Source organism: Eleutherodactylus coqui, chromosome 5 (assembly GCF_035609145.1).
Source record: "Eleutherodactylus coqui strain aEleCoq1 chromosome 5, aEleCoq1.hap1, whole genome shotgun sequence".
Classification (NCBI taxonomy): Eukaryota; Metazoa; Chordata; class Amphibia; order Anura; family Eleutherodactylidae; genus Eleutherodactylus; species Eleutherodactylus coqui.
The window spans coordinates 243,722,856-243,794,944 of NC_089841.1; the positions used below are offsets into that span (position 1 = coordinate 243,722,856).

At 43.9% G+C, this 72,089-nt stretch overlaps 1 protein-coding gene across 3 annotated transcripts; it reads right to left on the reverse strand.

Moving 5' to 3' along the window:
* Window positions 1-6,052: 6,052 nt before the first annotated feature.
* Window positions 6,053-29,761, reverse strand: HEMGN (hemogen). 3 transcript variants are annotated; one of them, XM_066604410.1, is made up of 5 exons: window positions 29,601-29,740; window positions 25,237-25,290; window positions 16,831-16,921; window positions 13,794-14,140; window positions 6,053-6,761 (listed from the first exon to the last, which is right to left on the reverse strand). In XM_066604410.1, exons 3-5 carry the CDS (start codon window positions 16,887-16,889, stop codon window positions 6,646-6,648), a joined length of 522 nt encoding a protein of 173 aa, XP_066460507.1. In that variant the 5' UTR covers window positions 16,890-16,921; window positions 25,237-25,290; window positions 29,601-29,740; the 3' UTR covers window positions 6,053-6,645. The 3 variants fall into 3 exon arrangements, with proteins under 3 accessions (XP_066460507.1, XP_066460505.1, XP_066460506.1); XM_066604408.1 differs by lacking the exon at window positions 25,237-25,290 and having other exon boundaries at window positions 29,601-29,761; XM_066604409.1 differs by lacking the exon at window positions 25,237-25,290 and having other exon boundaries at window positions 16,843-16,921; window positions 29,601-29,759.
* Window positions 29,762-72,089: the final 42,328 nt, after the last annotated feature.

Consider the following 72,089-nt stretch of genomic DNA (forward strand, 5'->3'; position numbering starts at 1 on the left):
TACCTGCACTAAGATTGTGGCAGACATCAGCTAGGCTGAATCCGAATCTCTTTAGTCAGTTTAGGACAGACCAGCTTCGAGACGCGCTCTCTCTGGACTCATCTATAATATTAGCTGTATTTTATCAACCAGCCTATTCCAGTCTTTCAGCACCTCTCTTTCTCACTCTAGGAACAATTTAGCGTTCATTCTTTCTGAATGTCGTCATTAGTTTGTTATAATCGGTTCTGTATACACAATTCCTGATGGTTCCCGATGAGTCGCATGTTGCGACGAAACGTGTAGAACATATAGAACACGAGAGAACAGAAAACAAGAACATATTCTGAAATAGAACCAAATCGATTTATTTGCTTCCTTGTAGCACACATGCAGATGGTGTCATACTTGGTACCACGGCAGTGTCACAGCTAGAGTGGCATTTTTTAGGGTGATCAAGTTTACACAGTATCTATCTGTTGCATCTTGTACCACTCTTTTTGGAACTGGTCACTCCAGATTGATAAAGTCCTATACCATTCCTTAGACATTCTGTTTTTGATCCCCTTTTTTTTTGAGCGTTCCGTCATCTCAATACAATTTTTTTTTTTGTATTGCTTTTCATCCATTCATGTTGGTCCGTAAATAGCATATTGTAATAATTTTTATCCATAAAGGTTACGTTTTAAGGGCTCATGTCCACGGGCAAAATAAGAATTAAAATCCGCAGCGGATTTTAACTCTTCTCCTGCCCGCGGATCCGCACCCCATAGGGATGCATTGACCACCCGCGGGGTAGATAAATACCCGCGGATGGTCAATAAAAGGGATTTTAAAAAAAATGGAGCATGAAAAAATCTGGACCATGCTCCATTTTCATGCGGGTCTCCCGCGGGCTTCTATTGAAGCCTATGGAAGCCGTCCGGATCCGCGGGAGACAAAAATCAGATTTTACTCACACGCTCCGTTTCTTCTCTTCGCCGTGGCGCCATCTTCTCTCAGTCGCGGCCGGATCTTTTTTCTTCGGGACGGCGCATGCACGGGGCACGTCACCGACGTCATCCTGCGCATCCGCCGAGCCGAAGAAAGAAGATCCGGCCGCGACGCAGAGAAGATGACGCCGCGGCGAAGAGAAGAAACGGAGCGGGTGGGAGGTGAGTTTATTCTTATTTATTCTTATTTTCAGTCCTCATGTCCGCGGGGCAGGAGGGACCCGCTGCAGATTCTACATGGAGAATCCGGAGCGGGCCTGATTTTCCCCGTGGACATGAGGCCTTAGATAAATAAGAATAAACTCACCTCCCACCCGCTCCGTTTCTTCTCTTCGCCGCGGCGTCATCTTCTCTGCGTCGCGGACGGATCTTCTTTCTTCGGCTCGGCGGATGCGCAGGATGACGTCGGTGACGTGCCCCGCGCATGCGCCGTCCCGAAGAAAAAAGATCCGGCCGCGACTGAGAGAAGATGGCGCCGCGGCGAAGAGAAGAAACGGAGCGTGTGAGTAAAATCGGATTTTTGTCTCCCGCAGATCCGGACGGCTTCCATAGGCTTCAATAGAAGCCCGCGGGAGCCGTCCCCGCGGGAGACCCGCATGAAAATGGAGCATGGTCCAGATTTTTTCATGCTCCATTTTTTTTAAAATCCCTTTTATTGACGATCCGCGGGTATTTATCTACCCCGCGGGTGGTCAATGCATCCCTATGGGGTGCGGATCCGCGGGCAGGAGAAGAGTTAAAATCCGCTGCGGATTTTAATTCTTATTTTGCCCGTGGACATGAGCCCTTAGGGGTCCTACCAAGCTACTAGGTTAACTGTTGAATCCAGTGATCTCAAAGTTGTTCTTGTGGGAACTCTGTACTCTAATGTGGGGAAGCCCCACTTGCTAGAAGATGATCTTAGATTGCAGATCGGCTACTTGAGGACACAGGGACAGTTCCAACGTATCAAGGCTTACGGGGACAATTATTGTACGTTTATAACGGAAAACAACATAATCTTGTCCTTCTTTACATAACACCAAAAATTCAGTTTTGGGCTTTATCGGACATGATCTCTGTAGACATGGGGATTTTCGATTCCCCCATATCCTCAGATTACATCGCTTGACATATCATAACTGTTGAAATATGGCCTTGTCTGAGAACAAGATGTTTCTAAGAAAGTGTCTGTTGGTATTAATATGTTCATACACTTTGGTAGCAATTTCCTATCAACACAGCTTGTTGTCTGACTTTAATTGTTAGACAGCTTGCACTTTATAAGGATACATATGAAGCCACGTATGTAGTACTTGATGTACTGCCATTGGATTGTTTTAATAGTTGAGCAATTGATTTCTCAAGACTTCTCTGAAACCTTGCTCAAATTTCTTCCATTTGCTCATTGAGGCTTCTTTCCCACAAGCGCATATCGGCTGCCGTTTCCATGGCCGGCCAATACACGCTATGTTGGTCGAGAAAAATCTGGTGAACGGGCGCACAAATCAAACATTTGTGCGCCCGTTCAGATAGCCTGGTGACCGTGGCGCAAATGTGCCGAGCTCATCAGGCCATCTCCCATTTCCCCTCCCCATCGCAGGCTCACCTCTCGTTCCTCCCCGCTCGTTCTCTGCAATGGAAGGGGGCAGGTGGGGGCGGGGCTAAGCACAGGTCCACCCCGCCCACTCCCATTGATGGCTAATGGACAAGGGGTGGGGAGAGGGTGGGCACTTAGCTCCGCCTGCATCCGGCCCCTTGTCCATAGCCATCAATGGGAGAAGGCGGGACAGACCTGCTCTTAGCTCCGCCCCCTCCTGATACCCTATTGCACAGAACAAGCTGTGAAAACGCCGGCCAATATACGCTCGTGTGAAAGAAGCCTTATTGTGAGACATGTTTGATAAATGAGACCCAACATTCTTTCATCTAGTGCTAATTGCAATCCATCATTCATTATAATTTTATCACATTGATTGATTGAAATGTTTAAACATCCTGTACTCTTTATTATAAAAAGGTTATTATATTCCTATAATGTCATCCTCCCAAATTCTATCTGTGTGTTTTAAAGCAACCTCCCAGTCCTGTACATTGCTAGTACATCATTAATCTAAGACACTATACACTACTTTGATTGGCCAGTGCTGCCAACATGAGCAGCACCGCCCAATCAGATCAACATGTAGTGTCTTTGACTACCAATGCATACTTATGTAGTCAGAGAAGCAGTGTGGCCATCTTTGCTTGTCCAGGACCAGAGGGTAACTTTAATCAAATGGGCGACTCATTAATATTCATTAGGGGTTCCACTCTTGAGGAATAGATCATTTTAGAGCGTTCTCTACAAGCTGACAGCTCATTTGCCTGCCAAATGACCTTCCATTCACTTCCGTGCAACAGTAATTATGGATCTTTCCCGTAACAGTCATCTACCATACATACGTACCACTTTTGAGAACCAACTCTTACAATGCAATGCAAGCCAATTCCACTGCAGATTCCAAGAGACCTTCAAGGTTTCAAGAGACCTTCGTTAGCAGTTGATCAGCAGTCATCCAGGCGGCAAATCCCGGCTGATCAACTATTGATGGCCTATCCCCTTTAAGGAAATCTTATCCACATGCCACAGTGGAATTGACTTGCTTTGTGGATTTTAGGGCTTATTCACACGAGCGTATATTGGCCGCCGTTTTCACGGCCATGCGATATACGCTACCATCTGATGCATTGGATTCCAATGCATTAGATCACATAGATGTATTCCTGCGATGTAAAAGCACTCGGCTGACCAATATAGCGCCAGGCGCTTTTACGCCGGGCAGGAAAGACAGTCCTGGAAACTATCTTTCTGCCCGGAATATGGCGGCTGCATAGACTCCTATGGGAGCCAATGACAGCGGCGAAGCAGGGAGGTAAGAGGGAGTTTAGCAGCATGACTGCTAAACTGCCTCCCCCTTCTCTCCTCCTCTCCATCTGTTTGCAATGGGAGGAGGCGGGACAGAGGCGGAGCTTAGCTCTGCCCCGCTTGCTCCCATTGCAAACAGCCAGAGGGGAGGGGAGAGGAGTTGAGCTAAGCTGTCTTTCCCCACCCAACGGCATTGCGGCCTCGGTGTATATGCGACGGACCGTCTGAACAGGCGCACAAACGTTAGATTTGTGCGCCCCTCATTGCGTTTGTACGGCGCGGGCGCACGTAAAAACGCCTACAGCCTTTGGGTTGGTTTTCTCAAAAATGGTCAGTATGTATAATAGATGATGGAAAGTAAACAGCATCCTGCTGCTTTTATATACGGTGATACATAGAAACTGCGGAAGCTAACAGCTGCAAAATGCTCAATAAAACGCTACTGCAAAAATTCTTTTCTGACAAAAATACCTACATTTAAAGGGGTTGTCTCGCGGCGAAAGTGGAAATTTTTTTTTTTTCATTTACCCCTGCATTCTGCCCTGTTAAAAAGAAAGCATAGGTTAGTTTTTAAAAAGCACATTGCACTTACCTGCATCAGCGTTCTGCAGCTTCTTCTATTCTTCTTTTAAAGATGGCACCGCTGGTCTTCTCCCATGGTGCCCCGTGGATTTTCTTCTCCTTCCTTGCGTTCCATTGCCGATTCCAGCCTCCTGATTGGCTGGAATCGGCACACGTGACGGAGGCGGAGCTACGATGACGACGCGGTGAGCAGCTCTCCGGCACGAGTGGCCCCATTCACCAGGCAGAAGACCGCACAGCGCAAGCGCGTCTAAAAAAGCAAGAAGCCAGCGAAAGTAGACGGAGCCATGCAGACGTGTACGCTAGCAACGGAGCAGGTAAGTGAATAACTTCTGTATGGCTCATATTTAATGCACGATGTATATTACAAAGTGCATTAATATGGCCATACAGAAGTGTATAACCCCACTGGCTGCCGCGAGACAACCCCTTTAAGTAAAAAAAAGGTTTCTATACCCTTTAAGTGTGGACCCAAAATATGTTTACTTCTCGGTAATGCAGATATTCTAGATGTTTCATTCATTTTCAAACAATATAACACGTAGTGCCAAACAGTATTAACTGTAATATACTGTCTGTTGTTTTATAAGTACCTTGTAAAGAACAGTATGTAGGCTGCACAGCAGACAATGCTGCAATAGGGATTAGAAGACTTGTGTCGGATGTGTCGCAGGTACTAACATAAGTGCTTCTTATCTTCTAAGAATATTTCAGGAGTGTCACTTCATTTTTTTTCACATATATCACAGCGATCTTTCATCGCTTTTCTTGCAGGGATTGCGCAGGTTAGACCGCTTCCTTGAGGTGGCGACCGCCGCTGTAAGCTTCCTAATTGTGGATCTTTCTGGATTCTCACATTAGGTACATGGAGCCCGCAGGGGATAAAGATGTGCTTAGATCTCATAAATCCAATATTGAGTGTAGGTAATCTGCTTTGATGGCATATATTATATATTCGGCACTTATTAATATGCTAACTTTAGTGCTTATCTTTGTCAGTCATTCAATAGGCAATATGTTATTAATTAGTGTTTAGAGATGAGTGAGCATACTCGTTAAGGCGATTTACTCGAGAGAGCATCTACTTTTTCGTGTACCTACTCGCTCGTCCCTGAAGATTCGGGGGGGGGGGGCACGGGGCTGAGCGAGGGGTTGCGGAGGGGATCGGGAGGGAGAGAGAGATCTCTCTCACTCTCCACCTGCTCCCCTCCGCCGCCCCGCACCACCCCTGCCTCCCGCAGCCCCCCCGAATCTTCAGGGATGAGCCAGCATTTACTCGAAAAAGGAGATGCTCTCTCGAGTAAATCACCTTAACGAGTATGCTCACTCATCTCTATTAGTGTTCGTTTTCTACTTAGGGCCCTATTACATGGGCCAGTAAAGCACAGAAACGATTATTGCTGGGATGACCTGTCGGGCAGCCGCAACTGACAAGTCATCCCGTATAATGGGGAATGTTTGATTGGTTTAGATTTACCAACTTGTGTGAACTCTGTGAAATGTGATGACTAAGAGCCATGTCTGGCCTCTAATGTGTCGGCTTGGCTTATTAGAGGAAAAATTGAGTACACTTTAAAATGTCTTTAGAAATGAATGGAGAAATGCAAGAACATATGAATAAATGGCTTTTAATGTAAATAATCACTTTCTGTTTTTTTAACTGGTTAGGTATCTAATTTCATAAATGCTAAGTACTAACATACACATTTAACTCAGGAGGAAGAGATAACAAAAAGATAACAGCATAATGAATGTTTCATATAAACAGAGATCTGTCTATTAAATGTCCACCAGTGGAAGCGATGTTAGGCCGGGTTCACATCTACACTGGAAGTTCCGTTCTAAGATTCCATTGCAGATCCGGCACAAAATACCGGAAAAAATAAGACTGCATGCAGCACTTATTCTTCCAGTACAATGGCGGGCAGCTGAGCAGAAACTCAACGGACACCATTATAATCAATGGGGTCCATTCAATGCTGTTTGGTTCGATCATAAGACGGACCGTTTGGCCAGGGCATCCCCTTTCCTGTTCCCCGAACAGAGCAGGAAACAAAACCCCCCGACGCAAATGTGAAAACAGCCTTCCATGCACAATGGTTGCTCTACAGATTGCAGACTTCAGGTATTCATTGTCACATGAAGAAATATTCTATACTAAAAATATAACTTTTATATAATGCAGGAAAAGGTGAAATGGTGAATTTAAAGCAGAGGCGTGTAGTACTGATGCTCAATCTGTTCTTGTTCAAGAGGAAAGGCAAGCACTTCAGGTACTTCTGTATCAGGCGCAGGATCAGGCTCCGCTACCTCTTCTTTATCTGCGGATGAAAAAGTAAGTAGTAATAGATATGGCTAATAATGCCTAAAAATGTGTATGATAAACCTTGTAATATCTTACATAACTTATGTAGCAGACTATCATTTAAAAGGGTTTTCCAGGAGTAGAAAAACATGGCTGCTTTCTTCCAGAAACAGTGCCACACCTGTCCATAGGTTGTGTGAGGTATTGCAGCTCAATTCCATTTACTTCAATTGAACTCAGCTGCAATACCAGACACAACCCCTGGAAAGGTGTGGCACTGTTTCTGGACAAAAACAGTTATGTTTTACTAATCGTGGACAGCCCCTTTAAAAGGAACCTATCACATTGAAAAAGCAGTCTATTCTGCAGTCAGGAGAACAGATAGATATATAACTTTGGGGGAAAAGTTCAGTATAACTTGTAATTCAATCTAAACCACTAACCATTCTGTGGGTGGTCCTAATCAGTGATTGACAGGCTCCCCTGTTCACATAAAGGCCGATTTAAGGCCATTTACTCAGCTACTTAAGAGTTTATTAGCGTGCAGATGAAACCTTTCACTGAATGTAGATAACAGCTGAAGGTCTGTTATCTGCATTCAGCTGCTTTGTTCTCAAGCGGGATAGCAGCTAAAAGAATACTATTAGCACTATCACGCTGAGAACTCAGTGTGCGGTCTGATAAGACACATCGCTGACTTTAAGCAGGCTTGAAGTCAGCCATGAATGAATCGTGCATGAAAAGTGCACAATGGGTGTATGTTTAGGTGCAGCAATTATCGCTCAAAAGATGGCTTTTGAGTGATAATCTTTGTGTCTAAATGAGCCTTTAGACGGGACAAATGTCGGGCAAACGATGCCTGACACTCATCCCCGCATACACTCGCTCCTGTGCTGCTGCACAGGAGCTAGTATCACTGGCTCGCTCACAGAGCGGCCAGCAGGGGGGCGGGGAGGCTGCAGGAGATTTCTCTCCCCGCTCTCCCCCGCCCCTCTCCATTGACTTAACATAGCAGCCGTTCAGTACTGAACGGCTGCTATTTACACTGACCGATCAGCGATCAGCTCATCGTCCATTGTTTGTCCTGCATAAATGATGGGCCTTAATACAGTGTACTATCCTAGCAATCAAACGATCACATCTTCAAGTCCCCTTCAGGTATTAAAAATAGTGTTAAAAAAGTTCAACAAAGGTTATATGAAATAAAAAAATCCAGTTTATAAGAAATACATATTTTCCAAACAAAACTCCATTCTAACTGAATAAAATACAAAAAACAAATTAATACGTAAGACACAATAGGTATTACCGTGTTCATAACGACCCAGATGATCAACATGTTTTGTTATTTATCTTATTTGAACAGTGTAAAAATAATTTTAAAAATGAACACCAGAATTGATTTTTTTTCTCTGTTGGCCTTCCAAAAACGTAATAAAAAGCCATTCAAAACTCACATGTACCTGAAAATGGTACCAATAACAACTCTTTCTACAGAAACCAAGCCCTCACAGAGCTGCGTCACCGGAAAAATAAAAATTGTTATGGGTCGTAGAATGCAGCGATGGAGATTCAATTGTCTTCCTTTAAGGGCTTATTCAGACAGGGGTATATCGGCCGGGTTTTCACGCCAGGCCGATATACGCTGTCCCTCTCTGCAAGGGGAGGAGGCGGGCCGGGTCGGGCACTAGTGCACTGAGTGCTAGTGCCAAGTTCCGCCCCGTCCCATTGCAAACAGTGGCGAGGGGCAGAGAGGGGGTGGGAGCTCAGTGCACTAGCGCCCAGCCCTCCTCCTCTCCTTGCAGAGAGGGACAGCGTATATCAGCCGGGCGTGAAAACCCGACCGATATAAGCCTGTCTAAAAAAGCCCTAAAAATGTATTTTTATTGTGCAAAAGTAGTAACCCCCCCCCCCAAAAAAAAACTATATAAAACTATATAAGTGCTTATTCACACGTCCGTATATCGGCCGGTGTCCCTTTCTGCAGGGGGAGGAGGCGGGCCGGGAGCAGTGCACTGAGCTCCCACCCCTATCTCGCTCCTCCCATTGCAAACAGCAGCAAGGGGTGGGAGCTCAGTACACTAGCTCCCTCCCCATCCCGCCTCCTTCCCTTGCAGAGAGCCGTTGAAGGGGAGGGAAGGGGAAGAGCAAGACAGCCGACGGCATATACGCAGCCCCGTCCATCACACAGTAGCGTATATCGGCCAGCCGTTTTCACAGCCGGACGATATACGCTTGTGTGAATAAGCCCTTAGGATATGTAATTGTTGCGAAGTGTTACTTTCATGCTCATTCCACAACAGATGGCTGACGCTTAAGGATAAGGTTTGGCCCAGCCATATGGTTTTTCCTGATATTCTATGCCTGATCTCCTAGTTTTCTTGCCTTTGCCAGAAGTGTCTCTGCAATTCCTAACATTAAACTCTCATCACCCCACCTCTACCCCCCCCCCCACCTTAGCCCTGTACCCATTCCCCATCACCTCTTCCATTTTTTCCCCCTCTTCTATATATTTGAGCTTTAAAAGCTGAATATTGAGATGTTGAGATGTTTTTCTATTGCGGTAGTATAATGGACCAATAATATGTAACGGTCCGCACATCCACGTCTACCATTGTATTGGACTTGTTATTGACTTCAATAAAAAAAGAATTCACTAAAAAACACACGCTTTTCTAAAACCCCGCATTTAAAAACGCAGTGTTTTTGCAAACACCTTGGTGAAAATGGAATTAGAAAGCTTTGCACAAACTAGCTTTCCATGTTAATAGGACATGTTACAGGAGTCTAATCAGCGAGGTCTACACACTGAAAACCCCAGAATTCTCAAGAACGAGGTCATTTTGGTTCTGGTCATCACTGGAAATGTAGCTGTAAATGCAGCAGCCAGACCCTCACTCATCAGACACTCATGACATCATATTCTATTGCCCAAACTGGATAGCATGGCTACTCTAATCCCAGGCTATCAGCTAAGAGAAGCCACACAGGAGCACTCACTCCTCCCGCAACAGCCACATGGTGCCATCCAGACAGCTATCAGTGGTCAATATAACATGTGTGCTTGGAGTTCATTACCTGCGAGGGCCGTATGCCCTAATTCTACTCTTGTTTCTGGAGGTTGTACTATGTTTTCCAAACCATCACTTTTTATCAGGTATCATTAACCCCTTCCTGCCTCAGCCTATTTTGGCCTTTGCAGCACAGCCACATTTTTCACGTCTGACATGTGGATGTAAACTGAAACTGTAAAAGTTGGCTTTTGGAAAGTAGATTTTGCTGCAATACTTTTTGGACCCCATGTTGCATTTCTAGGGCCCCATGAGGTTACTGGTATGGTCTAAACTCCCCAAAAGAGACTGCATTTTGGAAATTACACCCCACAAGGAATTCAATAAGTAGTTGGTTGGTGCAATGTGTTAAAAATTTTTTTTTACAAAAATACAGGTTTGATATCAAATTTTTCATTTTCAGGAGCTGTAATAAAAGACACATGACTTGTTATCCAATTAATCCCAAGTCTGGAATTGCCCTTTATGTGGAGGTAAACCGCTGTTCGGCATGTGGCAGTGCTCGGAGGGGAAGGAATGCACTTTTTACTGGAATCATTTTTTGATGCCATGTCATATTTGCGTAGCCCCTGAGGTGCAGTCCAGTGGAATCCCCAAAGGTGACTCCATTTTGGAAACTACACCCCTTAAAGTAGTATTTTTTGAGGTAGGGGTGTAAGTAAGCCGAGTGCATCAAGGCAAGGGAATTTTTGAGGGGCATGGAAAAAAAAACTAACTTTATGACTGTTGTACGGGTTTAGCTTTTATGGTATTCGCTGCGCAGTATAAATCACATGGTAACTGTATTCGTTGGGTTGATACAATTATGGCAGAAGTAAGTTCATATAGCTTCATGTCTCACTACGTTTATACAAGAGAATAATTTTTCATCACCATATTCAGAGGGCTGTAACTTTTTTATTTGCCAACCTTCTCACCTGTACAAGGCCTGTTTAGTGTGGGATGAGCGAACGTTTTGTTTGGCACCATTTTGGAGTACAGATGACTTTTGGATTACTTTTATTTGCGTGTTCTGGGTGCCAAGGTGAACAAACAACCACAACTTTGGCATTTTTTTTTCATACACTGTTCACGAGTTATCCTTAGGCTGGATTCACATGGGCATATGCGTTTTTACGTGTGCCTGCCGGAGCCGTAAATGCGTTTGAACGGGTGCACAAATCTAACGTTTGTGTGCCCCTTCAGACGGCACAGGCCTGGTGCATATTCGCCGAAGCTGCAATGCTGTTTGGCGTGGTGAAACAGTTTAGCTCTGCTAAGCTGTTTCCCCCTTCCCTCTCCCTCAACGGATCTCTCCTCCCCTTTGGCTGTTTGCAATGAGAGGGGGCGGAGCTAAGCTCTTGCCCCCCCCTCGCCTCTGGTCCGAAGCCAGCAATAGGTGTCCCCATCCCGCCCCCTGCCATTGCAAACAGCCGTAGGGAAGGAGAGAAGGGGGAGGGAGTTTAGCAGTCATGCTGCTAAACTCCCGCCCACCTCCCTTCTCCGGCTGCTGTCATTTGCTCCCATAGGAGTCTATGCAGCGGCTGACATGTTCCAGGCAGGACTATCTTTCCTGCCCGGCGCTATATTGGCCAGCTGGGCGCTTTTACGTCACGGGAATACGCCATGTGGTCTGATGCAGTGGAATCCAATGCATCAGACCGTGAAAATGGCAGACGATATACGCTCGTGTAAAAAAGCCCTTATTCTATGGATCAGTGCGATTATGGTGATACTACATTTAGATTTTTTGTATATTTTATTCCTTTTCTTTACATAGAAAAATGTTGTTTGTCTTTGGCATTACTATATTCAGAAAGCTGTAACTTTTTATTTTTGTGTCTACGGGGCTGTGTATGGGCCCGACCCTTGATGGATGACTTGGCATTATCATCTTGGGGTATATATACCATTTTGGGGTGTATATTTTGATCTCTTTTTGTTCTTTTTTTTTGGGAGGCAGGATGATCAAAATCACTCATTCTTGCATCTTTTTTTTTTATTTTACAGCCTCTGGCAGGGCCTATTAAACTACCATAGAGGGCAAACCAGGAGGCCATTATTTTTTGCAAACTTTTCTCTATTTTTATAAAAATAAAATAAAAAATGTAAAAAAAAATCTTACATGGTTGATATTATTGTATCCGTAATGACTAGAGATGAGCGAGTATACTCGCTATGGCACATTACTCGAGCGAGTAGTGCCTTAGCTGAGTATCTCCCCGCTCGTCTATGAAGATTCGGGGGCCGGCGTGGGTGACAGGTGAGTTGCGGCGGGGAGCGGGGGGAGCCGGCGGGAGAGAGGGAGATCTCCCCTCCGTTCCTCCCCGCTCTCCCCTGCCGCTCCCCGCCAGCTGCCGACCCCGAATCTTTAGAGACGAGCGGGGAGATACTCGACTAAGGCACTACTCGCTCGAGTAATGTGCCATAGCGAGTATACTCACTCATCTCTAGTAATGACCTGTACAATAAATTAAACACACTATTTATCCTGCATGGCAAAAACTATTTAAAAAAAAAAACGTAGGCAAAATGATTATTTTGTTCCTTTTGCCTTCCAAAAAACGCATTAAAAGTGATCAAAAAAACTATATGTACCCAAAAATGGTATCAATAAAGACTACAGCTCGTCATGAAAAAAACAAGCCCCCATAGAGCCTCGACCATGCAAAAAAAAAAATGCAACCGATGTAAAAAATAATAATTTCCCCAAAAAGGGTTTTTGTTGTGCAAAAGTAGAAAAACCTAAACAAATTATAAGAATTTTGGTGTTGTTCTAATTGTAACACAAAAAAATGTATCATTTCATTTATGCTCCTATTACAATACAAAGTGGTATAGGAGCAAACTTGTACAAGTTTGCTCCTATACCACTGTGTATTGTAATAGGAGTATCCGTTATTAATGTATGTGTTCTATCATTGTTAGGTCACCTGCAGACGGACAGATTTGCATTGCAGAATCCGTAGTGGGCGTCCGCCTCCGGATTCCGCAGGAAGTACTGCCCATAGCATGCAACGGAAAAGAGATTTTTTTTTTTCCTGCATAAGAGTGGAAATCAATCGCAATTTTTGACTGGAGGATAAACCACAGCATACTCTATTTCTACACGGAATCCGTTCGGACGGCTTCCATTGAAGTCAATGGAAGCCTTGCGACCCACGTCCCTTCCGCAATCATCATTGCGTAAAGGTCTCGGAATCCATGCCCTTGCCTAGCGACGGCACGGCATAATCTATACTGCCCATGTACGTCGGTGCGCTGTCCCGTCCATATGTAACACAGATAAAGAAGACTCCAGATAGGTATGCAGGGGCGGATTCCACTGTGGGATCCCGCATGCGGAATGTGACCTATTAAAAAAATTTAATCAAATAAAAAAGGATAGTCAGACTGTAAATCATAGTCATACAAATTAAATATAAAATCATACTTGCAAACTTCCATCCATATCATAAATTTCATATATATATATATATCTCTCAGAGTATATTATATAATACGAATATTACTTTGTTATATATGAGAAAGAGGGAATAGAAGCACTAGTACACTGTAATATGCATGGGGCTCCTATTAGAGATGAGCGAGCGTACTCGGAAAAGCACTACTCGCTCGAGTAATTTGCTTTATCCGAGTATCGCTGTGCTCGTCCCTGAAGATTCGGGTGCCGCTGCGGCTGACAGGTGAGTCGCAGCGGGGAGCAGGGGAGAGCGGGCGGGAGAGAGGGAGAGAAAGATCTCCCCTCCGTTCCTCCCCGCTCTCCCCTGCAGCTCCCTGCTCCGTGCCGGCACCCGAATCTTCAGGGACGAGCACAGCGATACTCGGATAAAGCAAATTACTCGAGCGAGTAGTGCTTTTCCGAGTACGCTCGCTCATCTCTAGCTCCTATGGTTATCACTAAGCGGATGCTAAAAAGTTTAATTTATATCATTTTTTCTATAAATGTGGAAGAAAAATTAATTACAGTTTTTAGTTTATATTCACAAAAGTATTACCTTTTAGCAATGAGGAAGTCTCCGGTGGTAAATGTCCATTGGCATCTTCATGCATTAGAAGCGTCACATCAGCAGTCTCCCCTTCCGGCACCGTTGGCACCGGATCCTCGTGATACACCAGCGGTTCTTGCTCTTGCTCAAAATGCTCCTGTGGAATATCAGGCAGTAACTCCGATTCATTTCCTGCCTCTTTGTCAAGATGTTGCTCTCCTTCTGTTGGATGCAATGTATGGACCGGTTCATGTTCTGGTTCAGGCTGTGGCTCTGGCTCCGGTTCCTTGACCTGCTTCTTTCTTCCACGCCCGGTTGCTTTGCTTTTCCTTTGACGTTTGCTGCCGGTCTGCTCTCTAACAATTGGAAGATATTTTCCAAAATCCATAATTTGTTTGCAAAAAATTCTCAACGAAGTAAGGCTCAGTTCACATTTGTGTTTTAGTGCTTCCGTATTTCTGCTCTGTTTTTGGAGCAGAGAAACTGAATTCAAACTGAAATTTTTGGTTCTTTTCCCATTGATTTCAATGAGTTTTTAAAACAAGTGAATGCTTTTAGTTTGCATCCATTCAGGGCTTATTTACACAAGCGTATATCGGCCGGTGTTTTCACAGCCGGCCGATATACACTTCCATCTACGCAGCGCCCCCCACCGGCTCTCTGCCTCTCTCCTCCCCTTCGAGCGGTTTGCAATGGGAGCGGGTGGGACGGGGACGGAGCTAAGCTCGCTTCCCCTCCCGTTGTCCATAGCCACCAATAGGAGTGAGCAGGACACAGCGGTGCTTAGCCCCGCCCCCGCCTTGCCCCCTCCCATTGCAAACGCCGGAGTGGAGGAGAGAGGCAGAGAGCCGGTGAGGGGGAGGGGGAGGGAAGGGGGGAGGACTGCTTAAGCCCTCAGGCTGTATTTACATGAGCAAGTGCAATATCGGACCGAGAAAATCAGACCAATAGTGCTTCTCCGAGACCACGATGTGTTTTGGGATTTTCACATGATTGTTCTAATAGCAGAAATAGCAAAAACGTATCGAACTCGCATGAAAATCACATTTACATGCAAGTGCAATGCAATTTTTTTTTTCTGGCTTCCATCGGAAATAATCGGTGATTCTTGAATAGAATCACCCAAAAATAGGACATGCTGTAATTTTTCATTCTTGCATGACCTGTGCGAGCCACTGGGTACACATGTAAATGAATGCAATGAAAATAATGGGTCTTATATCACATGCGAGTTTTGTATATCTCGCAACACACAGAACTCGCGTGTGAAGAATGCCTGTGTGAATACAGCCTCAGTTAGTTTAATATTTCTTTACTGAAACAAGTAGCACAGCAGACTTATGTATATGCAGATATGAATGCCACAGATTACACTGATTAACCCTGTGTTGTTACACAGTTCTCCGCTTCGTTTCTTTGGCAGAGATTTATCAGGCAAAGCAGAGAATTTACAAATACAATGTTAAATTAAAGGGTTTTTCTGATTATGTTATACATTGGTGGCAGTAGAGGGACGAGGCATACATAAAAAAAACACTAGTACCTCCCCGTTGCTGCACTGATCCCCTGCCGTCAGCTCCAGTACTTTAAGCTTCAATGCACATTGGCTACAGCAGTCATGTGGGCTATTTAATCACATGACTGCTACAGCCAATGGGAGGCCTGACAGGGGCATCATCAGTGATGTCCCATAAACCTGCCCGAGGATTCAATATTAGAAACCCACGTGACAGGTTTGCAGGACACCGCCAGGCCTTGTGACATCACCTGTTGGATGCCGTGGGGTTAGACTGCAGAAGTGGGGGGCCGGTGTCACGGTGAGTATATTTCTTCTGTCTTGTTTTGGTCATGGAGGGCCCAAAGCTAGATAAGAGAAATAATGCAGAAAAACCCCTTTAGTCATTGTAGTCTGCAGCATTCATTCATGTAATAAAGAATTTAATGCTAGTAAAACTTTATATATTTCTAATAAGTGTCCAAACCAACCTCAAGCATCAACTTCACTGTACCAATTCAATAATGTAGTCTTGATTTTGAGTAACCAAAACAGAGCCTGCATTTGCACAAGTTTTCCTATATGTGAATGTCCTGTGATACACAACCATGGTCAACGAATACAATTTCGCAAATCCATTGTTGCGGACTGAATGTGGCATGCGCTACATTATACATTCAGAGCAAATTTATGTTGTGCATACAAGCATCATAGAAGAACGTCCTAACACATGAAAGCCGATATTTTAGCCAGAGCCGTGACTAATGAGTGTCTCACACTTATCCAGCCAATTCATGTATTACATGGTGGCCAGGTATCACTTTATTCATGTATGGCCAGATGCAGCGATCAGCAGGTTCTCTGAAGCAGTCTACTGATCACTGCTTCTACCCTTAAAAGGGATTTGCTTGACTTCTTACCCCCTTTATGATCTCTTCACTGATATGGAAAAATAAAGTTGTTTCATGGTGTTTCTTATTTCTAATTCTAGCTATAGAACCCCATGATTTCTATGTACTGTGGCCCCTCAAGATACAATATTAATTGGTTACGAATAGAGATGAATGAGGATGCTCGGTTAGGGAAATTACTCGAGCGAGCATCGGTCCTTTCGAGTAACTGCCTACTCGTCCGAAAAGATTCGGGGGGCAGCAGGGGGAGCAGGGGGGGGGGGAGATCTCTCTCTCACCCCCGCCGCCCCCCGAATCTTTTCAGGCGAGTGGACAGTTACTCGAAAGGACCGAAGCTCGCTTGAGTAATTTCCTTAACCGAGCATGCTCGCTCATATCTAGTTACGACCATTGTATGTTGAAAATATTGTGTGTTGAAACCATAACTCTATGGAAAATAGATAACTGGCATCAATCATAACTGTTTTCAACATACACTGGCCTGGGAAAGACCATTTTATGATGAAAACTGTGTATTCTGAGACCATTGTAATGTGAGGGATTCCTGTATGCCCCTATTTCTATGTAATGTGTAATCTTCTAAATAAGTTTGATATTAATTTATAGCATCAAGTACCAAGCTTTTCCCCTGAAAATTTACCCAAAAACCCACTGGTAAGTGTCTTTCTTTTGGGCCTCTTCTTTCTTCCTTTTCAACATTTCTCGATCTCTTAAACGTCTTGTTATATTCACTGAAGAAAGCAAAAACAAATACTTATATTTTAACATGAATTACAGTGATTTAAACTTAAAGCCATTGTAAAGCCATGACTACGTGGTAGATTTTGCTGAATGCATCCCTAGCGCAGGTATCACTATGGCAGCTTGTGAGTTGACATCCTTTTACATTAGATGGAGATGCATCATGCCGTGTCCTTACGGTACAAGTCACAATGACAGCATCTACTGTGAGCTATTGGTTGTAAGGATTATGGGCCTTTTACATGCCCTGTGCTGGCAAGAACGCTCAAAGGAATGTTTGTCTGCCCAACCATTGGGCCATGTGAAGGTGCTGCCAATCAACCAATGAATAAGAAAACGCTTGATCAGTCGGTGATCACATCTTTCATGTAACATCAAAAATCATTGTTGGTAGCAATGCTTCCAGTGTAAATGTGGGATGTACAGCGACAATGAAGAAGCAGTATTGGGCATAACTCATATGAATGATCATTCATCTCTTGTACACCCTGAATCGGTCTGTGTCTGTGCCATTCAAATACATGCCAGTCTTTTTGATTGGTGCTCGTTACATGAAACACAGTCACTAATCAAATGATTAATGGCTGTTAGTCCCACAAACATCTATTTCACTGAAAAACAGGCCTGAAATATAACCTTTATTGTTTGTTCTTTAAAAATCATATAGTCCTGTGCCAAGCTAGGCCTCTACCTCCTAACAAAAATGATGTACAAATAACCCCAAACTGACCCTAGAATACTCTAACTGAAGCCCTAGGGTTATACAGGATCATCGCCCTGTCAAGAGCGGCCCTGTGCAGGAGCTTATCCCTTTAGATCACTCTGGTATGCTCTAGCCATCGGAAATAACTATAACCCAAAAATTGAATATAGCCTAATTAGCTATCCAAAAGTATCAGAACTAGAGATGAGCGAGCATACTCAGTTAAGGCAATTACTTGAGTGAGCATCGCTTTTTTCGAGTAACTGCTTACTCGTCCAAAAAGATTCGGGGGCGGCGGGGGGAGATCTCTCTCTCTCCCCTCTGCCACCCTCTTGCTCCCCCCCCCGCCTCCCCCCCTGAATCTTTTCGGATGAGTAGGCAGTTGCTGGAAAAAAGCGATGCTCGCTCGAGTAATTGCCTTAACCAAGCATGCTCGCTCATCTCTAATCAGAACATTACAGCCCTCTTGCACAGGGATACCATCATTACTTATGAATGAATATTATCCAATATTATTGGATGCATTCATAACTCAAACAGAATAAACAGTATGCAGATAAATCAACGCTACAGTGCTACTTATCATCACCCCCCTCATAATGATACCATACTCTGCTACAAAAGGACAATCCCATTCATGAACACATCTCTAAATGATTCTACATATCAAATATAGCAAATAAATACTGCATTGATGTTCTCCATCCCTTAACACAGTTAATCAGGGGGTGATTTAAGCTAAACTCTCAGATATAGGCAACAACCATGCTGTAATAGATGGGAGAGGACAAGCAACGAGTCCTACATATCCCGATTGGTGTTATGATCGCTTCTGTGTGATGTCTTGACATGTAATGAACTCATTCACATGTCTTTTATATACTGGTGCAACTTCCTGAGAAGTAGGTCCTTACGTCATCCTGTTAGCGGCATGCCATCACACATGCTCACTACACACATGTAGATGAGTGGTAATCACTTCATGCATGCACTTATAGCTTAATGAGTATTGACAATCATATGAAGAACACACATGTGCCACAACTTCAACACAAAGTAATACAGTGCTACTGCGCTGACGCCTGGGCACGCTGTCAGTGTATACGCTCCTAGTGCTGCTGATACTAGCACCTATCAGTCTCCAGAGCTGCGCATGTGTCCCCACTCTAATACAGTGCTACTACAGCTCAATATCCAGTTTTATTCTTAGCATGAGTGCCCTTCATTTATTATAATTAGTATATATGTCAAGTATGTTTGCAATACATCTCAAATAAGCAGTTCACATAAACAGATTCTTATAGACAAAGATTACCACCAAATATCATCTCCCTCTCACCGTATAAATCAGAATGACCATAAATAAGAAAAATTCCCTAATGCATTGTCCAAAATGTTATCATTTACCTAATAATGAACCTACGGTCCAATACCAAAATTACGGCAAACTACTATATTAATCAACAACCTGATAGAGGGGCTGCACAGTAAAATATCAATATATGCAGAAAATACAAAATTATACAACATAATTAATGCAACGGAGGACAATGTGCGGCTACAAACGGACCTAGATAAGCTGGGGGCTTGGGCAGGAAAATGGCAAATGAAGTTCAATGTTGATAAATGTAAGGTTATGCACATGGGCAGGAGGAACGGATGTCACCAATATACACTAAATGGGGTACTGCTAGGGATAAGTGAGATGGAAAATGACCCGGGGGTACTAGTTGACCGTAGACTTAACTGGAGCAATCAATGCCAGTCAGCAACTGCAAAGGCTAATAAAGTCTTGGGGTGCATTAAAAGAGGTATAGGGGCGAGGAACGAGAACATTATCCTACCACTATATAAGCCACTTATCAGGCCTCACATGGAATACTGTGTACAGTTCTGGACACTGGTGCTCAGGAAAGATGTTACAGTGCTGGAGGGGATTCAAAGAAGGGCAACTAAATTAATAAATAGAATGAGAGGAATGGAATACCCTGAGAGGCTAACAATATTGGGATTATTTACCCTTGAAAAAAGATGGTTAAGGGGCGACCAAATAACTATGTATAAATACATGAGGGGACAATACAAGGATCTCTCCCATGATCTGTTTATACACAGGACTGCAACAAGAGGGCGTTTAGAGGAACATAAGTTTCATCACCAACACAGAAGGGGGTTCGTTCTTGTAAGAGCAGTGAGACTGTGGACCTCTCTGCCAGAGGAAGTGGTGATGGCAAAATCCATAGAGGAGATTAAGAGGGGACAAGATGCGTTTCTAGAGTGCTATGATAGTACAGGATATAGACATTAAATAACCAGCGGGTTGTTCATCCGGGTCTTGGAGTCAGGTAGGAATTTTCAAACGTTGATCCTGGGATTATTCTGATTACCATTATGCAGTCGGGAAGGAATTGTTTCCCCCGAAGGGAACTAATTGGCTTCTGCCTCAATGGGGGAATTTGTCTTTCTCTTGATCAACAAGGGGGGTTTGGAAAGAGGCTGAACTAGATGGACATTGTCTCCCTACAGCATAACATACTATGTTACTATGATGTTATAATAATGATGAAAATACTAAAAATGCATCATTAGATCCAAATTAAAGGACAGAAAAAATGCTATACTCTCAAAATCCCAACACTGGTCCAGAAGCTAGTAAATTACCTCAAAGAAAGCAACTAAATAATAGACACTCGTTCAGGCCTGTCGGTTGTACCAACTTAAACTGACAAAAACCATTGAGCTTCCTTCCAAAGACGCCGTTTAAGGCCCCCTGTCCACGGGCGTGATTTCGCCGGCGGTAAATCGAGGGTGAATCACGCCGCCTGAAGCTTTCCATAGCGTTGCTATGGAAAGCGCCCTCGCCCTGTCCACGAGTGGAGAAACACTGCGATTTTCTGCTCGCTGCCGGCAATTCGCAGCATGCTGCGAATTGTCGCAATTCTCCATGGTCAGCCTATCTGTCAGATAGGCTGACCTGCGTAGATCCGTCTGCAGGTCCCTGCTCCCGGGCGGCAGCTCCCGCGGCGGAGATTCGCTGCGGGATACCGCAATGCCGTGGACAGGGGGCCTAAGAGTTTTTTCTCTTCTGAGTGATTGGCACAGTACCTCCGGAGCTGGAAAGGTGACACCCCTAGGAATCAGGATATTTCTATAATTTTCGATATTAACATGCTCTCAAATCTGTCAATGAAATTCACGAAAAGTCTTCCCAATATATTCCTTGGGACATTGGCACTTGCTAGGTAAATCACAGTCATTGTATGGCAATTCACATAGTCCCTCAAAAAATTGGTTCTTCCCTTCTGTGTACATACGTTTTGTTTAGTACATTTCATAAAACTACAAGCTTGACAACCACCACATCTAAAATTACAACATAACTTGCGATTGAACCATGATCCCTTTACTTTGGGTCTTGTATAATGACTATGTGTAAGTCTATCCCATAAATTATATCCTTTCCTTAATGCTATCGACAGACAATTAGATATTATATCCTGTCCATCTGGATCAGCTCTAAGTATGTCCCAGGGTTTTTCTCAAAAACTCATCAATTTGTGTAAAGGCAACATCATAGGTGCCAATTATCCTAATCCTCTTATCGTCCTTGTCAGTCTGTGGAGGGAGCAGGAGATCACATCTCCTCTGCTTCCTAGAATATGTAAATACACCATCGTTTAAGGGATATCCACAAGCCAGAAATGTGCTCAATGGAACAGTTACGCCGTGCTCTTAAATATTGGCCTTTGGAGATTCCTCTACAGAGATTTCTGAGATGATGGCTTTCTCAGTGTAAGAGGCTATTAGCAGCAATGGACTTTCTCTACAAACTACTAGAATGGCTTCCCTTTTTATGATTTGAAAATTTATAAAGACCACGGATCACTTGCTGATCAGAAACATATGTAAATGTCTGACCTTACGAGTTTCATTAAACTTCTTCAAAAATAGCCCAAGTTCCTACTCCTTAGCAGATCATAAGATGAAAATATTTCAATATATCTTGCCCACATTATGGTATTAGTGGATCACCAATATTATCCAATGATAAGATGATGGTGTCTTCCCAGCAACCCAGAGGAGATTTGCATAAAAGGGGGCACAAGAGCTCCCAATGCGGTCTTCCTGAGTTGGTGGCACCACCTCTCATTAAACAAAAAGGCATTATGAATCAGTATAAATTGCAATTATGCATGCATTATACACCTGAAATTGCATTCCCCATGATCTTAAGGCATGGGTTACTGTTCTTATACCAACATCATGCAGGATAGACCTGCACAAGGCCTCAACATCAATACTGACCAGATTTTGTTCATCTTTGTGGGAGATGACTGAAAGGTTTGCCATTTTGTCTGTATTTTCTGTATTTTTATCAACTGTGAAGATGCTATATTGTATCTCTAATCTAATCCTCTGGGGGAAGGGAACATCACCCCCCACCTCCACAAGAATTGAAGGAGCAGTGCTTTGTGTCCATAAACTGGTTAGACTAGTTCTAACTGTCAGAAACCTATATAGGAATGTCTTTGTGTAGAGGGACAGGAAATGGCTGACTGTAAGAGAGAGACAGGAAGTATGCCCTTCGTACCACAAGTCAAGAATGAATAGAGCATGCTCAAGTGAAGCTCCTCCCGGGTAAATGATCTCACAGCTACCTCACAAATACCTCCCTCTGAGAATGACCTATCAGCACACAAAATAATGTAACTGTATCCTAAATTACTTAACTTCCTGTGTTGAAACCTTATTTAAAATTTTACCCGGCTAAATAAAGACGGACTCTTTTGGGAGACATGATGTAGACATGTGGTCTTTGAAAGGCTCCCCAGGCCTGTACATTATTCTTATCTAATATGGCACCCACAGTATATCTAAAAGCATAAAATTGCGCTAACATCCTCAACTAAGATATCTTTGATTTTTTTCATAGGAAATCCATGCTGTCTCTAACATATGAAGTCAATGACGTAACAAAATTCTACCCACATAAATACCTACATTCTGTGTCATAGAGTTGACCCCTGAAACAATTGGTCTTTCCTTAAGTGGAGTGAACCCTTTTTGTATTGAAAATTGTTTTCCGATACCAACCTCTCATGACACATATCCAAGAACATATTTTTTAATTGTTCAAGAAAACACAAGTGGGATCCTTATCCAGAGCTGTATAGTAACCAGGTGTATTGATAATGGAGAAACACATTTTCCAATACTTACTATGATCAAGGAGAACCAAATTGCCCCCTTGTCTGAGGGTTTCATCACAACAGATTCGTCCTTCTTAAGCTCTAATAAAGATTTCATCACTGCTTTAGATAGGCTGGAAGCATATCTCATCTGTTGTGAATCAAGTGTCTCCATCTCCCGGATGACTATATCTAAAACTGTATCCACACTTATGTCTCCTGCTAGTAACATTTTGGTCTTAAATCAGTAAAGGGACCAGAACCTGGACCATATTCATTTGCATTTAATGCCTTGATGAAGTGAATTCTCTTCCTGTATGCCCAGATCTTGGCACACTGCTCTTAAGCTTTATAAAATTTATGCCATTTCAATTTGTGGCCAAAAAGATGGAGATCCCGCATCCAAGAACATTGGTCAAATCTAGTCACAAAAGACAATCCTTTCTTCAATACACTTATATCAGAGGGTTTATGAATTTTAGATGACAAATTAATAATCTGCATATCCTCTCCTTCAGCATTCTCCACATCTAAGATTTCTGAGTTGGTCCCAATCTCTACTGCCTTTCCTGAAGTTGACAGGGCATAGACTCTTTCTCTATAAGAGATGTGGAAGAAGAGGATGGAGAGGGTGAGGAAGGAATTACTCCAGTTGGAGTGCCAGAAATGATAATTTCATGTCTCAAGGTTTTTCCAAAAAAGACAGTCCCTCAACCTCCTCCGGGATTGTTTACCCATTTTCGTCCTCTTCCGGTTGTCCATCCCCACTTTCTACTCCGACCAGGAAATCTATTTTTTTTAATAGTATCATGTTCAATATCTGATGTCTCAAAGTCTGAAGATGACAACTCAGACTCTGAAACAACCCCAAGGTCTGTTTTTATAAAATTATAAGTGGCTTTATTTTTTTATTCAGTCATATCTCGTACATACTGCTTGTACTTCCTGTCCTTCATGTAATTCTGATATTTTACTATTGATGTTTGGAGAATTGCTTCACAACAGTTGAAATCAGTATCCATTTTAAAGGATAACGCCCTACTGATATCTAACTTCTTGGAACTGATTTTCAAAGTTCTACATTTGTCCTCCCACAGGATCTGCATAAACCTAATTGAACTATCCGTTGCCTTCCTGTCCCACTTCTCTAGGAGTACACGACCTTGAAGCAGGAACAGTTGATATCTGCAAGCTTTTTGGCACGATTTTCTGTTTAATCTAATTTTCTAAGACCTGATTCTCCCGCCACAATTTTACATTAGCTTTAGAAATCTGCTCTAATTCTTTAAAGGTAGATTTAATTGTTAATGATAATAAATAAGATAAAACCACCAGGTGCCTTTTATATTCTGTATCAGAAAAGACTTAACCGGGTTCTTTTAGCCGGGACTCAGTGTTAACAGAGTACACCAAAAAAACGCCAATTAGCAAGTATCATTGTGGGAGTGGTGATGCATTCATTTTGGGGTTACTTCTACATCATGATAAGTACCCTATTCTGTGTTATCAGTATAAGGACCCTTTTTGTTATATCCCATCTAAATAAAATCTTGTTATTTGTATAGCGCCAACTTATTCTACACCGCTTTCAAGTAATTTTATTTATTACCCCCCACCAAGCTGGGTACTCATTTTACCGACCTCAGAAGAATGGATGGCTGAGTCGACCTTGAGCCGGCTACCTGAACCATGCATAACTCGCAACCTTTAGGTCGTGGGCGAGAGCTTAGGACTGCATTGTGCTGCCTTAGCACTCTGCACCACATGAGGCTCAAGGCTTTACCCAGATGTCAGGATATCATATTATACACACACAAGTATATATATTTGTATCTTTTCAGCAGGTATAGGTCTGTCTAGCCTGTCTTTTTCAGTGAAATAGGTGCTTGCTACATGGCTCAGACCAAGGCATGTTAATGCCGTGTTCCCACGTACAGGTACTGGCTTCCGGCTGAGAGTCTGCCTTGCCGTGGCCGCTAAAGGAAACGCAATCTGGCCGATGAAGTCACAGCAATGCAGCCTTAAGGATCCTTACTTTTCTGGTCTGGCTATCCAGGAGCTCCTAATGAAAGACCCCCATGTACTAATGATGTATGACTCATTTGGCTATAGTAATGATTGTAAAAAAAGAGTTGTTTCACAGTTAGCTTTACAACATTTATCTAAGTGCAATGTAAGACATGACAATCAACAGAAGTTTGCTACAACTATAATTTCCTTGGGGCAATGCTCTTATCATGGGCTGTCCCTCGACATACACTTTTTGTGTTTGCACAAGATGTTAATATTTCTATAATATATAAAGACCAAATTATCATTTTTAGCAACTAATAATGTTTTTAAAGTACTTTAGCAGTAGGAAAAATCATTGAAAAACGGCACAAGATTGTAGCTCTAGAGAAGCAATCCTTACCTTTTATTAAGATTCACAGTTGCCAAAACATGCAAACTTCCTCATTTTCAACCCCTGTAAGACAAGGTCCACAATTTAAAAAGATGTAAAATAGCATAAAAATCCCCATGCTGTGGTCTTGTAACCTGACGATATACAATAATGTTGAAGAGTATTCTAAATAGAATATATCAGGCTAGGTTTTTAATGGGCAGTAATGTTTCCAACAACTAGAAGCCCAATCATCTCCCCTTCTCAGGTACATGTATCCACTCTGATAACATTAGGTACTTGATTTATGAGGAAGTACCGGGGTACTTCCAAAGGAGATAATGCTAGTCTATGTATTTCCTGAGCAAACAGGAACATTATGTATTACTTTGTCCGAGTTTTGCCCTTAAGGAGCTTTACTTAAATCACTGTCTGGTTTTGGTCAGATGCATCATATACAGGCATTGTAACCTACAGGTAAATGCACTGATTCACCCGCTAATTCACTATGAAACTGTACCAGACTTTAGTGTTCAGTCCACATAAATGGCTGCCTCCATATTGGCTTGGGTGGGAAAAAATTGATAAAAGACCAGCAAGAATGAGATTTTTGATTTTGATGTTATTTTACATTTTTGTGCAGAATGTTCTACTGAAATTGAAAATGAGGAAGCAACAGAAATCTGAAATAATATACAAATTACAATTTAAGAGGTACAAAGCAAATAGAGTATTATATTAAATATCCTCATACATATTTCATGGAAACAAAAACAAGTGTTAGACTGATTTCACACGAGCAAGTGTGATATCGGGCCGTATATCTGGCTCTCTGTTACTATGGGGTGTGGTGATTGGGCCCGCCCTGCAGTATCAGGGGATGCATGTTTGTGCCAGGGTCGGTGGTTTTCGGGGCCGCCATGCCCACACTGCCGGCCCTGTCACCTGGGCGGCAGCAGTGCAGCACATGGGAGCCCCATTCTGGTGACCTCCCCTGGCCGCCAGAATCATGTGGTCTATTTTGTCCCGTTTGAAAGGTCTCTTATATGTTAACATCATCTGTAGTATCTTTCACAGAGGTAAAGCCTCCACCTAATACTAGTTAAAAATGTGAGTTTGCTCAGTTACCCCCCATTGTATCTCTTTGCTATGCACTGATATTGTCATGTGTACTGAGAAAAGTACAGAATCTTATCTGCTGGGTCAATTCATGTAGTTATCATCAACTGGTGTCAATATCTCTTATCTGCTTAGAAACCGTCTAGCAGCAAACAAATCCCTGCTTTGTTGTCATGGACCTTTTGTGGCTGCGCACTACCAATGATGTATAGATTACAGCTTCATGCATGTATGTATTATGGATTCATTGGTTGGAAAGCCATATATATACAGCAATAATAATCATTAATGTGTTCAACAAACATAAAAAAACGAAATAATCAGTCTGTATGTGACTATTTGAACCTTCTTAGAGTTGTATCAGGTATCGAACAAGTATATACATGTGCAGCAATACACATACAGAATAATCACATGTAGGTATTTACCAATGTATTGTCCAGTATTCCAACAGTAAACAGTATTGTAAAGCTGGTAATATAGATGGCAGATCCAGCATGTGGTAAGATGCAGGTTATCTTTGTTATAGCACCCCTTATGGGTAGCATTCATATGTCCTACCATAGATATGCTGTATTTGCCACAGCTTGAGTGTTTGGAGTACTATGTAGGTCAAGAGGGGTAAGGTTTCTCCTTAGGGAGAGCACCTAATAAGTGTGAGAAGACTTACAAGGTCATCCATGCTCCTCTGGGAAATATGCAAATAAAGAGATGGAACAATACCTCTACAGCGCCACCTGTTGGAAGGCAGCATTCCTGCAAGTCCAAATCCAAGCTTTTAACAGGCCTTGTAACGATGACTGGGAATATGAGCCAAAGCCAGAGTCTTCTTCCATAGAAAAAAATTACCATGTACAGATTGGCTGTTTCAGGTTTTTTGCCCCTCGTCAGGGTGCAGTATATTGCTAGCTGGCTGGGTGAGAAGCCTATGATGTGGTTCTAATAGGTGGGGCTGTAGAGGCATTGTTCCATATCTCTATTTGCATACATTTCCATAGGAGCATGCATGACCTTATAAGGTCCTCACACCTACTACGTGCTCTCCCTAAGGAGAAACTTTACCCCATTCTGACCCATGTCACAGCCTCTCGCTAGCCAAGCCAGAAACCTACTACGCACCGATGAGGGGCAAAAACCTTGATACAGCTATCTGTAGATGGTTATGTTTTCCTTCTGGAGAAGACTGACTTTGGTTTATATGCTCAGTCCTTGTTACAAGGCCTATTAAAAGGTCTAACATTGACTTGCAGGAACGCTGCCTTCCATTAGGTGGCACTGTAGAGGCATTGTAACATCTCTCATTTGAGTATTATGTATTCGCACCAGGGGACAGCCTTCTTGTATATGTGGATGCCGGTCTCTTCAAACGTTTCCACAAGAAGGTAGTAAGAATGGAGCATTGAAATAAGTAGAGCATTCACAAATCCAATGCTAAGGGTGCATTCACATGGGCATACCGATATCATGCTTGAAAAATTGTGATTCTGGGTGCGAGCACGATGTGTTCTTGCTTACATTATGCTGCGCATCTATGTACAGTACTAGCAATTTTCTTGCGCGTGAGAAGAGTGCAAGTGCTTCCAATAGTTTACAATGGCAAAAATCGCATCACACTCGCATGCAGATTCCATAGGACATAATGGGTAATTCCTTATGAGGAATCGCCCAAAAATACGACAAGCAGCAATTTTTCTATATCACAGCATAGCTTATGTAAGAGAAAAATAGCTCATGTGTAAAACATTGAAATCAATATCGCAATCGGACGGAACTCGTGCGTGACACTCGGCCAGGTGAATACACCTTTAGGGCTTCTTCAGACAACCATATGCACAACTGCACACACCTCAGTGCTACACATTTGCGCAGTGAACGAGGTAGCTTTGCGTGCATATCGGTGTAAAGTACTGTACGTTTTGCACAGACAGGCCTGTTCACATGCGTGCGCAAAACACCCCCGCCCTGATTTAAAAGGCTATGTAGCCTAATAAGGTCCAGATGTGTTCTGTTCTTCACACAATTGTGAAGCGTATTGCACATTTGCGCACGCATTTGTGCACCTCCCATAGACTTCTATGGGGGCCTTTGCTGATCAATTAAGCAGAAAGATAGAGCAGGTCTTTTTTTTTTTCGTATGCGCACGAAATGCGTGTGAAAAACAAGTTCATCAGAACGAACCCATTGACATCAATGGGCTCTATGTTCTGCACATTGCACGTGTATATTTTACGGGCGCAAAAATGCACGCAAATATGGTTGCCTAAAGCCGCCCTTAAGGTGCATTCACATGAGCGAGAGCAAGTCGCAGCAACATTTTCAGGCCGTGCGATGTGCGGGAGAGCGCAAATCTTTTTTTTCTATTCACATGTGAAAATAAGGACGCGTAGCAATTTTTCCGTTTCACAGCGTTGCTGCGAGAGAAGCATTGCCATATAAATACACCAATTACAAACAATGGGTTGGATTTTCCTGCGTGTTTCGTACATCTCACAACACAGCGGGCTCGCTCGGTCTTCTTGTCCTCATAAATGCATCCTCCGTCTGTTTTTATTCCAGCTGAATGTGCACCATGTCGGATGTCAATACGGCACTTTCCAAGCTATTACAGTAGAGTCCTTATCCGGCAACTGGCGGCGGCGCATCTGTCTCTCACCGAGTCCGATTGTTCACCCATGAGTTGCTTAATAAAGTGGCTCTACCATAATAGCCTGGAAGATGACACAGTGATACCTGACGGCAGTCAGCCGGAATAAGAACACACTAAGCATTGGGAGTGTGAGCATTCTGAACAGAGCAGGACGCCTGCTGGAACTCATCATCAGTCTAAATAGAATGATTCGCCAAATTATCTCTTGTAAATCGACATTTGAGAATACAGCTACACTTTACAAATAACACGGCAGAGGAAGGCGATTTAACACGCATGGTTTAAGTCATATTATGCTGCTGATACATAAGGTAAGCCCTTACAGCAAATAGAAACTCTCGCAGAACTACAGTATATTAGCGTGACGAAAAAAGGGTTTGCGCTAATTTTAGGTTAAATTAAATGACACGGTATCATTCATTCGCATGCTTGAAATGCCCTAGTGTAAATACATAGAATGTGTCTATTAGCACTTAGCTTAAACGAATAGGAAAAAGTTGCAATGTATTCTTCTAACTTATTGTCACATGACAACTTTCGATTAAGTTTTCTTAGTGTCCTATATAATAATGTATACCTATACAAGCTCATATACAGTGCAGAGGAGAAGACGCTCGGCACATCTTACCTGGACTCTCTTGTTTTTGTTCATGATTCCCAGTTGCGGAGGTAGAGGTCCCAAAAAGTTCAGAGTAATGATGGTCCTTCTCAAAGTCCCCCATTGCTGGTGCCGCGGCTCTGGTCTCCTTCTCCCACTGCTCTACGCAGTTAATTCAAAATAAGATTGCATTTTGAAAAAAAAAGGAGTGTTCACTGCAAACTTTGCTTCCCGCCCAAAGTGTCTTATCAGCTCTGGCCATTACAGAAGGCCAATAATGATTCCTTATCACAGGCTAAATAGGTGTGTGTCTGACATCTTGGTTGGGCTTTTGGCTCGGGGCTTAACATGCTGGTTAATTATGATGGATGTTATGCTCACAAATGTGATATGTGAACATGTTTTTGAGTAGCATTAAAAAATACTGTCAAAAGTCCACATTAACTTATGCTGAACGTTAAATATGATATGAGCGTAATATTTTAATGCTATTTTATCATATTTCAATTATATTTTTAATTGTATTCACATACTTGTCCATGGGTCACGTCTAATTCTGGTTGGGGTGTATATTCCCTCTCCTTCCAATACAGTCTTTTGCAACCCATAGTTAAAGGAGGTTTCTGAGCAGAAACTATTGATGATCATCAATAGTTAATCGCCAGGGCCCCCGGCACAGGATCCCCTGCGATCACTTGATCACCTGGCCCGTTGTCAGTGCAGCGGGCCAGACGTGTGTCATGGGAGCAGAAGTGCCCTACAGGCTTTATTTCTATTGAAATTAAACGGAGCTAAGAAAGCTATCACACTTCTGCATCCGTTGTCAGAGGCAGAAGTGTGGGAAGTGTAGTTGCTGCTTCAAATCCGATTGATTTATGCTTACAGTTTCCTGGTGCTTGTACCCCACTTATTCCTCTTGGAGACTGAATTCATTCTGGCGCTCCATTCCTCCTTTTGTCTTTTTTCATTCCATTGTGGTCGACCTTCTTTCAGGATCAAGGCACTGATTGCGCTGTGTTACAGACTTGGGATGCCTTTAAGGCCTTCCATAGAGGAATTCTATCTCAGGAAGTACAGGACTAGAAAAGGAGCCTATCATTAAGGGAGGAAAAAATAACTTCCCATTGAGGCATAAGAAGCCTAAAACATTGGACGTACCGGAAGTGACGTCAGTGGGAGTCCGTGGAGCAGAGAGCGGGAGCAGGAGAGCATCGGAGTGGCACGAGAGCCGCAAGAAGATCAGGAGAGCCTCTGGGGAAGAGCCGTTGGAGAAGAGAAGCAATTCCTGGAGCGGCAGGACGCCAGAGAGTGCGACCGCCCAGAGAGAGGTCCCGACGCTGAGCCTGCAGGTGACGTTACTAGGCTGAAGAGGAGCTGTGAAGAAGATTACTGCTGACAAGGGCGGATAAATATTTTTTCTGTGTGTTAGTGAGTGTAAGTGGGTGTGTAGGTGAGGGGTGTAAGAGAGTAAGTGAGCGTGTAAATGAAGCGAATCAGTTGTGACTGAGAGTTAGCAGGCAGTGAGTGTGTGAGCGATTTACATTTTTAAAAAGGCACATGAATGGTTGCGAGCGGGTGGAGGCATAGTAACATAGTTCGTAAGGCCATGTGAGAGGTTGCGACCGGGTGGAGGTATGTGAGAGGTTGCAAGTGGGCAGAGGCATACGTGACTAGTTGTGAGAGGGTGGAGACACGTGTGTGGTTGCAAGCAGGTGGAGGCACGTGCGTGGTTGTGAGTGTGTGGAGGCATGTGAGAGGTTGTGAGCGGGTGGAGGCACGTGACTGGTTGCGAGAGGGCAGAGACACTGAGCCGTTGCGTGCAGGCAGAGGCATGTGAGTAGTTGCGAGCGGGCAGAGGCACGTGTGTGGTTCCGAGTGGACGGAGGCACGTGAGTGGTTGCGAGCAGGTGGAGGCATGTGAGAGGTTGTGAGCGGGTGGACACACATGAGAGATTGTGAGAGGCCGGAGGCTCGTGACTGGTTGCGAGAGGGCGGAGACGTGTGTGGTTGCGAGTGGGTGGAGGCACGTGAGTGGTTGCGAGCAGGCAGAAGCATGTGACTGGTTGCGAGCAGGCAGAGGCACGTGTGTCCTGGCGAGTGGGTGGAGGCACGTGAGTGGTTGCGAGTGGGTGGAGAAACATAAGTGGTTGTGAACTGGGCGGAAAAACGTGAGTGGTTGAGAGCGGGTGGAGGCACGTGACGAGTGTGATCTAGTTGATTTTTGTTACTCCTGTAAGTAAATTTGTAGATCCCCACTAGAATGTGCTCCATACTTGACAATGCAATTCAGTGTGTTACTTGTGCAATATATGCGGTCCTTGATCAGCCGATTGAGGGTATATACTGTTATGCAAGATGCATGCATGTCGCACAATTGGAAGCACAAATCCTGGATCTAAATGAGTGACTTACAAAACTGCAAATAAGGGAGATGGAATAAATCCTCTACAGTGCCACCTATTGAAAGGCAGCATTCCTTCGAGTCAAAGTGGGACTTTTTATACAAGTCTTGTTACAATGACTGGGAATCAAAAGCAAAGCCAGACTCCATGTACAAAACTGTGACGTATTAACAATTCTGCAAAGGAGTTTGCTACTCACTGAGCAGGCACTCTTTGGGGTAGATGTGGGGAAGGACAGTAGTTCGTAAGAGCATTACAAGCAGGCAGCTAGCTGGGTGACAGTTAGAAGGGGTAAAGGGAAAAGAACCAGGGAGGCTAGTCCTCAACTGGCACACCCCAATAAGTTTGCAAAGTTGGCAGATGAGGGGGATGCCATTACAGGGTCAGCACCGCTGCAGCACGAAATGCCCTCTGAACGACAGAGAGATGACTGCTTCAGTAAGAAGGGGAAGGAGAGCGCAGAGCAGGCTAGACAGGTCCTAGTGGTGGGGGATTCAATTATAAGGGGGACAGACAGGGCAATCTGCCACAAAGACTGGGATCATCGAATGGTGTGTTGTCTTCCTGGCGCTCCAGTTTGACACATCGTGGATCAGGTTGACAGATTACTGGGAGGGGCTGGTGAGGTTCCAGTGGTCATGGTGCACATTGGCATCAATGACAAAGTTATTGGTCAATGGAGGACCCTTAAAAAACGATTTTAAGGATCTAGGATCCAAGCTTAGGGTGAGGACCTCCAAGGTAGATTTTCCGTAAATACTACATGTACCACGAGCCACACCAGGAAGGCAGCAGGCGTTTAGGGAGGTAAACAAGTTGCTCCAGAGTTGTAAGAAGGAGGGCTTCGGGTTCTTGGAGAACTGGGCGGACTTCGCTGTCGGCTACAAGCTCTACAGTCTGCATCTCAATGGGTAGGGTGCAGCTGTGCTGGGGGAGAAGATGGCTAGAAGGTTGGAGGAGTTTTTGAACTAGGGACTGGGTGGAGGGCAAAAAGAGTAATAGAGGGGAAGACAGTGTGGACAGTGACGCGGTACCAAGTGTTGGGAATGGGGTTTGAGCAGGAGGTGGGGTTAGTGCAGTTAGAACTGAAAGAACAGCTAATAGGACCATAAGTAGCATAATAAATATAGCGAATGACAACTACTGTATAAATTGCGTGGCAACAAATTCAAGAAGTCTGATCAGTAAGGTAGGCAAGCTTGAAGTGAGAATGTCTGAACAAAATAACGACATAGTAGGAATAACGGAAACATAGCTTGGTGATAAGTGCGATTAGGCGGTGAATTTACAGGGTTATCTTTTCAGAAAAGATCATGGGAACCAGAAAGGGGTAGGGGTATGTCTGTATGTTAAATCCTACTTAATGCCGAGGCCATGAGAACATATAGGTGTAGGAAATGAACATGTGGAATCTCTGTGGGTAGAAATACAGGGACAGAAAAATAACAAGATCTGGATAAGGTTTTCTATAGGCCACCCAAAATAAAATAAGAAACTGAAAACTTGTTAATAAGACAAATAGAAGAAGTGTTAAACCGCAATGAAGTAATTATGGGATACTTTAATTATCCAGATATAATATGGGAAGACGAAACTTGCAAATCTCACAAGGGCGATAAGTTCTTCAGAACAATTAAAGATAACTACTACCTTACCCAACTTGTGTGGGAGTCAACTAGAGGGAGGGCCACTCTGGACTTATTATTAACAAACTGGACAGAATCATGGGGGTGCAGATGGAGAGACACTTGGGAAATAGTGACCACAATATAATTAATTTCCATTTGTCATTCAATAGGAAGCCTTATCAGGGAGCAACAAAAAAAACTAAACTTCAGTAAAGCAAAATTTGATCAGCTCGGAACTATTATTGGCAACATATATTGGGACAGCGTCCTTAAAAATAATAGTACAGGCAACAAATGGGAGAAGTTTAAAAACATTCTAATTACCTCATATGAGCAGTTCATACCCTTTAAAAATAAAAGAACTACAAGTATAAGGAAACCAATGTGGCTCAACAATACATAAGAGGGGCTATGAGCGGAAAAAAAAGAAAGCGTTTAAACTATTAAAACAAGAAGGCAGTGAAGAAGCGCTAAAAACATACAGGGAAAAAAACAAATGATGTCAGGAAAAGATAAAAACTGCAAAGGAGGAGGCAGAGAGACTGATTGCCAAAGGGAGCAAAAACAACTCTAAACTACTTTTTAATTATATAAACAGTAAAAGGATTTACACTGAGAGCACTGGCCCTTTAATAAATAATGCAGGAGAAATCATAGAAGATGATGGAGGAAGACAAATCTATTAAATGGTTTCTTCTCAAGTGTATTCACGAAGGAAAAAGAAATGTCACGCGAGATGCAGAGGGATAAAATGAACCCCCCACAAAATATTATCTGCCTAACTCAGGAGGAAGTGCAGAGCTGGGTAAAAAGGATTACAATTGACAAATCGCCGGACCCAGATGGAATACACCCAAGGGTTCTAAGGGAACTTAGTGACGTGATAGACAGACCGCCATTTCTTATATTTAGGGACACTATCGAGACAGGTGTTGTACCACTGGATTGGCGTATTGCCAATGTGGTTCCAATATACAAAAAAAGGGTTAAGAAGGAAGCCTGGTAACTACAGGCCGGTAAGTTTTACTTCAATAATTGGAAAAATATTTGAGGGGTTTCTGAGAGATGCAATCCTGGAATACCTCAAGGAAAACAACGGTATAACTCCTTATCAGCTTGGGTTCACAAGGGCTCGATCGTGCCAGACCAATTTGATCAGCTGCTACAATTAAGTAAATTCTAGGCTATATCTGGGAGAGTCTATTGATCTTGTGTACCTGGATTTCTCTAAAGCATTTGACACCGTGCAGCATAATAGGCTGATATATAAAATGAGACAGCTCGGACTGGGCGAAAACGTGTATAGCTGGGTAAAAAACTGGCTTGGAGATAAAAAGCAGAGGGTGGTAATGAATGGTTCATATTCGGATTGGGCTATGGCCACTAGTGGGGTGTCACAGGGCTCAGTACTAGGACCCATTCTGTTCGATATATTTATCACTGACCTGATAGAGGGACTGCACAGTAAAATATCAATATTTGCAGATGATGCGAAATTATACAAGGTAATTAATAGAACGGAAGACAATGTAGGGCTACAAACGGACCTGGATAAGTTGGGGGCTTGGGTAGAAAAATGGCAAATGAAGTTTAATATTGAACACTAAATGAGGTACTGCTAGGAAAAAGTGATATAGAAAGAGACCTGGGGGTACTAGATGACTGTAGACTTAACTGGAGCAATCAATGCCAATCAGCCGCGGCAAAAGCAAATAAAGGCTTGGAATGCATTAAAAGAGGCATAGGGGAGAGGGACGAGAACATTATTCTTCCACTATACAAGACACTTGTCAGGCCTCACATGGAATACTGTGTATAGTTCCGGTGATCAGGAAATATGTTGCAGTGCTAGAGGGGGTTCGAAGAAGGGCGACTAAATTAATAAACGGAATGGAAGGACTGGAATACCCAGTGAGGCTATCAAAATTGGGATTATTTACCCTGGAAAAAAGACGGTAAAGGGGTGACCAAATTACTATGTATAAATACATTAGGGGACCATAAAAGGATCTCTCCCATGATCTATTTGTACCCAGGACTGCAACGGTAACAAGAGGGCATCTGCTACGTCTAGAGGAAAGAAGGTTTCATCACCAACACAGAAGGGGGTTCTTTACTGTAAGAGCATTGATACTGTGGAACTCTCTGCCTGAGGATGTGATGATGGCAAAATTAATAGAGGAGTTTAAGAGGGGACTAGATGCCTTTCTAGAGCACTATGATATTACAGGATACAGACAGTAAATAACCAGCGGGGTTGTTGATTCAGGTCTTGGAGTTAGGTAGGAACTTTCAAAACGTTGGTCCGGAGATTACAGGTGGAACCAGGCTGAACTAGATGGACATTGTCTCCCTTCAGCCTAACATACTATGTTATTATATTCCTCATCCTGTTAAAGGGGTATTCTAGGCATTTAACCTGTCAGTACTGCTGACCTTCCTTCAGGATAGTCGTTGATTGGCGGGAGTATGGTGCTCAGGACCTCTAGCGATCACCTGATCTCAGCCCCTGAACTTACTGCAGCAGGGACAACCATCCACATTGGGATCAGAACTAGAAGTGGCATAGAAGATATAGCTCCCATTGATTTCAATGGCAGCAAAGCCTTCTATTACACTTCCAACTCTGGGAGGATTTAAGCCCATGCCCTCTGAGGTCGCAGTTTATTGGCAAAACATGTCTTTTGCCCGCTGGAGTCTTGCATTTCTGCTTTTCTTAGACAACAACAGCACTCAAACCGGGCACCTGTTATAACCCATGTGTGCTAAGGTGCAACGAGTTATACATTTGGACACATGAAATTGCGCACCAGCATGTTGTTTGGTTGCGATTTGATTGATTTTGTACCGTCTGTTCCTCTGATCCCTTTAGTTGATGAGTTGTTTACATGCACAGGGTCCTCTTTCACTGAATGGTTTTCCTCGGTCACACCATTCTTGCATTCTCACTATACTCTTGACATTGTTGCAAGAGTAAAAGCCCACAAGGTAGGTAGTTTTTGAAATACTAGCTCCAGTTAGTCTAGCACCAATTCCCTCAATTGAAGTCACTGAGACCGGTTAATTTTCCGCCGAGAAAATAGCACGAGATTTGTGTGTTGCGAGACGCTAAAATATGACGCACAAATATGAACCCCATTCTTTTGAAGGGGCTCATACACATGAGCAATGTTTTCCCGCATCGCAATGTAGAAAACAAATGGTGGCATGTTCTATTTCGTGCGTGCATCTCCCATTGTTTTCAATGATGTCGGCAGCGGCATCGCTCCGCATGCTAGGTGCGCACTATTCGATGTTTCCCCATTGAAAACAATGAGAAGATTGTGACTTACTCTAAATGATGCAAGGCGGTTTTGATATAAAAACGCTTTGCATCTGCGGGGTGCGGGGTGATTCACAGCCCAATATCGCGCTCACCCATGTGAAGTTAGCCTTAAGTGGATTCATACCAATACTTGCTCATTTAATTTTATGCTGCTGCGCTCCAATAGTGAAAGAGACAGGGAATCTAAGGCCTCATGTCCACGGGGAAAATCAGGCCCGCTACGGATTCTCCATGGAGAATCCCGCAGCGGGTCCCTCCTGCCCCGCGGACATGAGCGCTGAAATTAGAATAAACTCACCTGCTGCGGGCCGTGCAGGTCTTCCTTCCTTCCTTCACGGCCGGATCTTCTTTCTTCGGCCCGGCGGATGTGCTCAGCACGTCGGCTGTGTGCCGCGCATGCGCTGGGCACATCCGCCGGGCCGAAGAAAGAAGTTCCCGGCCGCGAAGGAAGGAAGGAAGACCTGCATCGCCCGGAGCAGGTGAGTTTAATTCAGGTGCGGGTCTCCGGCGGATCCGGACGGCTTTCATAGGCTTCAATAGAAGCCTGTGGGAGCCGTCCCCGCGGGAGACCCGCACCTAAATGGAGCATGTCCGGATTTTTTCCTGCACGCGGGACCCGCGCCTGCAGGGAAAAATGTCATCCGCAGGTATTTAACTACCTGCGGGTGTCTAATGCATCCCTATGGGGTGCGGATCCGCGCCTGCAGAAAAACGCTGCGAATTTAAAATCCGAATCTGCCCGTGGACATGAGGCCTAATAAGGTGACCCATGTGTATGCACTATATTGTTTATGTAGTACTATTTTATTTTAATATAGTTTGACTTGACTAATACGCTATAGAGACTTTGATACTTTCGGTATCCCAGCTGTGAAGTCAAGTACAAAGCAGTATATATTATTATAGTACCTGAAGTTTAAATTGACCAAATTCTATCTCAGTAAACGTTATGCTGTAGTTATAAATTGTAATTAACGTTCAAAATAGGTTTTGTTATATTCTAGGTTTTAAAAAGTTCATTATAGTCATTCCAGCTAATGATAAAGTTTTGCTGAGTTAGCATCAACGGTCTCTAGAAAAACCATGATGGATCGAGAACTTGTTATCAGTTTACTATCCCAAGTCATGTGTTTTTTTTAGCACAGTCATTCTACATTTATCAAGTTTTAGCAGGTCTATGTGCCACGCTGTAAAAAAAATCCTAAATAGAAATTAAGTGAAATGAAGATGAAAAGTATACAAGAGGGAAAATAGTGCATTTATTGTATAAAGTTACCTATAAGCTAATGAGTAGGTACTAAAAGTATACTAAGGCCAGATAAGTGAACAACCAGCATCTATGTATACATACAGAATATGAGTAATGTATCAAAAACCCTTAGGCTGTGTTCACACGGGGCGGAATTGCCGTGGAATTTCCATGAAAACGTTACGCAAGGAAATTCCGCCGGCAGTCTTAAACCCTGAGACTAAGCAGCAAAGAGGAAAAGATTTGCAAAAATCTCATCCACACGCTGCTGACAATCTGCTGCGGCAAAGCCACTATGAAACTGATGTGCCATGCAGGTATTCAAAGCCCCGGCATGTCAATTTTATCACCGTTTTTGATGAACGCTCTTTCCTCTCTATGGTGAGAGATGGTCGTAGCAGAATACAGGCAGTGAAGCTACCTTTCTGCCGCCGAAATCTTGTAGAATTTCCGAGCGGTCCTGCTGTGGTCATTCTGTGAGATTTCCGCGGGATTTACTCCCCGTGTGACCGCAGCCTTACTAGATGTAAGATCTTTGAACTTTTCTTATTCTAGAGGTTTTATACCCAGATTAGGAATTCACATATTTTTGTTGATAGACACTTTAAGAATTTTGTTCTAATCATCGATTTTAGAATTAAAAAAGGAGATCCAGTAGTAAGTCTTACAGGAAGTGACCCCAGAGAGCTAGGTCATAGATCATTTATCCAGCCAATCACTACCCTGCTCTATACTGGCAGGGGACAAGATTCCGAGACATCTTACTACATATGGGTATCTCTTCCTTTTGAAGGGGAATCTGGCTTGGTAAAATTTCCTACTCTTGTTTTGCAGCTCAGCCAATCAATGCAGCGCTCGAAGAACCAATCACAGCCATCGCTTCGTGGAGGCGGGATTTATAAATCCTGTAACCAGGAAGTGATCCTGTGTGGGCAGCCAAGGGCTTTGTCTGCGTTTTTACTGTTCAGAATATGCAGTAAAGATGCAGATAACGACGAAGGTCTGAGAGCTCTTGTGAGCGACAATAAGGGTTGAAAGAATCGAGCTCTCACACACATATCAGGTAGTCCTGTCATCAAAATAAGCTATAGCACATCTTTTGGAGCAAAAATTAATATAAGACCCTGTCTTATTTTTTAGGAAAAATGGTGGGTGGGACAATACCTTTAATATAGTTTATGTTTTTTCCGTTTTCTCATCCTTGCATTTCAAGATTTACAACTTTTTAATTTTTTTATTTACATAGTCATATGAAGGTTTTGTATTTTGTGAGGCAAGCTGTAATTATTTTTGTGGGTAGCACGGTGGCTCAGTGGTTAGGACTACTGCCCTGCAGCTCTGGGAACCTGGTTTCAAATCTAACCAAGGGCAAGATATGCATGGAGTTTCTTCCGCATACTCCTGTGTTCTCTCACATTAAAAAAAAAACTACTCATAGGCGATTTTAGACCACAGCAGCGCCGAGCAGAAAAGCAGCGGTGCTTTAAAGACAAAGAGGAGGTAAATATATGGGTTTCAGGGAGTGCTATTAGTACTGAGGCTATTGTGCAGGTCACTATTACTGCTGGTGTAATAGTGTCCCCTATACTGGCCCCAGTAGTAATAGTATTGTACTGAGGCCACTGCGGTGGTTACTATTACTACTGGGACTGATATAGAGAACACTATTAGTAATAGTGTCCCTTATATTGGCCCCAGTAGTAATAGTATTATTACTGAGTCCAATATAGGGCACACTGTTTCTACTATTGCCACTATGGAGGTCACTATTACTACTGAGGCAACTGCACATGGCAACATACCTCAAGCCGCCTTTGGGTATGCTTACATGTGGCGGAAATGCTGCGGAATGTCTGCAGCTGAATCTTCCACAGCAAATTATGCAGCATCTCCGCATCCAAAAAAACGGTCAGAATCCGGACCATTTGTGGAGATTTTGACTGGAAATCAGCTGCGTATCCGAAGCTGGTTTCATACTATGCGGTGCTCCCCTCACATCCTCCGAAGACTTCCTGTGGTCAGCGCTCCCCGGCTTCCAGTTCCCAGCAGCCTGGTTAGGTGAGGCCACTACAGACTGCTAAGAACCGGAAGTCGGGGAGCGCTGACATTGGGAAGCCTTCGGAGGAGGTGAGGTAGACCTGCGAGTCTTTACTAATCTCCAGTCTGCCATGACAACCTGTAGGCCACCTGTGATTGCATCATGGGGAAAGTGATGGATCAATGTAAAGGGCTTTTTCCAGCTAACTATTTAGATGCCACAGTCATAACTGAATGTGGCATCTGAGTGGTTAAATTGTCATGGTCAGAGCCATCAAAAAGTGCACATTTGCAAGCGCGATATCAGGCGAAGTTTCATGACTCAATATCACACTTGCCCATGTGAATGAAACCTAAAAGATGTTTTATTATGCACAAGAAGTTCAGGTTTTCAAAGATTCTGTTTCCGACAAAAGATACATGCTATTAGAGACAGTGGACAGACAGTTACTGGTGTTTTGCAGTAGTGAAGGGGTGATGTCACAAGAAGAGGTATATAACTGGGTGTCATGAATAAACTAATGTATACTACCTCAAAATGTTTTTATTTGACTAAACTACACTCATTGTAAAAAAAGATGTAGTTACACCTCAGGCAGATATACAATATACATGATTAGATGAGCGGTCTTGCCATCTGATGCCCTAAAAGTGGTTCCCCCTTGGCCTATAAGAGGCTCTCAGAGGCTCCTTGTGTGTAGTGACCTCTTCTTCCGCTTGTGTAGGGCTTGTTGACCACTAGACGCCTCTACAACACAGAGAAGAGATTTCACCCCGTTACCAGAGTCTGAAAGGGGCGCATTATTGGGATGTGAGAAGCTATATAGTTTTATCGCCAAATTGCTTCCTGGACTGTTAGGAGGTGTTGGCACCACTGGATGTGTGAGGGCTCACAAGGTGACCGGGCTCAGGACCCCCCTACAGACCACCAGTAGAGAGGAGCATCTCACCAGACTGTTTGGATGTGTTGGGACCAGTGGATGGGGGCACACAAGGTGACCGGGCTCATGACGCCCCCTACAGACCACCAGTAGAGAGGAGCATCTGACCAGACTGTTAGGAGGTGTTGGGACCAGTGGATGTGTGAGGGCACACAAAGTGACTGGGTTCAGGACTCCTTACAGACCACCACTAGAGTGGAGCGTCTGATCATCCAACAAGCACGAGCAGCTCCAACTGTTTTGTTGTCTGCCATCCAGAGAATTGGCAACCATCAGGCTGGTAACAATGTGTCTATCAGAACCATTTCCAGGTGCTTGGCTGCAGGGCATTTGGTTTCACAGTACCCGTTATGTGTAATGCCTTTGAAATCCACTTCCCATCGCCTCCATTTGCAGCGCTGTCATGAAAGCACTACAGGACGGAAATTGGTTGTCTTCAGAGATATGTCTAGGTATAGTTTGTGCGCTGATGATAGCCATTTTCGTGTCTGGGGACCTCAGCGGAGCGCCTCAATCCTGCCTTTACTAGAGCCTCCATGCATATTACATCTTGTATCCAAGCTAGAGGCAGTACAACAGGGTACTAGAGCCTTTATGCCCGCTTGTATCACATATTGTATCCAAGCTAGAGGCTGTACAACAAAGTACTAGATCCTCCATGCCCCACGTATCACATCTGGTATCCAAGCTAGAGGCAGTACAACAGGGTACTAGAGCCTCCATGCCTGTCTGTATCACATCTTGTATCCAAGCTAGAGGCAGTACAACAGGGTACTAAAGCCTCCATGCCTGTCTGTATCACATCTTGTATCCAAGCTAGAGGTGGTACAACAAGGTACTAGATCCTCTATGCCCTTCTGTATCACATCTTGTATCCAAGCTTGAGGCAGTACAACAGGGTACTAGAGCCTCCATGCCCGCCCATATCACATCTTGTGTCCAAGCTAGAGGCGATACAACAGGGAACTAGATCCTCTATGCCCTTCTGAATCACATCTTGTATCAAAGCTAGAGGTGGTACAACAAGGTACTAGAGCCTCCATGCCTGCCTATATCACATCTTGTATCCAAGCTAGAGGCGGTACAACAGGGTACTAGAGCCTCCATGCCCGCCCGTATCACATCTTATATCCAAGCTAGAGGCAGTACAACAGGGTACTAGAGCCTCCATGCCCACCCGTATCACATCTTATATCCAAGCTAGAGGCAGTACAACAGGGTACTAGAGTCTCCATGCCCTTCTGTATCACATCTTGTATCCAAGCTTGAGGCAGTACAACAGGGTACTAGAGCCTCCATGCCCTTCTGTATCACATCTTGTATCCAAGCTTGAGGCAGTACAACAGGGTACTAGAGCCTCCATGCCCGCCCATATCACATCTTGTGTCCAAGCTAGAGGCGATACAACAGGGAACTAGATCCTCTATGCCCTTCTGAATCACATCTTGTATCAAAGCTAGAGGTGGTACAACAAGGTACTAGAGCCTCCATGCCTGCCTATATCACATCTTGTATCCAAGCTAGAGGCGGTACAACAAGGTACTAGAGCCTCCATGCCCGCCTGTATCACATCTTATATCCAAGCTAGAGGCAGTACAACAGGGTACTAGAGCCTCCATGCCCGCCCGTATCACATCTTATATCCAAGCTAGAGGCAGTACAACAGGGTACTAGAGCCTCCATGCCCGCCCGTATCACATCTTATATCCAAGCTAGAGGCGGTACAACAGGGTACTAGAGACTCCATGCCCGCCCGTATCACATCTTATATCCAAGCTAGAGGCAGTACAACAGGGTACTAGAGCCTCCATGCCCGCCCGTATCACATCTTATATCCAAGCTAGAGGCAGTACAACAGGGTACTAGAGCCTCCATGCCCGCCTGTATCACATCTTATATCCAAGCTAGAGGCGGTACAACAGGGTACTAGAGCCTCCATGCCCGCCCGTATCACATCTTATATCCAAGCTAGAGGCAGTACAACAGGGTACTAGAGTCTCCATGCCCGCCCGTATCACATCTTATATCCAAGCTAGAGGCAGTACAACAGGGTACTAGAGCCTCCATGCCCGCCTGTATCACATCTTGTGTCCAAGCTAGAGGCGGTACAACAGGGTACTAGAGCCTCCATGCCCGCCCGTATCACATCTTATATCCAAGCTAGAGGCAGTACAACAGGGTACTAGAGCCTCCATGCCCGCCCGTATCACATCTTATATCCAAGCTAGAGGCAGTACAACAGGGTACTAGAGCCTCCATGCCCGCCCGTATCACATCTTATATCCAAGCTAGAGGCGATACAACAGGGAACTAGATCCTCTATGCCCTTCTGTATCACACCTTACATCCAAGCTAGATGCGGTACAACAGGGTACTAGAGCCTCCATGCCCACCCGTACCACATCTTGTATTCAAGCTAGAAGCGGTAACACGGTGGTAGAGCCTCCTTTTAAGTTTTCAGTTTTCCGCAATAAATTCCTTTTGCTCTGATATTGTTTTCACTAAGGGTTCTCACACATGAACGCGGTGAAGTGCCTCGATTTCAATTGCGGCGCTTTGCCACAATTGTACTGTTGCTTTTGGCTGCAGCTCCCTGTGACAAACAGCAATCTAATGCAGGTCTGCGAAGCCCCACTGATTTTAATGGGATCGTTATGCCGTGACTAACACAGTGCTCAAAACGCCGCGTTAATCGTGGTAAAAAGCGCCTGTAGAAGAGAGGCCTCACTTATAGCAACGTAACAATTAAAGATAGAAAGTTTTATTCCATTCCGACAACTCCTTATAGGGGATGGATCTTTTTTACAATGAGTGTAGATTTGTAGCCATCTTTATACCGTACACCTATGACATCAGAATAACTAAACATGTGACAACGTCTATAGGGTGTCAACTATAATTCGGATTATGCCTCCATTACAACAATTGTGACCTCATCGAGATCTTTGGCAAGCATATACAAAATGGTTACATACAGGGTCTATACAGTTACAATGTAATGGGTGCACCAATGAGTGAATGAACCCACTCTGACATGTTCAACACTAGATACATAGTTATCCATAGCTATCCAATCTTAGGAGGATTTGTTCATACAGGAACGTCACCACTGCAGCCAATCCGAACAATCCCCAGCGGGTAGAGCAGCGGCAGCGCTGGAGCATCCGGAGATTTGCTAGGCAAGTACTATTTTTAAAAATCATTTTATAGCATTCCCTTACCGAGACATTTTATACATACATTGGACAACCTCTTTATAATATGATAAAGACAAGTTAATTACTGCATACATCCGCACAAGGATATATTTTTTATGTCTTCTTATCTTGTATTCTTATTACAATTCCAAAAGCCTTTGCACATACTTTTTATTTTACTTCTCATTCCAATGAGAGTAACAACAGCGCCCTCTTGTGGTTTCAGTCTACTAAAACTATGTTAAAACTTTTATTTTAGGCAATTGAATTTGGTTAAACTTTCTATAATTTAGTTAATACTAGATTCATTTCATTTCAAATTCCATATACCTGTTCTTCCTTCGAACATCCTTGACAGTGAGGGGTGTTATGAGGGATATCAGCACGTGATCGCCTCCGAACCCTCTGTCCATTCACTGACGCCAGGCTATTAAAGTACTTTTGGGAATTCCTAATTATCTGAAGTTTTAATAAGCTTTTAGTGTATGTTCAAATGTGGTGTAAATTCTGAAGATTTTCTGCATACAAAAATCCACAGTATTTACAGTACAAGCCGTGTGGATATGATTTAACGAATCTCATCTACATGGTGCAGAAATGATCCACATGAAATCCACTGTACATATGTTTGCTGCGGACTCCACCGTTGGCAATGCAAAGGTTAGACACTGACCTAAGGCACATTTACACACAATGATTATCGCTTAAAATGCGTTCAAACTATGGCATATGGCGATATCGTTGCATGTAAACGCTGTCATTGTTCACTCTTCGGCTGAACAATGATTTTAAGGTGAACTTAAAATCCATCATTCAGCTGAAAAGAGATAACAGGAACTGCATGCTGCGCTCTTCACAGGAGTCGGAGATTACATTGTATTCTGTCGATAGCCTGTGCGAGAACAATGGAGCTGTGTGCAGTGCTCAGACTACATGCTGTGCTCTGCAAACAGCTCTCGGAGGCCCTTTTACACACAAAAGAAGTTGATAAAGTGTTAATGAACATTAGTGTCCATTACCACTTGATGCAAAACTATCGCTTCAACAGTCTTTACATGTAAATGGGCCTTTATAAGGAAGCTGCCTTCCAATAGGTGGTTTTGCATAGCATTGTACCATCTCCCTATTTTCCCTGAGAAGCACTGCATGGCTTATAACTCGTCTAATGCCTACTTAGCACTCTCCACAAGGAGAAACTGTACCCCTCCTGACCCACATCATAGACCGAGCGGCGGACCCCGGCCGATCAACTATTGATGACCTATCCTGAGGATAGGTCATCAATAACGTTTCCCTGGAAAACCCCTTTAACCCCTTCAGTGGCAGGTTTAGTATTACCATTTAATGCCTCACAGGGCAGGTTTTTTAAATGAGTCAACTATGCAATAATCTCACAAGTATTTGAAAGTACTGTACTACTTTGACAGTTGGTATTATGGCAGGGAAAGTCTGGGGCTTGCTGCGCTGATTATGCAGTAAAAACCCGAAAGATTTCAGATGACAGCTCAGTGCTCTGCACATTTCAGCACTAGAGCTGTCCACGGAAATCTTCCAGGGTTTAACTGCATGTTCAGTGCAGCAAGCCCTGGAGATTTTCTAGGCGTGCCACTAAAGGGGTTAAGGGATGTAGCAGAAATGGCTGTGGAAAATCTTCTGTATTTTATAGTACCAGCAATGGGAGAACATTGTGATCCTATGTGACAGCTGTGTCCGGGGATTCTTTCCTCCCCGTGTGGAGACCCATCTTCACTTAACACTGTGACAGTGCTGTCACAGTGTTCAGTGATGAAGGGAGTCTCTGCTAGGATTCTTTATACGCAGCACGGATCTTACCGGTGCACAAAATCCTAACTTTTGCAGGTGTGAGAATTTTGCGCCTGTAAAAAATAGACATGTGAACACATCATAGGAAACCAATGGTTTTATTAGACACACTTTTTTTTGTGCACATAGACACGCGTAAAAAAAACGCTCATCTGGCCTCGGCCTTATGATAGATGCCTATGAATATTGAATGTAGCATCTATATATATATGTATATAAAGTTGAAAGCCCTCACTGACTGACTGACTCACAGACTGACTCGCCACTAATTCTCTAGCTTCCCCATGTCATACAAACATGAAATTTGGCAGGAGCATTCTTTAGGTCCTAAATAGAAAAAGTAAAGGGGCCATAACTTGATTATTCAATGCTAAGTGCAAAAGGATTGGCACCACTGTGTAATGTACCTAATCTAATTCTCTAACTTGCTGGTGTCGTACAAACATAAAATTTGGCCCAACCATTCTTTAGGTCCTAATATGAAAAGTAAAGGGGTCATAACATGATTATTCAATGCTAAGTGCAAAAGTATTGGCACCCCTATGTAATGTAATTTCCTGATACTGTACAAGCGTGAAATTTGGCACGAGCATGCTATACGCCCTTAATAGGAAAAGTAAAGGGGTCACAACTCGATTATTCAATGCTAATTCCAAAAGTAAGTGCAGGCTTATGCAATGTAATATCCCAGTGTCGTACAAACGTGAAATTTGGCACAAGCATTCTTTAGGTCCTAAATGAGGAGGGTGGGAGGGGTGGCACATTCTGCAAAGGAACATCAGTTTATGCAGCCTGAGGAGAATCTAACCCTCCTGTTACGTTTGTGTGGGCAACTAAGCATCAGTCCCACATTTATGTGACCCGAAAACACAGGTTAGGGACAACTGACCCTGTGATGCATGGAGAATGACAAGGCCTACAAAGCAGTGCGATCGTCTCAATAAAGGTGGCCCCACATTGGAACCTCAGCCCTGCTCTCCCTGAAAGGGTGATACTCGCAACCAGGCAGAACGGACACATTAAATGTACAAACTCACTTACCACATAACCTCGCACACTAAAGCAGATGGTAAAACTGATTATAAAAGCGAGAGATTAGTTTGTACATTGGCCAATTAACTTAAGCCGCAAGGCCCCAACAAGGCTCCTCGAGTCTTGCAGTCCCTTCTCTAGCAAGACACTAAACAAGCAGCACAGGACACTACACACACAGCGAGCTGCAAGCTGACCAGACACGACTTACACAGCAAGCTGACCAGACACTACTCACACAGCAAGCTGCAAGCTGACCAGACACTACTCACACAGCAAGCTGCAAGCTGACCAGACACTACTCACACAGCAAGCTGCAAGCTGACCAGACACTACTCACACACCAAGCTGCAAGCTGACCAGACACTACTCACACAGCAGACAAGGCTGAGGAAATACAGCTTTCTCATTGCAGAGCGGTATATATCTACACCCATACCCAGGGGATTGGCTGACCTGAGCAACCACACCCAGCCAGCTTAATTATCCCTCACCTGTGCAGGTGTGCTCCTGGAACCCTGTAGAACAACAAACTCCAGAAGCACAATCTAACACTTCCTCTATGTGTATACATATTTTATTCCTCAGTTTCTCTAAAGTAACCTCGATTTCATAAAGTTTTCAGTGCAAACAACACATAAACACCTGTATCAAATTAACTTTGGCAAAGTTTGGTATATTAGCTAGATTATTAGATTTTCCTAAGTTTTGGACCAGCAGTGTTAATGTTGATTACTACTTGCTTCTTTCTCCTGTTTGCACACTGAGTAGCTGTTGTAATATATCTATAACTTCTCAATTTTCTTTCATTTCATATAAAGCTCCACCCTCTCGTGTCACATGATCATCACAAGTCTCCACCAGCTCTTGTCTTTTCTACTGCTGAACTCTGGCCCCTCAACGGATGATAGTGATGTCACTGCGGGTCCTTCCCACTCATATCGTATCCAGCCAGTGGTTCTTTGTCTTTTCACATAGCTGCTCCCTCTGAAGAGCTGCAGGGCGCCGCCTGAGGCAAGAGGCTCAATGTGCCGATGCGCCCCTGCAGCATTGACATATTTGTTTAGAATGCGATTCACTCTTAACATCTCTGGGTGTTTCAGAGTGCTATGTCTGTCTGTTAGATTCTGAATACCAGGTGTACTATTTCAACACCTCCAATCAGTTGTTAAAGGCAATGGTCACCTTTAATCACTTTTTTTTAAGCCATGTCATTTTGTAATTGATAGTATTTAAAAATTCATCATGGTTTAATTTTTATGCTTGCAATGTGTGTCAATACGCTGCAAGCTGGTGGACTTATCTTCATGCAAAATCCATCTGTCAGGCTGATTGATGGGTTCTGAAGCTAACAACAAGATGAGGAAGATGTTTAACCCTCTACAGATTATTCTGAGCTTCAGGAAAAGGACATTATAGTTATGGATGAACAGAGCTCATTCTACTCCAAGCGGCTGTAGCGCCAGTGCTGTCAATATACTTTTGAAGTCATTTTAAAATCAAAATTCTTGGCTTTAAGTTAACCCTAAAGACATGTTTGCTGCACCCAAAGCTACAACCGTTTGTAGTGGGGTCGGAAATATTTAATGTATAGTTGTCATTTCAGTCTTTGTCCAGAAGGAGTACGAGCAGGCAGCATAGAATAGATCTGTGATTCTCCTGTCTGTTCTCCTGTCCCAGTGGATGTTAACATGGGCTTTACTTCATATTACCACTGTCCCTTCTTATTAATCAGAGGACATATTTGCTCTCCGATTGTCACATAGGAAGGAATTTTTCTATTCCTGTAAAAAGAGTGAGAAGTTGAGCACTTAGGCCCTTCTCACACGGGCGTTTAGTTTAAAAAGCTCACTAAAAATGCTGTACTAAGCCGCCATTCACTTCAATGGGACTTCTCAGATGAGTGTTTTAGCAAAACATGGCCGTATAAGTCTCCTCACTCACCTCTCAGGTGCCTACTCACACCCCTTCTTGGTGCTCTCCTTGGGGAGAGACAATGCCATCCCCTCACCCACTCACCCCCTAGGTGTCTCCACACACTTTTTGGATTCTCTCCTTAAGGAGAGATGATACTTCTCTTGACCCACATTACATGTCTCTCACCCACCAAGACAGAAACCTACTGCACACTAATGAGGGGCAAACACCCCAAAACAGCTGTCTGTGTATGGTTTTCTGGATTGGTTTTCTATTCCCAATTATTGTTATAAAGACTTGTATAAAGGGTCTGAAATTGATTTGCAGGAATGCTGCCATCCAATAGGTGGCGCTGCAGAGGTATCGTTCCATCTTCCTTATTTGCATAAATTACCAAGAGGAGTGTGCATGGCCATATAAGTCTCCTCACTCACCTCTCAGGTGTCTTCTCACACCCCTTATGGGTGCTCTCCTTGGGGAGAGACAATGCCATCCTCCAACGTAGTCACCCCCTAGGTGTCTCCACACACTTTTTGTGTGCTCTCCTTAAAGAAAGACAACACCCCTCTTGACCCAACAAAACATTTTTAATGTGTACTAAAATGAACACCGTATGTTCTATTTTTGTATGTTCAGTTCGTTTTTGATACACCACATCACCCATTGCAATGATGGACTGTGTTAAAAACGCTGTCAAATGCTGTCAAAAATGCTGTTTAAAACGCAGCATTTTTATAAACACCTGTAGGACAGTGGCCTAGCTCTTCTAATCATTGTTTAACCCCACAGATGTGGGGTTGATTCCTGAGAGTGGCATATACGAGATGATGCCAACATAAACATTTTTACAGAAAAAAAATGTAAACGTTTTTCCCTTTACACAATGCTTTAAATATTGAAATAAATTTTAAAAAAAGGAATATAAAATATTATATTGTTTATCCAACACAGTCAAATACATAGGAAACGAAAAATGAAAATGAAAATACTAAAATAGCCATTTTCTTTTTATCTTCCTTCCCCAAATCAGGATTAACAGTTGTCAATAAATCTTATATAATCCAAAACAGCACTGATAAAAACTGATAAAAACTACAGGTCATCCTGCACAAAACAAGTCTGCATACATATCTTTTGACAGAATAATAAAAATGTTGTGGTCTTTTAGTAAAAAAAAATTTGAAAAACTTTATAATGTGCAAAAAGTAGTAAAAGATAATAAAACTTTTTAAGATTTGATGTGGTCATAATCATAATGACTCATAAATAGAGATGAGCGAACGTACTCATTAAGGGCGATTTCGCAACCGAGCATCGCTATTTTCGAGTACCTGGCTACTCGGGTGAAAAGATTCGGGGGGCGCCGGTGGTGAGCGGGGGTTTGCAGAGGGGAGTGGGGGGAAGAGAGAGAGCTCCCCCCTGTTCCCCACTGCTACCCCCCGCTCCACCACGCCGCCCCCCCGGCGCCCCCCGAATCTTTTCACCCGAGTAGCCAGGTACTCGAAAATAGCGATGCTCGATTGCGAAATCGCCCTTAAAGAATATGTTCGTTCATCTCTACTCGTAAAATATTGTAAACATGATATTTATACAATATGGTAAAAGCATAAAAACAAATCCTAAAAAAAAACTGGTAAACTTTTTTCCCTATGGTCTTCCAGCAAAAAATTAATAAAATGTATGCAATATTTTTATGTATGTACGTATCTGGTTCCTAAGGCCTCCTTCCCACGAGCGTGACGGGCTCCGCCGCGTAATATTCCGCAGTGAAGCCCGTCACGGCGCCCCCCAGAGCCCCTATACTTACCTGTGGGAGATAGCGTGAAAACGCTTCCCCGCCCACCGCCGTCGCGTCGTGTGACACGCCCACCGCGTCACGTGACGCAGCCGGCAGTGTCACGTGACGCGCCGGCCGCATCAAATGACGCTGCGGCGGTAGGTGGGGAAGCGTTTTTTCACGCTATCTCCCGCTGGTTACAGCGGGAGATAGCGTGAACGGACGGCTTCCATTGACTGCAATGGAAGCCGTCAGCGCGTACAGCCCGTCCTCACCCGCAGAAAATAGAGCATGCTGCGGGTGAGGACGGGAGAAATCGCGGTGCGTAATTCCGCGGTGGAATTACGCATCGTGAGCATTGTGCTATTAGGTTCAATAGAACCTAATAGCAGGGGGCCACGCAGCGGATTTTTGCCGCGAATTTACGCGGCGTAAATCCGTTCGTGGGAAGGAGGCCTTAGAAACTAGAACTTGTCATGCAAAGCACAAAGCCTCAAACAACTACACTGACGAAAAAATAATAAAGTATGACTGCTGGAATACAAAAAGTGGAAACGATAAACTGGTTCTTAAAGGGGTTGTCCCGCGGCAGCAAGTGGGTCTATACACTTCTGTATGGCCATATTAATGCACTTTGTAATGTACATTGTGCATTAATTATGAGCCATACAGAAGTTATAAAAAGTTTTTCACTTACCTGCTCCGTTGCTGGCGTCCTCGTCTCCATGGTTGCCGTCTAATTTTCGCCGTCTAAAATGGTCGAATGGCCAAATTAGACGCGCTTGCGCAGTCCGGGTCTTCTTATCTTCTCAATGGGGCTCCGTGTAGCTCCGTGTAGCTCCGCCCCGTCACGTGCCGATTCCAGCCAATCAGGAGGCTGGAATCGGCAATGGACCGCACAGAAGAGCTGCGGTCCACGGAGGGAGCAGACCCCGGCGGCCATCTTCAACCGGTAAGTATAGAAGTCACCGGAGCGCGGGGATTCAGGTAAGCGCTGTGCTGTTCTTTTTTTCAGTCCCTGCATCGGGGTTGTCTCGCGCCGAATGGGGGGGGGGGGTTTGAAAAAAAAAAAACCCGTTTCGGCGCGGGACAACCCCTTTAAGGCTAAAATCAGTTATGTTAAGAGTTAAAAATGGACTTAAGGTGACAAGTTATGCGCCAAATATTTTTACATAATAAAAATTCTAAATCTACAATAAAAAGTGAAATTTTCGTGATGTTTTTCCCAATTTTAATGTGACTCTTATGGGGTAATTAGTACTTTACAGCAGAGGAGAGATGTGATACCCAGTATACAGTTTGGAAGGGGGGAAGGAGATATGATACTTGTATGATTTACATAATGCTTTTATTTCAATAGTTAAAGGGCTTTTCCAGGGAAATACTATTGATGACGTATGCTCAGAATAGGTTGTCAATAGTTTATCAGCTAGAGTCTGACGATCAATGATTGTAATGAGAATGCAGTGCGCTATTTTTACGAACTGTCCAGGAATTTTTGGATGTTGGCAACCCTGTATGGAATTCTGCCAATAAAGGTAATATACAGTGAATAGGACCAATTGGTTTCAATGGCATTTTTTTTAACGTGCATTTCAGTCACGCAAAAAAACGCAGGATGTTCTAATTTCATAGGTATTACGCACAAAAAAAAGCATATTTTAAACTAAACAAACTTGAAATCAATGTGAGCATGCTTGCATGTTTTTTTGCACTAATACGCAGGGCATGCATGTGAAGAAATGCAGTCAAATACAAACACGGGCAGAAAAACGCAACACCCATTGTGAAAATACATAAATACGCTTATGCCCATGTGGAGTTGGCCTAACAGAGACTCGAACCAAGGAGTGTTAGTTTGAATATAAGCTAGGGGCCATTTGATCGACCATATAAATCACTGATCAGGTGTAAGGCCTTAGTCACATGGGCGTTTTTTGCCGCGATTTGCGGATCGCATGACGGATGCGCATCCGCAAATCGCGTGACCGGGGCCGAAAAATCGCCCCAAAAAAATGCTCCTAGCCGCGTTTCAATAGAAACGGGCTGGAGCTGTCCAGCGCATTGAATTCAATGGAGCAGGCAATACAGCCGGCTCCATTGAAAGCAATGCGCTGCAGGCGATCTCACGATGAATTGTCGGGAAGGGCTTAAATATATAAGCCCTTCCCTGCAATTCATCCAGAAATGTGTAAAAAAAATATATATATATATACTCACCTTGTCCCGGCAGACGGAGTTCAGCGCGGCCGGCCGGCAGTGGGTGTGAGTGGGTGTGAGTGAGAGCTGCCCCTGATTGGATCAGCGCTGAGCCAATCAGAGGCAGCACTCACTCACACCCATTCATGAATTCATGAATGGGTGTGAGTGAGAGCTGCCTCTGATTGGCTTATATATTTAAGCCCTTCCCGACAATTCATCCCGCAATCGCCCGCAGCCCATTGCTTTCAATGGAGCCGGCTGTATTGCCGGCTCCATTGAATTCAATGGGCAAACATCTGTGTAACAGCTGTGGCAGAGAAGAATGATTTGTCTAGTATATGCTCTCAATGGGGTCGGCGCTGCTGCCGCCGGCCCCATTGAGTACATATAGAGAAGAGAACAGGAATCGCAGATAGGTGCGATCTACGATTTCTGTTCTATAATTTATCGGACGAGCGCATAAAAAGTGCTCATGTGTCCGATACCATTGCAAAGCAATGGTTTTATAAAATCGCCGGACGCATGCGCATGCGCAAAAAAACGCCCATCTGACTAAGGCCTAACACTGTTGTATGAACTTGTGGCAACACACTATGTAAAAATTATCGTGTAGGTAGGTGAGCATGTACATGTGTAGCAAAGTTTAACTTGACTGTCATACAGTTTAGAGATAAGTTATCTTAAGCAGCTGAAAAGCTATTAATATCATAACTAAATGCAACAACCACCATTAAAAATCTATTGAAAGGGTAAGCAGACTGCGGCACAGAACGTTATCTTAACACGTTGGGAGTAAAGTTAAACTTTGCTACATCTGTATTGTGTTCTTTATGGAAGAACATATAATTCCCACTATAGAGCCTCTGAGATATAAATACATATATTTAGGGATATATGCAGGGATTTCACGAGAATCTGTTTGCATTACTGTCATTGAATGATGTGAAAATCCTCATGCAGTGAAAGTGCCAAAGCCACCATTGAGCCTGTGCCAATACATTTGCCTAGTCAAAAAAAGGGAAAGTATTCAGCCTGCGGAGTCATGCTGACATAACATATTGTATGTCAGTAGGTTGAGGTAATACAGTTCACATCACAAGATTTAGTGACATTCATTCATCAGGATGTGTTTACCAGTCTCTCTGCTTCTTCTGCTGGAGAATCCCTTTACATATACGAGGCACATTTTTAAAGTTAGGTTCGTTTTGAAATTAGAAAAAACAAACTATATAAGATAAATATAATTTATGCACACGTGTTAAAAAGGAAGAAAATATGTTTATCAAATGGAAAGAGCAGGGAATATCTAAAGAATATAATGCGGTCTGCAGAAACTGTAGGGCAAGTGTCAGAAAATCTAAAGCTAATAATGAATTGAGGCTTGCAACAGAGGTCAAAAGCCATAAAAAAAGGATTTGGGGGGTATGTCAAAAGCAAAAGAAAAGTAAAAGATGCTATTAAATACTTACAAGATGAAAATGGTGAATTGGTTAAGAATGATGTTGAGAAGGCTGAACTTTTAAATTCCCATTTTGTATCTGTTTTCTGTCAGAAAGTAGATGGAACATCAACTGATCTTCCCTGTGCAATTGGGTGAATAAACGAATGCAGACTATCTGTAACCAGAGAGATGGTGAGGGAACATTTAGCTAACTTAAATGAGTTCAAGTCTCGTGGTCCAGAGAAATTACATCCTAGGATACTAAAGGAAGCAGCAGAGGTAATTGCTGAACCACTCGCCATAATCTTTGAAAATTCCTGGAGAACAGGAGAAGTCCCAGAAAATTGGAAAAGGCAAATGTTGTCTCTATCTTCCAAAAAGTGAACAAGGTGGATCCAGGAAACTACAGGCCTGTGAGTCTGACTTCTATACTGGGAAAGATCTTTGAACAAATTATTAAACAGCATGTATACAAGTACTTGTATGAAAATGGAGTAGCATGGGTTTGTAACAAACAAGTCATGCCAGACAAATCTAATTTCCTTCTATGACAGAATCATCAACTGGGTTGATCAGGGAAATGCAGTGTATATAGTATGTCTTGACTTTAGAAAAGCATTTGACAAAGTATCTCATACCATACTTATTGAAAAAATGACCAAATATGGGATTGACAAGGCAACTGTTAGATGGATTCACAGCTGGCTGAGTGATCCTACTCAAAGGGGGTCATAAATGGCTGCACATCCAAGTGGAAGAATGTATCAAGTGGGGTACCACAAGGCTCTGTCCTAGGCCCAGTGTTGTTCAACATTTTTATAAATGATCTAGAAGAGGGCATTGAGGGGAAACTGATCAAATTTGCCGAAGACACAAAGCTAGGAAGGATAACTACACAAGGGAAAAGAGAGAAAGTATTCAAAAAGATTTAGAAGAGCTTGAACAGTGGGCGGCGACTAACTGAATAGTATTTAACAAGAAGACATGCAAAGTCCTACATTTGGGCAAGAAAAATGAAAAACGCACATACAGAATGGGAGGAATTGGGCTAAGTAGCAGTACATGTGAAAAAGACTTGGGTATACTAATAGATCATAGACTGAACATGAGTCAACATTGTGATGCAGCAGCCAAAAAGGCAAGCACAATTCTGTGATGTATTAAGAGAAGCATAGAGTCTAGATCACGGGAGGTCGTTATCCCCCTCTACTCTTCCTTAGTCAAACCTCATCTGGAATACTGAGTCCTGTTCTGGGCACCCCACTTTAAAAAAGATATAGACAAACTAGAGCAAGTTCAGAGAAGACTTACCAAGATGGTGAGCGGTCTGCAAATCCTGTCCTATGAGGAATGGTTAAAGGATCTGGGAAGGTTTAGCTTGCAAAAAAGGCTGAGAGGAGACTTAATAGCTGTCTACAAATATCTGAAGGGCTGTCACAGTGCAGAGGGATTATCCCTATTCTCATTTGCACAAGGAAAGACTAGAAGCAATCTGATGAAACTGAAAGGGAGAAGACAGGAATTAGATATGAAAAAAAACAAAATATTCTGACAGGGAGGGTGATCAATGAGTGGAACAGCTTACCACGGGAGGTGGCGAGTTCTCCTTCAATGGAAGAGTTCAAACAGAGGCTGGACAAATATCTGTCTGGGATGACTTAGTGAATCCAGCACTGAGCAGGGGGTTGGACAGGATGACCCTGGAGGTCCCTTCCAACTCTACCATACTATGATTCTATAATTGAAGTAAATGGAAGCCATCCAATCTGCAGCCCATCTGCAATTGAACACTACCCACAAACCCTGTCCCTACGTACTTGCCCCCCTGGACTAGGCCCCAGTGTGACAACTGGGCGACAGTCCCTGGGCTCACTAGGGATGCAGGGCAGGGAGAACGACTAACAGATAAATGCTGGAGGGGGTCAGATAAAAGACAAGCAGGGAAACTAACAAACACAAAATCAAGGTTAGGCAATCCGGGTAGGCTGCGGGAGAGTACGCGGTACAAAGGGTCAGGCAAAGGCGAAGTCAGGTTCAGAGTGAATGACAGCTGAGACCTGCCTCTGATTGGTCACAGTGCTCAGCCAATCAGAGACAGCCCATTCAGCAGGCAGGGATTTTAAATCCCCACCTGCTGAATACTCCTCAGAGCAGTGCAGAAGAAGAGCTGGCTGGACGCAGCTGAGCCCCGGCAGCTACAGAGAGGTGAGTATAGATTTTTTTTTACACATTATTGGATTGATTTTTAGGGAAGGGCTTATATTTTAAGCCCTTCCCCGAAAATCACTGCAGCGCTTGCCGGCAGCCCATTGCTTTCAATGGAGCCGGCTGTATTGCCGGCTCTATTGAATTCAATGGGACAACATCGCTCTCCTCCCGCCACTCCCTGCCCCTTGTCTGCAGCCATTTCCATTGCAAATGCCAGAGTGGAAGAGAGAGGCAGAGAGACGGTGAGGGGGAGGGAACTGCTCAGATGGAAGCGTATATCGGCCGGCCGTGAAAACGCTGGCTGATACATGCTCGTGTAAATAAGCCCTTAAGATAACGTGTCATTTTTATCGTACTGTGAATGCCATAAAAATAACACTCCTCTTCCACCCTAAAAAATGTTGAAACTGCTCTTTTTTCTTTTTCACTTGACTTTTTGAATTTTTTCACGTTTTTTATTATACCTTATATGGTACATTAAATGGGACTACTGAAAGATACAACTCATCCACACACAAAAAACCCCTATGCAACTATGTCACCAGAAGAATAAAGAGTTATGATTTTCCTACAAATGGGGATGGAAAAACGAAAGTGAACAAATAAAAAAGGGCTACAGTAGGAAAGTGTTAACTGCATAGCTACAGTGTCATAAATAGAGATAAGCGAGCATGGGCGGTGGCGGGGGGCAGCGGGCAGGAGAAAGAGATCTCTCTCACTCTCCCCCCGCTCTTCCCGCCGCTCACCCCCGCCGCCCCCCGAGCACGCTCGGACCAGTAAGCAGTTACTCGAGAAGAGCGATGCTCGCTCGAGTAACTGCTTTCTCCGAGCGTGCTCGCTCATCTCTAGTCATTAATGTATTTTAAAATGTTGCCAAAGAGTTTAACTGCTAGTGGTAACTGCTAGTCAGCGACAGAAAGCTGATTCCATTCAGGTTGCTCTTTCTGTCTTGCACTGCAATCAGTCCACCGCAGAATGTAACCGCTGCAGAGACTGGGCAGAATATTCAGTTTCCATAAGTGCTCTTGACCAGTCATAGGTAAGAGGGGACTGTGGAGTACTTGAAATTTTCTGCTTAAGATTTCTCTGGGTCCCCTTGGGATTGGGGCACTTGGCTGGCCCTTTCAGTACGGGGGATAAGAGGATGCCAAATAACAACAGGGTTAAGTATCTCTAGAGAAAGCAAAGGATCAGATAGGTTAAAATCTAACTTTGCAGAACCCGTGACAGGAGATGTTGGGAGACCATTGGGTAGTCCCCTTGAATATTGAATTATCGGTCAGTCCTGTATGAATCCACCAACATGAACATAATCTACAGTCAGTTTAACACAAAAAAAGGAAAACAAATATTATTGTATTTACCTGGCTTAAATGGTATGTGTAACCATTGGAGGGATTCTACCATTAAAAGTTAGTCATTGTTGATTTTGTTTATTCTTTCTTGCATTTACGCAGCAGTCAGATAATAACCAGTAGAGTTCAGCCTGACAATAATGGGAGTCGGGTGTCTTCAGATGTGAACTAAGGGCTCATGCCCATGGCGGAGTGGATAAAACGCTGCAGGTCTCCCTGCAGCGTTTTACACATTTGGCAGCCATACGCTCTGCCAATAGAGAGTCTACAGAGACCACATATGGCTATGTAAGCACTGCGCTTAACCACATATCACACACACATGGACATCGGCAGTGTGATTTTTTTTTTCAAATACCCTACTTTGCTCAGAGCAGCTATGCGTATGAAAACGCTACCCATATGCAATGAATGGAGTATGGACAGCATATCATACACAACCCACACAAGTGTATAGGGCTCATGCTGCATACGAACACAGAGAAACAGAACATGCTACGATTTATTTCTCTTACTTATCAATACACAGGGTCCACACGCCGGTGTGCATGGGTCAATGAAAGTCCATTGACTTTCATTGACTCCATTCACCATGTATCACGCAAATCTTACTGGGTAAAAATAGTTAAACATAAGCTATCACCATAATCATACTGACCAGTGGTATAATGATATAATCATTTATATCATGACATAAGGCCGCCTGCACATGAACGAATTTGCATTGCGGAATCCACGGTCGGCGTCTGCACCACGGATACACATCAAATACCGTTTGTAACACGCTATGGAAAAATGCATCTTCCTGCACACTCGTGAAAACCAATTGCGATTTCTGTGAGCGGAGGAAAAATCGCAGCATTTTCTATTTTAGTGCAGATTCCGAACGAATGGCTTAAATTAGCCCATACGTATACAACATTGTGGATTGGTCGCGGGTACCCGCGTCATTGCCTAGCGACAGTGCGGGAAAAGCATAAATTTTAAAAAAAAATCTGTACTGTGCATGTCTGATGGCGAGCTGTCCGGACCATCCGCAATACAAATGAAAACAAAAGAAGACAGGTACCCGCGGATACCGGAGGCGGTCAGGGCCGGACTCCACTGTAAGCTCCCGCAAGGAGAATCTGACTCGATCGTGTGCAGGCGGACTTAGGACTCAGTGTTACTGCATGATGAGACGGCCACACCGGGTGTGGACGTCTCTCTGCATGACCGGCTCCATTGTCGGCCATGTGTTCTATTTGCCGGCCGGTGCGGAGAGTCGTCCACACCGGCAGTGCAGCGGTCTTATCGGCCCCCATGTGACTGAGCCCTCAGACTGTAACCAGTACAACAATGACGGGATTACTGTTTCTCCCATTACCTCTCTCCCTCCTAAAAAGTGATCAAGCCCTGATGCACTATATGCACTTCCATACGCCCACAAATTATAAACTGACGTACCAATAAGTCCCCAGACAAATCTGCTACTTCTAATACCCTTAGAAGAATACAATTTAGGGCTTATGCAGACAAGCATATATCGGTTGGGTTTTCACTAGTGCACTGAGCTCCCGCCCCTCTCCCCCCCTCGCCACTGCTTGCAATGAGAGTGGGCGGGACAAGGGCAGAACTTAGCTCCACCCCAACCCTCTCATTGCAAACAGTGGCGAGGGGCGGAGAGGGGGTGGGAGCTCAGTTCACTAGCTCCCATCCCGTCCCGCCTCCTCCCCTTGCAGAGAGGGGCAGAGTATATCAGACGGGCATGAAAACCCGACTCATATACTCACGTCTGAATACGCCCTAAGGGTGCAGTTTTCAAAATGGGTAAGTGTTGAGGGTGGCTCCACTGTACTGGGTACCATGGTACCTGCAAATGCAACATGGTGTCCAAAAAATTATTACAGTAAAATCTGTGCTTTTTTCTTATTGAGCCCTGCCGTGCATCCAAACAGCAGTTTATAGGCACAGGTTGGTTATTTCTATACTCAGAGATAACTGGGGAGTAAATTTTGGAGTGATTTTTCTTGTATTACCCTTTGCAAAAGTGAAAAAATTAAGGGCCAAATCTCCTTTTCTTTTTGTAATTTTAAGTTTTCAAAGCTCAATTCTCAAACACCCCTTTATGAATTCCTTGAAGGGTGAAGTTTCCAAAATGTTTTTAGGTGGGTCATTTTTGGCACCTCAAGGCATCTGCAATGCTGAAATGGTGCCTGGAAAATGACCAATAAAAGGGAAGCACCAAAAACCTCAAAGTGCCTGTTGTGTCCATTTGAGGTTGATCGTGCATTTGGTCTTTTTTAACTTTGATGGGTATGTCAGCTGTTGGTGACAACTGGGGGCAATTAGGGAGGGGTTTTAGTTCCCTCCTGGCCTAGGTTCTGTGCTGCTCAATTTCAGTGCAGTTTCCTGCTGTGGAGTGAGGGCATCCCTGGATTTGGTTTCCGTGGTTCTTTCAGCAACTCTTCAGATAAGTTCAGAGATTTATTACTAAGATTTATTCTTTGAGGTTTTGGTTTACTCTTATGGTGGTTTTTCCTTTGTCATTTATCAGGGTTAGTGAGTGTCACAGGCACGAGGGTGGATGTGTCCTTATCAGGGCGGCCATCCACGAGTAGGCAGGGGTTGTCATTCTCTAGTTCCCCTTAGGAAAAGTTTCCCTCCTATGCTTATTTTTTCCTTGTACTGCAGGGGGCTCCTGGTAGTGTGGTGTGAACATTGCCAGAGTGCTTATATTTTGGAGATGATGTGACAGTGCTTCTTCAGTTCTGAGCTCTGTGTTTTAGTCATTTGGCATGCTAAGGCCACATCTGGGATATTTCTAAAACTACAGATTCAGGGTAACCTTTATTTACTGCTGTACTGAAATAATTATTATAATTGAAAGTCTGCAAGAAAAATGGAATTTTCAAATTTATCCTCCGCTTTGCTTTGGTTCCTTCACCTAAAGAATTTAAATACTATATAAATGCCATTTTGATTGGGTTGATTTATAGAGGCTTCTAATATATATACATGTTAAGGACTCTCATTGTGGACCCACTATGCTAATTAACCAGCCTGGCTTTTGGACCAGACCTGGTGTAGCTGGCAGCTGACCCCAGTAAAGGTAATCTCAGATGGGGAATCTTGCCCTTAGTTAATCAGGAAGATCCCTGCCTAAAAGCAGGGTAGGCGTCCTGATAAGAACGGCCTTTACTGGAACCTCAGTGCTAACTGTCCCTGACAGGACACAAGGACAATGTACAGAACACAAGGCACACAGAACAGGGCTGACTTACTACAGAGATGGGAATGATACACAGTCTGAAGGAAAATGGACAAACTCACACACCAGGCAAAGAACATACAGAATAAACAGATACAGATACAGGATCACATAGACAAAACAGTCCTGAGACAGGTGAACTAGATGTGCTGGGTGTCTAAAACAAACACACAACAATACTGAGGCAAAAAGGAAGTGCAGCAGCCCAGCTTGAATAGGAGAGTAATGCCTATTAACCCTGCAGCAGGGCTGAGAGCAAGGGAACTGGTTAACTCCTTCAGTGCTGGTAGAAAATAGAAGAAACAAGTACATCTATACATAAAGAGCAGAGTGATGCTCAAGTCTGCCCAGAACAGCAAGAGGACAGCAGACACGGGCAGCAGATCTAACAATAGGCTTTTCAAAATCACTTCAGAACTAAATTGGTCCCTTTAAAAATAACTTTTGGATATTTATTTCAAAAGTAAACAATTTGCTCCTATAATTTATAAGACCTCCAAAATAAAATTTAAAAAACTTACAAAATAATGGCAACATACAGTGGACATATTGTAAATGTAATTTATTATTTTATGTGGTATGAGTATTTGCGTTACAAGCAGGAAATTTTAAAATTTGAAAGTTCTTCTTTATAAATAAAATAAAACATATTGATCAAAATTGACCACAGTTGTCTGATTCTCCCTGTGTGGAGATACTCAGTCTTATCCAGCTGAACAAAAAAATAAATGGTGTCTTTGTTCTTCCATAACAAAAGGATAATTTCCCCTTTTTATCAACAGATATGGCCTCTAGAGATGAGCGAGTATACTCGCTAATGCACATTACTCGAGCGAGTAGTGCCTTAGCCGAGTATCTCCTCGCTCGCCTCTAAAGATTCGGGGTCGGGGAGGAACGGAGGGGAGATCTCTCTCTCCCTCTCTCCCCCCGCTCCCCCCTGCTCCCTGCCGCAACTCACCTGTCACCGGCCCTCGAATCTTTAGAGACGAGCAGGGAGATACTCGGCTAAGGCACTACTCGCTCGAGTAATGTTCCTTAGCGGGTATACTCGCTCATCTCTAATGGCCTCCTATCTTTCTTCATCTGCATATTGTAACAAGATTATAAGGGTAAGGCCCATATACATGCAAAGACAATTTTTCAAACCATTGAAAGATTGACAGTTTAAGCAATCATTTTGAATAAAGTGCTAATGGACACTAATGCCCATTAGCACTTTATAATCTTATTTTGCATGTAAATGAGCCTCCAGGAGCTGTTTGCACTACCCAGCAGGTGTTCTGAGCTCTGCAATCGGCTCCATAGTTTTCGCACAGGCTGCTAAAAGAATACAATGTAATCTCAAGCTCCCATGGAGAACACAGCCTGCAGTTTAAATGATGGATTTTAAACTCATCTAAAAATCATCTTTCAGCCGAAAACTGCACGATGGCAGCGTTTATATGCAACAATTATCGCTCATTTGTGGTAATCGTTGCGTGTAAAAGGGCCTGTAGAGTCATACTGTCTATTTGCTTGCACACAACATACTGTACTTAGTATACTCAAATAAATGCCTTTGATGCTCAGGATCCTATTGTTGTGAGAGTGACACTAAGTAATTGCCATTTTGAATCTTGATGAGGTAACAGCACATGTGACAGCATGAATTACTCTCCATTAATACATGAGAATGAAATACCTGCATACTTACATTATATAAGCATAACTATTCTTTAAAGGGGTTGTCCCGCGAAAGCAAGTGGGGTTATACACTTCTGTATGGCCATATTAATGCACTTTGTAATGTACATTGTGCATTAATTATGAGCCATACAGAAGTTATTCACTTACCTGCTCCGTTGCTGGCGTCCTCGTCTCCATGGTGCCGTCTAATTTCAGCGTCTAATCTCCCGATTAGACGCGCTTGCGCAGTCCGGTCTTCTCCCTTCTGAATGGGGCCGCTCGTGCCGGAGAGCTGCTCCTCGTAGCTCCGCCCCGTCACGTGTGCCGATTCCAGCCAATCAGGAGGCTGGAATCGGCAATGGAACGCACAGAGCCCACGGTGCACCATGGGAGAAGACCTGCGGTCCACCGTGGGTGAAGATCCCGGCGGCCATCTTCGCAAGGTAAGTAAGAAGTCGCCGCAGCGCGGGGATTCGGGTAAGTACTATCCGGTTGGTTTTTTTACCCCTGCATCGGGTTTGTCTCGCGCCGAACGGGGGGGCTATTGAAAAAAAAAAAAACCCGTTTCGGCGCGGGACAACCCCTTTAAGGTTTTTAGTACTTAACCTCTTAAGGGTCAGGGTATTTTAGTCCTAAAGGATCAGATGCTTCTTAGTGTTTCACTGCCCTGATTTTTTTTTCATTGACATATAGGGCTACTTGTTTATATCTTTTTTTCACTGAATTTCTTTTCCCTTTTTTTTATTTTTATTGGAGATAAAAAGCTATTTTTTTAAATTGATAGATGATTTTTAAAATTAGTATATCTACACTAAAATATAATACGAGAAAGAGAAATTAGGAGAGCACTTTGGTAGGATAAGGGACCAAACAGCAACAATACTTTTCAGATACAAATTACTAAGTATGGGCCAATGTATATCAACCAGAAGAAAGAACTACGGTTAGCAGTATATATCCACTAGACAGTGGAGAGCAGCATAACTGGTATAACACTGGAAACCATAGCAAAGAATCCAGGAAACATACCATAAAAGAAAAAATCTAAAATATGGGAGATGATAGAAAAGTACCAGATTTGCGTTTACTTCATAAACAGCAAAAAATGAATAAAGCAAACTTACATAGTGAGGGGAGTCTTCAGATGCCTCACAGCCTCCCCTAAGCAACAGTGGTTGTCAGTCCCAGAAAATCCTGATCCACTTGTAGTATCAACGTTGATACTATACTATGTATGTTTGCTTTATTCATTTTTTGCTTATTATGAAGTAAGCGCAAATCTGGTACTTTTCTATCATCTCCCATATTTTGGGGCTAGAGATTTCTCGTCTGTAAAATAAAATACAGGAATGAACTCCTTATTTGGTTTTGGATGTTTAGGCTATAAATTGTGTAGTTTTGCATTACATGGCGACTGTTTAGGTTGGAGTCAGCAGTGGGTTATTTTCCTTTTTATGTATATACTTTTATTTTATTTTTTAACAGCTATGTTCTCATGATGTCATATAAGACCTCTGGGAAACATTCACACTGTTTCTTTCTTTTTTTTCTTTTACACTTTTCTGCTGTAGCTGGGGCATCCATAGTCACTAACAGAGCTGATCAGGGTCTGCTAGAACCCTGCAGCTCTGCTGTGACAGGGGGCACACGGTGGTCACATAATCGTCGGGCCTCTGCGCTACATAACGCTCATTGAGCGCTACGTAACCTGGAAAGGAGAAGGCATAAGCAGTTAAAGACTGCTTCTCGATTTCATACGTTCTGGGGGATTTTTCCCGTCCTATAACAATATAACGTAAAATTTAACGAACCACAAAATCAAAAAGAAAAATGTATAAAATATGTTTTAAAATTACATATGAAAATGTTATGTTTACCATTTTCATACATTTATATGGTCTTACGAGACCTTTGTGCTATTGCTTATTTTATAATATTCACAAAGCTTTAATAAAAACTGATTATACATAAAAACCACTTCTCCTCTGGGTCCTCTGCTGTGTCTGACAGCTGAGGACCTGACATGCTTCATTGCAGAGTTAGTGCAGATTATTTTGTGCTATCTGTATAACCCATGTATTGCTACCATGTTTTACCTTTTATATTTTTGTTACTCAGTACATGATGAAATATTGTACACCATAACTATGCAAGTTATACAATCCAAATATACAACCAAGTCAGCACTCCAGACCCCTCCACAGGCTGTGGGGAGAAAAACGAATTATTTTGCAGTAAATTTAACATTAAGCAATAAATAATGGTAACATTGATGTAACACGTTTTTCCCTGATAAATTTGAAAAGCTATGGGGTTTATGGACAAACTCGCACAATACACTACAAGTTGAATAAATAAAATCTTGAAAACAACAGGAATGAGGGAGAAATAAATACACAATGAATAGAGATGAGCGAGCCCGCTCGGTGAGGGCAGATTTAGAAATCCCATTGAAAAACCACAGGTTTTGATATGGAAGTTGTGGCTCTACTCCTTCCTCTCCTTGGATTTCTAGAAGATTTTGGAATACGTTTGTGGCAACTTGTACCCATCCAGCTAGAAGAGCATTTGTGAAGGTAGCCATTGATGCCATCAGCGTTTTATTTGATCGCAAAGGTGTTTGATAGGCATGAGGTCAGGGCTCTGTGCAGACCACTGTCAAACCATGTCTTTATGGACCTTATGTTGTTGAAGAGTAAAGGACTTTACCCAATCTGTTATCACAAATTTGATAGCATATAGTTGTCCAGCATTAAAGGGGTTGTCCCGCGCCGAAACGGGTTTTTTTTTTTTTCAACCCCCCCCCCCGGTCGGCGCGAGACAACCCCGATGCAGGGAGGTAAAGAAAGCTTACCGGAGCGCTTACCTTAATCCCCGCGCTCCGGTGACTTCAATACTTACCGCTGAAGATGGCCGCCGGGATCCTCTGTCTCCGTGGACCGCAGCTCTTCTGTGCGGTCCATTGCCGATTCCAGCCTCCTGATTGGCTGGAATCGGCACGTGATGGGGCGGAGCTACACGGAGCCTGCATTCTGCACGAGCGGCTCCATAGAAGACTGCAGAAGACCCGGACTGCGCAAGCGCGGCTAATTTGGCCATCGGAGGGCGAAAATTAGTCGGCACCATGGAGACGAGGACGCCAGCAACGGAGCAGGTAAGTATAAAACTTTTTATAACTTCTGTATGGCTCATAATTAATGCACAATGTATATTACAAAGTGCATTATTATGGCCATACAGAAGTGTATAGACCCACTTGCTGCCGCGGGACAACCCCTTTAAAATCACAAAAAATGAAGAAATCTTCCAGCACTGACAACATGCATAAAACTTAAAGGGGTTGTCCGAGTGAAGGGAAAGCCCTGACACCGGGTTCCTCATGGTATAAAATAACAAATCAGCAGTTACTCACATATCATCCTCAGCTGGTCTCTGCTGTCTGTTTGCAGGCAGCTGTGACGTCCCGTAAACCTGCTGCAGCAGCCAATGACAGCACTCAGTCGTGATCACTGAATGCTGTCATTGGCGGTATTCTTGTATCTAGTCACCACCATGCTGCTGGGTGGAGATGGGCTGAGGTGAAGGGAAAGCATAGAGCTTCTTATTGGCAGCCACATACACCCTATCACTGCTGTGCCCAGACCTCTGTGCAAGCTGCTGATTGGCTGCTTTTATACACACCTTCCGGGAGCTGCAGAGAGCAGCAGCTTGGTGGAAACGTGGAAAGGCTTCACAGAGGGAGGGAGCTCCCTCTGTGTTGCTGGGTTGTCAGGGCAACAGGATGCCAGATACAGGCGTCCTACTCTGCCAGGGACTAAATTAATAGTGTACGAAAAATAAAATACACTTTTTTTCTTTTTTCTTTTTAAAAAACCCTCTTTTGCTCTTCTTTCCCTTATTTTCATGAAGCGCATTAAACATTTCAGCTAAACCCCACATGTGATATCGCCGCTGATCCCCTTTAGGGCTGGATTTCTGCAGAAGTTCCCAGGGTGGCATGATGCTGCTGCGGATTTACGTCACAGGAAACAATTTTGCGGCATGCTGTATTTCAATGTGTTTTTCCGCTGCGTGACGTTTCCATTAATACAGTATTAAAGGAGACCTTGCGGACACCGCAGAAAAATGTTTTTTCACAATCGCCAGCACGGACTTATTGGTTATCTCTGCGGTATTCTGGCAACGTTAGACCGTAGGCATATCCCGCTCCGTCTGTGGGCAGGAGCCCTTAGGCTCTTGCCCTCAGCTGTGGCAGACTCCACCAGCGGCATATGCAGTGGAGTCCCACACGGCGGCCCACAAAACCCCATACTCACCTCTCTGGATTGTATGTCGTGTCAGCGGTGGGCGGTGATGCATAATCACACGATACTTCCACTGTGCTTACAGCGGAAGTATCGCGTGACAGAGGACTTCCATTGACTACAATACAAGCCGGCCGTGCATTTTACCGTGGTACTTCTGCTGTGCTCACAGCGGAAGTATCGTGTGACAGAGGACTTCCATTGACTACAATACAAGCTGTGCATTTTACCGTGGTACTTCTGCTGTGCTCACAGCGGAAGTATCGTGTGACGGATGGTTTCCATTGACTACAATGGAAGTTGACCACGCGTTTTTCCGTGGCAATTAGAACATGCCATGGTTTCTTTCACACTGCGGAATTCTGAAGCGTGAACATTGAGCTATTAGGCCGGATGCCCATGGCCGGAGCGGGATTCTGCCCCTGCGGGGATAAACAAAAAAATCCCCGCTAGCGATCGTGGAATATCGGGCGTATAATAAATACTGTATTAAAGGAAACCCATGTCCCAGTATAATGCGGTAGAATAGAACATGCCGCGATTTCTTTCCCTTGGTGTAAATCCGCGTCTTACTGAGCTGTAAGGTTCAATACAACCTAATAGCTGCGTTTTTCCGACACAGATTTACGCCGCGTGAACTGCGGCAGAAATCTGACCGTGGGCATTAGCCCTTAGGTTCAATAGAGCCTAATAGCTGCGGGATAACGCTACAGATTTGAAACACAGCAGAAATTTGTCCGTGGTTATTATGAGGCCCCCTGTCCACGGGGGCAGCGGGGAGAACTGACAGGTCTCCTTTGTGAGTCTATCTGACAGATAGGCCCATCGTGGAGAATTGCGCAAAATCGCAGTATGCTATGGAAAGCCTTCACTGCGTTACCCCCGTCCAGATTATCGCCGCAGATAACTCAGTGCAAAAAATCCCCACAAGAAACAGAGAACATAATAAATATATATACATGTATAAATAACACATTTTTAAAAACTTTTCCCCCTATTTTTATATAACACATTAACCGTTTCAGCAAAACCCCATTGTATAATTTTAAAAACAAAAGGGTTTTTTGACTGCAGAAGAGGAAAAACATACCAAAATTATGTTTTGTGTATAGTTATGCAGCCCATTAATGTGACCAAATTTCCGTTCCTGGTGCGATACGGCGTTGCATAATGCGCTCTACAGTCTCGAAGGACGAGAAACATTCGTATTTCTTGAGTGCCATTATTCCCGCTTCCACACCATTCTAAAAATCCAGCACCCAACTACAGATTTCCCGTAATTTTGCGAGCTAATGGCACAGAATTACCTAGAAGCGAACGCGCTCTGTTGTATTTTCGTAGGCCTCTCATTAAGCTCTCATCAATTTGAACAATTCACCCCGGACCTCCCATGGGTGCCGCTTCATTAAGGGACGTTTGGCGCACTTCGCGGATGTAGTCTCTCCAGTCCACAAATGTTCGCATTTGAGTGACCAAAGCGCACATCATTTTTGAAGCTTGTATAATCGACAGATCTTTCCCCCAAAGGTAAATCACAAAAGCGCATCCTTGATGGAAAGCTTTGTGTGCGATCTGGAATCCACCGCAACAGTTGCAAAAAACAATACTTTGGCGTCTACCTCATCGGCTCCTCCAATTTCGCCCTCCAGCGTTTGTGACTGATCTGAATGTCTTGCATTTTGAGCATCGAAATCCCTCCTAGGTCCTCCCACCCCTAGCATAGGTTCTCTTGGCTGCCGTAACTAGTCCTGCGCATCCCATTGTTCCGAGAAGGCATTGCTCTGGCTGTTTGTGATCTTGATGATGTTGGTCAGCAGAGAGCAGTAGGCCAGCTTGCTTGGCAAAATTCGTAGCAGCTTCTTCACTGGAAGTTACAAGGCAAAATTCGTACATATTGGGATGCGAAGCCATGGTTCTACCAGTAGTAAAGGTCTGATGCAGCATGGTCTTCCAACAATCCAAGCCAGCAAGGACCGCTCCGCCCATCAACTGATAACACTTCTATTAAGAAGTCTGCCACTAGGCCCTGAGTAGAGGTCCGTGACCCATTGTTCTCACTGATTAATTCAATTGATATGTCCCTAAAAAAGGACCACCCATGGCAGTTCGGAGCCCCATTGTTCAAATTGATAAGAGCGTAATGAGAGGGCGTTCGCTTCTACGTAATTCTGTGCCATTAGTTCGCCACAATTACAGAAAATGTGTAGTTGGGTGCTGGATTTTCGGACTGCTGTTGAAGCTGAGATGATGGTACTCAAGAAATACGAATGTACCACGTCCTTCGATGATATGAACAAACTGTAGAGGGCATTATGCAACGCCATATAGCACCGGGTACGGAAATGGGGTCAGATTAATGGGCTGCATACCGAAATGAACCATATTGGGTGGCATTCTATTATATCCATAAGGGCTCATGTCCACGGGCAAAATATGATTTAAGATCCGCAGCGGATCTCCCGCATGCGGATCCGCATCCCATAGGGATGCATTGACCACCCGCGGGTAGATAAATACCCGCGGATCGTCAATAAAAGGGATTTTAAAAAAAATGGAGCATGGAAAAATCCGGACCATGCTCCATTTTCGTGCGGGTCTCCCGCGGGGACGGCTCCCGCGGGCTTCTATTGAAGCCTATGGAAGCCGTCCGGATCCGCGGGAGACCTAAAATAGGAATTTAAAGTATTTACCATCCGGCGCGGGCGGGGAAGGTCAGCTGTTCCTCACGGCCGCATCTTCCTTGCTTCGGCTCGGCGGATGTGCCCGGCGCATGCGCGCGGCACGTCGGCGACGTGCCGCCGGCGTCAGGAATTCATCCGCCGGCCGAAAATGAAGATCCGGCCGTGAGGAACAGCTGATCTTCTCCGCCCGCGCCGGATGGTAAATACTTTTAAATTCTTATTTTCGGCGCTCATGTCCGCGGGGCAGGAGGGACCCGCTGCAGATTCTACATGTAGAATCTGCAGCGGATCTGATTTTCCCCGTGGACATGAGGCCTTAGACTGCTAGTCATCAGCATTATTTTGTTGACCCTGTAAGCGGTGCCAATACGCAACATACTGAAGCTACCTGGGGACACGTGAAGAACCACATTGTGCGAAGTAAAAAGGGAATGCCAGCAAACGCGCTGCCCGGACATATGGCAGAATATTGGTGGAAAAAAGGGCATGAGAAAACCCCTTTCCAGGACATAATGGCGGAGATCGCTGCCCATGTTCTTTAATGTAACTTACTGGTTTTCACGTGACATCGCTGCTTTGTTCAAGTCGATTGCTGAGAACATTTTCTCGTTGTTCTTCGGATGCGTACCTGTATAATCGCGGTGCTGGTGGCCTTTAATCCCAAAGGACATGGCCCATTTTGGGCTCAAGAGCGCCACAATGTTTTGAGGATTTGATTTCCCACTTTCAAAGAGCCATATATATATTATTTTTTGGGGGAGAAAACGCATTAATCCTGCCACGTTATGTTTAAAGCGTCAATCATACAGCATTAATGACAATGCATTATTTCAGGGGGTCAGAACGATTACAACGATACAAAAACATTATAATTTTGGTATATTTTTTCCTCTTCTGCAGGCAAAAAACCCTTTTGTTTTTAAAATTAAACTTATTTTTGAAGCGTTGCATGGAAAGTGGCGTACGCTTGTTATTTTTCCATGGACGGAGATCTTTGAGGGCTTGTTTTTGGCGTCATGAGCTGTAGGATATATTTGTATCATTTATGTGTACATATGGCTTTCCTGCTAGTGACCGCTTTTCATAGACTTAACTACGGAAAGCGCAGCCCACTATCCACCAGCGCAGAATCATAGCCATTCTCTGCTTGCAGGATTCACATCGCGGCATGCTGCGATTTGCCGCGATTCTCCGCGGTGAGCCTATCTATCAGATAGGCCTGTCAGTTCTCCCCCCTGCTCCCGCGGACAGGGGGCTTTATAATGCCCACGGACGGATTTCTGCCGTGTTTTACGCGGCAGAAATCCGTGGCGTTATGCTGCAGCTATTAGGTTCTATTGAACCTTATAGCTCAGTGGCCACAAGCAAGATTCTGCCGCAGATTTACACCGAGGGAAAGAAATCGTGGCATGTTCTATTCTAACGTGATTTCCGCGACATGGATCTCCTTTAATATAGTATTAATGGAGATCTCCTGGTGACCATGGAATAACGAGCGTTATTCCGTGATCGCCAGCGGGGATTTTTTTGTTTATCCCCGCTGGCGATCATGGCGTAATGCAGTGGCAGAATCACGCTCCGGCCGTGGGCATCCAGACTAATAACTCAATGTTCACGCTGCAGAATTCCGCAGTGTGAAAGAAACCATGGCATGTTCTAATTGCCACGGAAAAGCGCGCAGTCGGCTTCCATTGTAGTCAATGGAAACTGTCTGTCACGCATTATGTCTCCACCAGAACAATGGGTGGAGACATAGTTTAGCATTTCTGAGTTGAAGGACACTCCCTCAGCGGCTGAATGGCTGCCGCAGATGTGCTCCCTGACCTCCATCTCCTGCCTCATCCTCCCGGTCTCCACCCACATGCCGCTGGAAGCGGGGCCAGCCCTGAAGCTGCGGCCGCTACCGTGGCTGGTTGGCCAGCTGTGACAACCATAGCGGAGGACAGCTATGAGCGACGCGCCATTGTGGGGACTATAGTGCCAGCGGGGCCGGCTGCAGCGGCCACAGGGGGAATGGGGAGAGTGACAGCTGACAGCGGGGCCACCAGCAGCAGCCACCGGAGGAACCGTAGCGGATGCCAGGT

Coding starts and splice junctions, on each gene's coding strand:
- HEMGN (XM_066604408.1), bottom strand. CDS start 29,694: ATGGGGGACTTTGAGAAGGACCATCATTACTCTGAACTTTTTGGGACC. Junction 16,922..29,600: donor ACAAAAACAAGAGAGTCCAG/GTAAGATGTGCC, acceptor TGCTTTCTTCAG/TGAATATAACAAGACGTTTA. Junction 14,141..16,830: donor ACTTACCAGTGGGTTTTTGG/GTAAATTTTCAG, acceptor TCCAATTGTTAG/AGAGCAGACCGGCAGCAAAC.